General features: G+C 26.6%; 2 protein-coding genes across 2 annotated transcripts; both read left to right on the top strand.

Annotated features, from left to right (window-relative positions):
* The first annotated feature begins 8,029 nt into the window (after window positions 1–8,029).
* On the top strand, window positions 8,030–12,740 carry LOC113847753 (probable glucan 1,3-beta-glucosidase A). Its single transcript, XM_027477019.1, has 8 exons — window positions 8,030–8,268; window positions 8,359–8,478; window positions 8,641–8,826; window positions 9,518–9,676; window positions 10,513–10,682; window positions 11,087–11,242; window positions 11,363–11,715; window positions 12,497–12,740. Exons 1-8 carry the CDS (start codon window positions 8,068–8,070, stop codon window positions 12,676–12,678), a joined length of 1,527 nt encoding a protein of 508 aa, XP_027332820.1. The 5' UTR covers window positions 8,030–8,067; the 3' UTR covers window positions 12,679–12,740.
* Window positions 12,741–37,739: 24,999 nt separating this feature from the next.
* On the top strand, window positions 37,740–38,851 carry LOC113847433 (FCS-Like Zinc finger 6-like). The gene is made up of 2 exons (XM_027476536.1): window positions 37,740–38,183; window positions 38,468–38,851. The coding sequence occupies exons 1-2, from the start codon at window positions 37,906–37,908 to the stop codon at window positions 38,628–38,630; spliced, it is 441 nt and encodes a 146-aa protein (XP_027332337.1). The 5' UTR covers window positions 37,740–37,905; the 3' UTR covers window positions 38,631–38,851.
* The last annotated feature ends 18,170 nt before the right edge of the window (window positions 38,852–57,021 follow it).

Here is a 57,021-nt window from a genome sequence, read left to right as displayed (position 1 = left end):
TAAAATATTTTTAACAATTTGTAATACAGTCGTGTGATCTTCTTTCACCTTTTGTATTGTTTCTCGTAGAGTACATGTATAATTGCGTTATCTTTTATACTAAATATTATAATTTTATAAAAATAATTTTAATCTTAAAACATATTTTTTTATTAAACTTAATTTTAATCAACTAACTTTGTAATTTTTGTATAGAACTACATGACTTTAAGTTCTCCATTGTACTCAGGGATACATAGGAGCGAGAAGCAGACCTGTTGAGTCAAACAATTTTTAAATTTTTTTTTCTAAGATATAACTTAATATTTTAATACATAAATTTTCTTTCTTTAAAAATAAAAATAGAAACATTTATTGTTTTAAGGGTTAAATAAATATTTTTTAAAATTATAATAAATTTGCATAATTAATTTAAGACAATTGTTATTTAAACGGACATTGTAGGGTGCTAACACCTTCCCTACACGTAAATAACTCTCAAATCTATTTTTTGTTTTAAAGATCAAAATTTTAAGTTTCTCTAAAGTTTTCTTTAATAAACTTTGGTGGCTTTACCGATTTTTCTTAAAACAATTTTTGCCATATTGTTGCGACATAAGGCAATCAAACACTTTTCATAAATTTTTAACACGCATCAACTATCAGGTAAGGATTCACACTCATTGTATCATATCAGTTCAATATAAAGAAATTATCAATTAATTTTACATCATACAATTCAATGAAATGTGCTGGAGGTTGGACACCTTCGAACTCAAACCAGTCGTATAGTATAAATTTTTTTTACTGGAATCACATACTCTTGGTCTTAATAAAATCTTATATCCTAAAGTTTGGCATCATTCACAGTACATATATTATTCAAAATAATAAATAACTATCTTAACTTTAAATATGTAATGATTAGTAATATACTCATAGAACTTCTTTAAAAAATTATTTTTGTTCAGAACTTTTGCTATAAAATTGTATTTAAATAGTTTTGAAAACAACCATAGGTTTTTCATGTCTAAAATTTCCATCTTAACCTAGAGATTTTAAAAAACTTTAGGGTTCTATGGTTCAAATAGGAAAAGCTTAGAATTTTCAACCAAAATACATAAATGGAAATAGGTCTCTCAAACTACTTTCTTTGTAAGATTTACAAAGAAAACGCATGTTATGATATGAGATACTACCCAAGGACCAAGAATTTTCCTAGATATTACAAAAGATAACACTTTTAAGAAGAGAGGAGATAGAGGAATAAAATGAAGTTTGGAGAACTAAGCTCCAAGAAACTTACTTGGGATCGAAAGGAATTAACGTTCAAGCTCAGATCTAAAAGAGTTTGCAGTTTGAGAAGGTTTTCTCTAGAAGAGAAGATGGGAGAATAGAGAGAAATGAGAAGGAAGGTGATTTGGTTCTAAATGAAAGTTTCTACGATGCAAATTTTTTAAATACTCTTCAAAGTTGCGATTGTTTTTGGATAATCTCTATCACTACAGTGAGACATATCTTGCTACAACGAGAAACCTTACAGCTCACACACCTTAAACTCTCTTAATTTTAAACAACATGCATAAATAATTAACATACAATAAATAATAATAAATAAAAAAAATAAGGGTGTTATATACCTAATCTTTAATCTTGGTACCCTTATCTCTGAATCTTTGCTCTTCTTTTTCTACTATACTCTTTGCTTTCTACAAGCTTCACTAGTTACTACCTTAATACCTAACTTTTTTCTCTCTTTGGTCCATGTGATGTAGTTTGCTGCACCACTTCTCCTTCAATTGTACTTCCTCTCTATTTTTTGTATTGTAACGTAATTTTTGTTCTCATGGATTCTCAAGATGATAGTGGTGTGTGGAAGAAAAGGGAAGAGAAGAGGAAGAAGAAAAAAGTTGAAAAAAGAAAGAAAACATAACCACTTAACTAGATCTACATGCTCCTTTATGTCTCTCATTCTAATTTCTCCCTTAGTAGGGGTGAACAATAATTTTAGTGGCGATTTTGGTGTTAGTAGTGGAATGAGCATTGTGAAGACTAATTTTTGTCTCCTAGAAGATATTATCTCCAAATATTAAAAAAAATAGTAATAAAATAAATATTATTTTAACAAGAAAAATGAAAGCTTTGGAAAATAAGCTTGGCTTCGGAAGAAAAATCCTACATTGTGCAAGCTTATACTCAGCACCCAGAGTAAGTTTCATATATGAGAAAGAGAAAAATTTATAATTTTGGCCTCTTATGAAGCCCTAAAACTGACCAATATAAATAGCACAATTAAGAAATCCAGTGAGGTGTTGTTTTTTCTAGAAAAAATGTAAAATATTTTGGAGGAAGCAACCAATTTTTAGATATGAGCAAAAAGTTTTTCAAAAGAGAGTAAAAAATTTTAGAAGGCAAGAGTAAAACTTTAGAGGAATAGATCTAAAAAGAGAAGAGGAAATTTTGAGGAGGGGACTTTTGAAGATCTAGATAACAAAGAATAGAAGAAAATAAAAATGGGTAGAGTACAACAGGAAATAACAAGCAAAAAAAAAAAGAAAAAGAAAGCAAAGATCAAAGAAAATATCATACCTACTATTAATCTCTGCTTGGATCATTTCATCGTCCTTCTTTATTGTACTCTCAAGGTTAGCCTCATTTCTTTTATTCTACATTTTAAAGCTTATTTGCAAAGTAAAGATAAATGCAAAATAGAAGTATTGATGCTGAATTGCATTTTCTATTCTTTTTTCTTTCTTTTTATTTTATTAATTTAATAAGTTAAATTTAACTTAAGGTGAGAATGGATGCAAAGTGCCAAAACTCGAGCATAACTCTTGCACTAGCATTGCGCTGCAAATGTGCCCCTACGCCTATTACTTTAGTCATTTCACATTTGTCTTTCCTAAAGATATCAATTACTATTTCAATAAATAATTTTATTTGTTTAAAATTAAAATAATATTTTTTGTTTATGGGTTAAATAAATGTGAATACACATTTCTTTTATTATTTTAATTAAATAATCCAAAAACCAAAAAGAGAATAAAAGGAGATCTGTAAAATGAGGAGCAAGTAAACTACTCTTGCCGCCTGCAAACATCCAACCAAAATCAAAATTGCGAAGAAATGGAATGGAGTGTCTGAGCAGACAAAAAAGATATGTGATTCGGAAAGAAAAATAGCATGTATAGAGACTGAAAAAGCAATCGAAAAGGGAAAGAACAGAGAAAAAGAGTAAGGGTACCCATGAAACAAAATACATAAGGCAATCAAAGAAAGAATAAAAAGGGGAGGTTCACAATAAATGAGGAGAGACAAAGAATCAGTAGAAAGGAGAGTGAAATTTGAAATAGAGCAAAGAGTCGAGAGGAATCATAATCCAAACTCACATACCCTTTTTTTTCAGTTGCCAACACAAACCATTCAAATCTTGTCGTGGTAAGTATGACTTGTTCACCCATTCTAAATCTTTTCATCGTTTACTTTCTCATCTTTGTCATGCAAAACTAAGTGAAGTTATCTTACTTTGTATTAGTAATAAAAAATAAGAATGTAGGAACTTAAAAAAAAAGCCTCACTTTTTGTCTTATTCCCTTAGCTTGCCCATGTAACCATAATTGTTAAGACTTCCCATTTGTTTTATTCCTGTAGCCATGATTGTTGTTTTTTTTTTTTTATTTATTTTTTTTACATAAATAAATTTCTTATGCAGTGATTTCTTGTGTTCATATATGCATATATAAAAGTTTTTTTTTTAGCTTTATTAGATATTATTATCTAAGTTATCTTTTGATTTATAAATTTAAATATTTTTTTTATAAAGAATAATAAATAACAAGACCAGAGTAAGTAAATAATGCATTTATTTTATTCTAATTTTTCTTTCTTAGTATTATTATTTTTTTACATATTTTACATATTTTATTTTGTCATTAATTTATTTTAAATATTTTATTCTTTGGATTTTCTTTTTTAATTTTTTAATTCTTGTAAATAATAACATTTATAATGATGAGATAAATATAAAATATTAAACTTCATTATACAGACACACCAAAGTAAGAAGCATTCACATGAAACTATACTTCAAAACAGGAGAAAAAACTTCATTAAAGTTAATACCTTGTCTTCGTGTAAAGTCTTTTACTACAAGTCTTACTTTGAATTTTATTCTGTCTTTCTTCTTGAATACCCATCTACAACCCACAATTCTTTTGAGCAACTAGTTTCTTAATAAACTCACAAGTTTGATTCTTGTGAAGAGATTTAAGCTCTTCTTTCATGGCACATTTTGATGCTTCATCACAATTAACTGCTTCATAGGATGAACTATGTTCCTCTTCACCAATGCTTTCTACCATATTGAGTACAAAAGAAACAAAGTCACCATACCTTTTTGGTACTTTGATTTATCTTCTTGGCCTATCTCTAACCAATATATATTCATCTCTATTATTGTGATTTTATCATGTGTCTCTTTTATGTTTTGTTTATTAAAAGCTTCAATTTCAAGCTCCACCTCTTTGTGAGCACCATAAACTTCAACTTTATTATCATGGTACTTACATGGTCTTGGATTAAGTATGACTTTCTTATCCAAGGTCACATCTCTACTAATCATGAACTTTGATTCCTTAGGGTCTTATAACTTGTACCTTTTTACACCATCTTGATAGCCCATAAATATGTATTTATTGGCTCTAGTTTTTATCATTAACATGAGCATAAGTTATACACACAAAATTGAATAATTTGTAGAGCCTGACCATATTTCCTCTGTAGTCTTGCAATCAATAGCTATAGAAGGTGACCTATTCACCAAATAAGTCGCAGTATTCATTGCCACTACCCAAAATTGCTTAGGCAAATATTCGTTGGCAAGCGTAATTTTTGAAAAGTTATAAAGAGTTCTAAAATAAATTTCAAGAATATTGTCTCACAAGGATTGTTCTCAAATACCAATAATATCTTAATTTAATTGTTTGAACTAAAAAAATGCATAATGAAATAAAATAAAGAAGAATTCAGATCTAAAGGTAATTCAAATGAAAAAAAATAATGTAACCTATGATAATAAACTATTCGAGATGAATTCTATGACATACAAGTTCAATGGTTATGTAAGACAAAAAAGAAGAGAAAACGTGAGCTCATGAACTTGTTAATTTTATAATGATTGAAGAGAAAAACTAAGTTTAATCAACTTAGTTTTTTATCTCATTTTATTATATAGATTCATTAATTATGTGGTATGGTCATTTATAATATAATTAATTATGACAAGCTTTTCTAAAATATATTTTTACCTTACTTTTCCAAATTTAAGGGAAGATGTTAGAATCACCAAAAAAAAATCTTTTGTGCACTTGTAGTTAGCTTTGATGAAAGATAACTTATATTTTGATTTAGACTAATTTTTTATTTTTATTTTTTACAAATTATGCTTTCTTGACTCTTATCATAACTACAACAACTGTGTGTTGATTAGATAGATAGATACCAACTTGTGTTTTTAAGGAAATGTATAAGTGATATAGTCTTTTTTATCTTCTTAATGCTTGTCTACGTTGAATAAAACCAGACTAAAAAAATAAAAATTTAAATATAACCTTGATTATTAAATAATCATATATATATATATATATATATATATTAGTATAAATTATATTTATTCTTACAATTTTTAATACTTTAATGTAGAAATTACTTTTATTAATTCAACTATTAAAATATAATTATATATTATTTAAATTATTTATGTTAAATTTGGTTAAAATTAGACATTTATATAATTATTATTAAATTATCTTTATTTTTATAAATTTTAAAAGTATATATTAGGTCAATTTTTATGCATATTAATATGATATTATATAATTTTTAATCAATTTTAAATTATATATATATATATATATATATAAAGTTAATATTTTATTTTAACACCTTTTAGAATTACAAAGTAATTATAAAAGAGTAAAAGATTATATTATAATAATGTAAATTTAACCATTTGAAGGGGAAGCATGAGGGAAGACATTTGAAATTATACAATTATGTGCAAAGTATAGAAACCAAGGATGTTAGATGTCTACTGTAAAAGTTTATGAAACAATTAAGAGTTAACAACCCATCAACAGGGAAAGAAATACTAAGCATACAAGTCAATTGAAGATCATAGCAATTTAATTGATATTTTCAAAATGCATTTCATACACCTTTTTACACAGTCGAATGAAAATTACGTGTCAGACGGTGGTGGAAGTGATGCAACGACTGGGAAAATAGTCAAAGGCTATTGTGGGACCTGAGAGTAGGATTTTAATTCAGCAGAATGGAAATTAATGTTTTTTTTTAAGACATTAATTAAATAATTACAAATTTAAAATATTTATAAAAATATACTATTTAATTTTATTAGCTCATTTTATCACCACTTTTAATAAAAAAAATATTTATTAAATTTTAATTAATATCTAAAAAGACACTTGTGTATATAACCTTTAACTGAACATATAAAAGCCTGTTACTATTTGTGTCCACTGGTATTTCTTATTTAATAAGTTAATGAATGTGTAGTCCGATTACCTTTTTTTTTTCTCTATCTCTCTTTCTTTTCTTGTCTTACGTATTCCAAACCTGAAAAGAGATTTTAGTTTTCTTATTGTTTTTTTTTCTTTCAAACTCTGCTGCTAAAACTGTTCACAAATGGAGTTAAATTGGATTTAGCCAAAAATCAAATTCAAATCAATTACATTTAATCAGATTAAATAGAGTCAGTTTTATCAAGATATTTTTTATCAATCTAATTCAAACCAACTCCATCAAACTTGAGTTGGATAAAATCAAATTATCAAGCTGAAATAAATTTATAATTTTATACTTTTAAAAAGAGTTTTTATGAAAATTATAATAATATTGAAAATAAAGATAAAAATTTATACTCCTTTTATCTTCTTTATAAAGTATCTTCTCGAAGATTTAAGTGATTTATTTTCTAAAAGACTTTATAATTTCTCTAAAACATTTATTAAGCTTTTTTTTTCATTTGTAGTTAATAAATGGAATTTATCATAACTTAATACAAAAGACTTAATTGCACTTTTGGTATTATACCACAGCGTATGTGTAATTTTGGTACTTTAATTTTAATTGTTTATATTTCGTCCTTCTAATTTTTAACTATTTAAATTAAGTCTTCTACTCTAAAATTTTATTCAACAATTAATAAAAATAATTTTTTTATCAATTTATATAAATAAATAAATAAGTGTACATAATATTTAAATAAAAATACAAAATAATATATGTCAAATATAATAAAAAAAACTTAATTTTTGGGATGAATTACTTAATTTGAGCATTTGAAAAATTAGAAAAATTAGAAAAATTAAATTTTAAATTTATTACTAAAATAACATGAATGAAAAAATGTGGGTAGAAAATAAAAAATATGATTTGCTTTAATACTCTTAAGTAAACAATATGAAGAATAATATTTATATTTTATATAAATCAAAATACACTTAAATATAATTATTTAAAAACAGTATATTGCACGATGATTCAATTTAAAAATTATAAGTAGTATGCTTTTATTTTTATTGAAATTTACTTTGACATTTCTTTGACAAAATATATCAAACTATATTTTTTGAAAAATATATTAACAAATATCCTTAATACATTAATTTAAAGTTTAAAAGTAATTCTTTTATAATAAAGTATTTTCAACATGCATATAAAAAATTGTTCTATGTTTTAACAAAAAAGAATTGCTTTATTAATTGCTATTTTCTGAATCAAAATATTTAAGACTCCTCAGCGAACGTTGTTAGAATTATGAGCAGACTCGGTGCCTTGTAGATCCATACTCCTTTATATAGCAATACTTATTTATGCATGGTTAATTTTTTTTCTAATTAAAAATAAAGAAAAACTTACCCAAGTAAAGAAATATAACGGAACAGAGTATGTATTAAGCACCGAAAATTTACTCCACTGCGTTAGTCGCCGTGGCCCGTTTCCTTTAAATAAGTGCTTAGTGCTGCTTTTGAAGCCGAAATGTGAAGTGGTTGGAACAAAGAAAAAATGCATCGAATGATGACGAGCTTTATCAACCTCAAAATATGGCTTCTAAACTTGTTTATCTTTTTCAATATCCTTTCCTTCTCTCATGGAAGGCCTAATCTCAAGCTTCCAGTAAAAGCAGTTAATCTGGGTGGTTGGCTCGTTACTGAAGGTTGGATGAAACCTTCTCTGTTTGATGGAATTCCAAATAAAGACTTTTTGGTCAGTAAATATTTCAATAACTTCATTATAATCATTATGTGTGAATTCTTTTTATACCCCTTTTTAATTCATGGTAAACTGTTTTTGTAGGATGGAACTGGTCTTCAGTTCAAATCTGTCACAACTGGGAAATATCTCTGTGCAGAGTCAGGAGGTGGAAATATCATTGTTGCAAATCGCACTTCTGCTTCCGGTTGGGAAACATTTAGTGTGAGCCAGCTATCTCTTGTATTATATCAGAATTTCTTAACAATTTTTTGAGGCGATTCGTTGGTATTTGTCTTATATTATTCATTAGTAAATTAATTATATCAGAATTGCTTCGAAGGGTGACTGATATTTTGATGATGTTCCCTGTTGTATTGTGTTTAGTTGTGGAGGATAAACGAGGAAACTTTCAGATTCAGGGTGTTCAACAAACAATTTGTGGGGCTAGATGGGATTAACGTTGTTGCTGTTTCCAATATTTCCATTGATTCGGAGACGTTTCACGTTGTTAAGGAAAGTGACAACTCAAGCCGTGTTCGAATCAAAGCTTCCACCGGATACTTCTTGCAGGTGATCCCCTGCTTTTTATCATTTCCAAGTTTCTTTCGGAGAAAGAAAAAAGAAAGAAACTTTCTGCCAATTATAGGAAGACCCCTAAGAAATTGAGAAAAAAAAAAAGTTAGAAAACTTGACAGAATGACGCTGTTTTTGTATATTTCCAAGTTAACTTGGTTATTTGAAGTATTTTAAAAATTAATACTATATATTATCTTTTTACTTTTTTAAAAATCTTTTTGGGTTATCACGTCTTAAAAATATATTTTAACCATAAATGATGACTTAAGAGTGTTCTTTGTCAGTGGTTTAAAAAATATTTTACTTAAAATCAATGTCACTTTGAATTCACGTTCAATTCACAAGCTTGTAGAAAAATATGTATTTAAAAGTATGTTAAAAAGTTTATAAATATAAATTTAATATAAAAGTTACAAATCGTAATATTAAAATAAATGCACTATATTTATTTGAACACGAAACCAAAAACACAGCTAGATCCGTGTCTAAATTCCCATTTAAATGGGCAAAAACTTAAATATATTTAAACATTATTAATTATAATTTTTACATGAAATTTATATTTACATATTTTTTAACTCACTTTCAAATTCAAGCTTAATTTTCTTCCACAAAGAGTGTAATATTATAACCATTGACATGCATGTCTAGATAGTGTATTATTCATCGGGTGGACTTGGCGCAGGCAAAGACAGAGGAGCTGGTGACTGCTGATGTTCCAGAGGTCAGCGGATGGAAAAATGATGATCCAACCGTTTTTGTGATGAGAATCGCTGCAAGGATGCAAGGTGAATTCCAAGTCACAAATGGTTATGGCCCCACAAAGGCTCCCCAAGTTATGAAGGTAACATTCATATTAAGTTGTTCATCAAAACAAAAGACACCAATTGATGCTAAGTAAGGAATCGACCAACAGTGTCTTAAGTTGCTGGTCGTGTTAGTAGCATGAGACACTGTTCAATAGTCAAAACAATCAACTTTAGCCACAAGAGTGTGTATTAACTTGTATATATGATGTTGTTTTTAAGAGGGTGTTATAACTTGTACATGTATGTATGCATTAACTTCTTTTATATTTAAATATTTATAAGTTATAAATATTTAAAAAACTCTTTTGAAGAAAAGCAAAAATTTCTTTCAGAATGATGAAAACCAAATATGTTTCTCTTGTACATATATTTTTGAGAGCGTATTAGTTTTGGTGGTTATATAATTGCTTGTGATTTACATTAATAATAAATATTAATTTTTAAAATTCTAATTGCATATTTCTGTTCTTTTGATTACATTTGTCTACCCATAAATAGGTCGGTTCAATTGAAAATCCTGCTATAAATAATGCCCGGCGCCGGTTTTGAAAATTCTATACACAACTGTCATATAGAATTGTTGATTTATAGTTTTAGGCCAAGTTGTCAACCCTCCCAGTTCACATGGGATGTTCAAAGGACTCTTCTATTAGGAGCTTTGTTATAATTTTTTTTACATATTTTTATTATTTTATAAAATAAGTATTAAATAAAATAAAACATATATTTATTATCTTAATGATATAAAAATATTTAATGATTTTTCATTTAAAAATTAAAAAATATTATAAACATAAAGAGGTCTAATTTCTTGATGTCTATATATCTAGCAAGTTGTTGTGAGAATGATTGATGGTGTGGGCTTTCACAGGAACACTGGAGCACTTTTGTAGTTGAAGATGATTTCAAGTTCATAGCCAGCAATGGATTGAATGCTGTTAGAATTCCAATTGGGTGGTGGATAGCGAGTGGTCCAACTCCACCCCCACCTTATGTTGGGGGTTCCTTGAACGCACTAGACAATGCCTTTTTGTGGGCACAGTAAGTCCATATGCAAAATAAACTAACTTCTTTTCTAATAGATATAGAAAATTAATACTATTATATTAAAAGGGCTTAAATTGATAAGTAGTTTATAAACAAAATTATTTGCTTTAGTTCTTAAATTTTTCTAAATGACACATCAACATTTATGTTATGCATTTAACCAAGTGATTATTTTAAAATGACTTTGTTGTCATCCTTTAATTTAGTTGAAATTTCATTTGGATAATATGCTTAATTTAACATGTGTTGATCTATAATACTTATATATAAGTATTATAGATCAACACATGTTACTAACGGGAAACTCTATAACTCTGATTGGAAAATAGTATCACCAATACCTATGATACTGTAACTAAGTATATTTTATTTTATTGAAATTAATGATCTACTTCCAGGAAATATGGATTGAAAATCATCATTGATCTTCATGCTGCACCCGGCTCTCAAAATGGCTTCGAGCATTCCTCTTCAAGAGATGGTTCACTAGAATGGGGAAGAACAGATGAAACCATTCAACATACAGTTCAAGTTATAGATTTCCTAACCGCAAGGTTTATAACTTACATATAGGCACTATTCTGTGTACTTCATTTTGAAGTTCTAACATTTTATCATGGTGTGATATTTTCATGGAAGATATATAATTAGTCGCATATTGTTGTGAATGATAGGTATGCAAAAAGCATAAGCCTTTATGCGGTTGAGCTACTAAATGAGCCTCTCTCACCTGGCGTGACGGTAGAAAGCTTGGTTAAGTACTACAAGGCCGGTTATGATGCAGTGCGCAAGCACTCTTCCACAGCATATGTGGTGTTATCAAATAGGATAGGACCCTCACAGCCTAGGGAACTCTTCCCTCTTGCAAATGGCCTTAAGCTATCTGTGATTGATGTTCATTACTACAACCTCTTTCAAGATATATTTAATGACATGACTGTTCAACAAAACATTGATTTCATCAACAACAACCGCTCATCACAATTGAGTTCCATTACAACCTCAAATGGCCCTCTTATTTTTATTGGTAAGGCTTCTATTTATCTTTCATTCTCCCAAAATATATTAATATTATGGATTCATTTTAGTCACTAGTTTATGGTTGCACTTTCAAATAAAGTTTTTTTAAGGGCCATTCTTAATCCATAATCTAATCAATTAAACAAACTATTTTTACCGTGATGAAAAGTAATAAGATACATATAATGTATCATCTATGGAGACCATGAATTGTGTAATTTTCCTTATAATAAATATAGGGATTTGTCTTCATTCACTTTGAAGGAAAAGAAGGAACCTCAACTATTGTTCAGAAAATCAATAATTAAAATTATATACACACAAAATAAATCAAAAGTTAATTTGTTATCAATTACTACTCTCTTAGTTTTCTAAATAATCGTTGGCATGTCTTCCTTTTCTGTCTAAAGTGAATTGTTCGCATTAAATGAGTCAAATATAATAGTAATGTTTTAAATTATGAATTATAAAATGTTTGTTCTCACTGTGTAAGGAATAATGTTTGTCATACACTTCACACTTAAAAGTATAAGAAATGGGAAAAAAAATAGAGATAAAATAAATAAAAATATATTTAATGATGTGGTGAGAAAGATAGAAAGAGATAGAGGAAAAAAATGAAACAAAAAAAAATAGAAAAATATTGTGTAGATATATGAATATAGTTATTGTAATGTAAATTCTTATCTTTCTCCGTCACAAAGAATCAAACGATGTATATTGCCATTTTTAGACTTCATGTTTTTAAATTGAAATTCTAACTGGCTCAACATTAATTTAAATTTAAGGTGAATGGGTTGCTGAGTGGGGAGTGAAGGGAGCTTCAAAAGAAGAATACCAAAGATTTGCAAAGGCTCAATTAGATGTTTATGGGCGTGCAAACTTTGGGTGGGCTTATTGGGCTTTCAAGAACGTCAACAACCACTGGAGTTTGGAGTGGATGATCAAGAATGGTTATATCAAATTGTAGAATGCTTCCTCTTGAGGCTAGCACCCTGTCCCAATAATCTTTTGCCCAAATGATTGCTCCATACAAACTATAATTATCCTTATTTTAACTTTTAGATTCCTTTTAGTAAATGTAGTATTTGAGTCATGTACATGTTGTATATCTTTTTTGGTAACATTTATTTAGTAAATAATAACATTTTATAAAATATATCTAAAGGTAAAAAAGTTACTTATTAATGATACTTTTCAAAAATGCTAGTAATTATATATAAAAAATTATTGTGAAAGGTAATTGACTTTTTCAAATACTACATAAAAATAAAAAAATAAAAGAAAGTATTAATTATGTTAAAAACAAATTAAGGATCTAAAGTATTCTTAATTAAGTTTGAGACTGAATTATTAATAAATTTTTCTTATCGCTTTACTTTCTTTTCGTTCTCTTTCTTTCAAACTTCATCATGAGCTTCGTGCATTTTAGGTGTAATTAACTTTCTTCCAAGTCCTTTACCACATATCTTTCTTGTTACTTTTATAAAATATACTTTTAACTCATTCCTCCCGTATTTAATCTACAGACATTATAACACTTATTTATCTTTGAAATTTTAGGTTTAAAAGTTTCCTCATTTGTCAATCCTTGAAAAATAGTATTGGCCTCGTGTTACTTTCTTTTCTAATCTTTCTTTCCATTGGACCAACAGACGAGGTATTGGTATCATGGTAGTTAGTATCACACGAAACAGAATATGAAACTACTGATTTGATACGAATCAGGGATGCAAGGATACAAATTGCAGGATGAATCATTTTGTATCTAGAATTGAATCGGAAATCGTAGGAATCACATGAATCGCTGTTGAACCACGATTCTCCTTGGCGTCGCATGATTCAAGCGCAAACTAGGTTGCACAAGAAACAGGTTGGGTTGACACGACTTGGTTTAGTAAAAAACCCTAATAAACCTTTTTTTTTTTTGTAGAAATACCAATTTCTGCCTAATATTGCCTCTGCCGGTCAACTCGCTCTTTAATATTAAAAGAAAACATTTTTTTTTCATTCCCTCCTCATTCCCGCACATTCCTTTTTTCCATACACACTGTTTCATGCTATTATGGTGATCCTCTTTTCCCCTTTTTTATTTGGATTCACCTCTTTTTTTTGCTTCTTGTTTGCTATTTGCGAAGATAAATGGTCCTACAAAATGTGACTGACTGTTATAATTTAAATTCTAATTTGATTATAAGTGTGTGTGACATTATCAACTATATATTATTTAACTTCAAAATGTTAATATATAAATGTTTTTATGTTATTTATATTACAATACTCTTATATTTATGTTTTTTATGTTTTAAATTATTAATCTTAAATTTTAAAATTTAAGATATGATTTGATTTACTGTTCAAAAAATAAGTCTTACGGTTTATAATTTAAATTCCGATTTAATTACCTTTGATTACCCCATTTTACAACTTTGATTGGAGTGCTACACGTCCTCTGGTTCCATCGGTTCCTCCAAGTCCTCTTCTAATCCCAAAGGTAAAGAAGGTTTAACACTATGGTGTTCAACATTTTGGTTTCCCGCAACTTTCTTTAACTGTGAAACAGGAAAGATCAAATGAATTTTGGATGATGTGAAAAGCAAGTTGATATGCTACAGTACTAACTTATGCACTATAAAAGGATTATAAATCAAGCAGGGTTTTTGATTAATCATTCGAGCCACTGATTGTTGTTTGTGAAGCCTGAGTTTCAATATTATTATATATTGTGCATTATTATAATGTTCTAATATTTTAACATTTTATTTTGTAAATATAGTCAATCTTTTCAATTAACGATCTTGATAATATATATATATATAAATTTTTCTTGTAGGCAATAAAGTTAACTCTTGAATTTTTTTTTCGTATAATCATTTGTCTTTTGTGATTCTTCCACGACAGTTATTATTACAATAAAGTTTTAGATTATTTAATTAGTGAAGAAGTTAAAGAAACAGTATAAATCTTTTGTCCACTATTTTAACTTAGTATTATGGTTAAGAAATAATGTGCTAATTAATATCTCCATTTGTAAAAGGACAGATAGTGTTGTATTAGTTTTGAGCAAGTAAAATTACTACACAAGAATATTGAATAAAATGTTTAAAAAAAATAGAGTTAACAAAATGAACTATCCAATTTATTTGAACAGTTCATTACAGTCAATGGACTTTAACAGGCTCAATCTAGAAAGGTTAGATGCAATTCAGACTAAATTTTCAATCTCTGCTAAATTAGAATTTTAGAATTTTTGTAAATTTTTTGCAAGCTTTGCATACATCAGGCTTAATTATGTTAAGCTGAAAATGCTTGAATTTAATTTGTTCTAAAAATTTAAAGTCACATTTAACTGGGTGAATTTATATTAGCTTGATTGAACAAACTCATTTTGTCAACTCTAAAAAAAATAGGAGTGTTCAATCAAGCTAATATTAAATTGGTTTTAAAAATCTAAATCTATATTAAATCAATTTTTTTTTAACTATACTTGTGTAACTAGTTTATTGTCTAAATCTATTTTTTAAAATCAATTTTTTTTTAGTTATCTAAATCCATATGTATGAAACAATTTTATATCTTTATTTATTAAATTTCAGTATTATATTAGTTTACAAAATTTTATTGTAACTATATTTTACCACTAATATTTTTTATTAATCTTAATTTTTATAATTAAAATTAAATATTTAAAATAATTAAATACATTAAAATATAAAAAATATTTTTAAATTAATTACCACCGTTATTTTTATATTTTTTTTAATTTTTAAAATATTATAACAAAAAATTTATTATTATTTATATTATTAATTTTTATTTTTATAGATCTTAATTTAAATTTTTACTATAAACTCTGTTTATTAAAAATAAGTTAGAAATAATAATAAATATTTTATATACTTCTATAAAATATAATATATTAATAAATATTGTTAAAATCTTTACAAAATCTATTAATTTAATACAATATTTTGTATAATAAATTAGTTTTACCTTAAAAATATAATTCAAAAATATATTAAAAATTAATTTGTGTTAAAAATTAAATTTAAAATTAGATTTAAAACTAATTTAACGTAAAACTAAATTTAAAACTAGTTTCAACAAAAATCAATTTTAAAATCAATTTTAAATTAAATTTTAATTTTAAAACTATTTTTGAACCGATTAAAAAAATAAAATAAAATATTTTAAAATTCAACTCATATAATTAATTTGTGTGATGGATAGATGATAAAAAGTATAATATATCTAAATATTTATTGCTTTAATGAAATATAAAAATAAAAAATATGATTAATGAATTAAAATATATCTAAATATTCTCTGGACATGTATTGTTAATGTAATAGATTAGAATACTCCTTGTATTCATATTTTATCTTTAATAAAATAAATAAATAAATATAAATATATATATATAATATTATATTATTTATTATGAAATTTAAATATTTTTTAATATAATAATTTAATAATAATTAAAAAAATATATAGTATATTTTTGCCATATGTAAAAATAGTTTAAAATTGATTTTAAACCAAATTCAAATTTTAAAACTAAATTTAAATCAGTTTTAGAAAAATTAAAATAGATTAGTTTATAATCCAATCCATATAATTAGATTTTAAATGGATCTAGATTGGTTTTTTGAAAATCCAATCCGGAGTTGCCATATTTTAATAAGCAATTGATAATAGAAGAATTTTATTAAAAACTTTGATAACTTTTAATTTATTACACTTTATAACTTTAATATAATAAATATTTTTTTCAATAATTTTTTTCTACTTTTGGACACTAAAACATTATCCTAAGAGCTAAGAAGAGAAAAACTCATATATATAATGGAGTTCTTATTAATTATTTATATTATACTTTTATTTTGTGTTCTATAATTTAATAATTTTTAATTAAAATTTTTATAACTAATTTTTTATTATTTATTTCACTTTAAATTCTTAAATTTTATATTTTTATTTTTACTAAAAGAATTGGGAGCATACATTTAACAAAATTTTTTGGCCGTCTCATTAACACTCCTTATTATTACATTTTAAACTGTATTTAGGTTAATATTTAGTTATTGACAAATTTATATAGTGTAAGCTTATTTATTTATTCAATATGATTAATTTTCATTTTACAATATGAAATATCTTCATTTTGTGCTAAAATTGAAGTATAACTGAATATTTTTAAAATTTTATCTTTTTTTTTTTATCAAAGGTATTTTATTTTGTCATTGGGGAGGGAGATTAGGAGAAGGGGAAAAAGATGTAGGAATTTTCAAGACCCAGAATTGAAATCCAGATCATCTTGCATATAAACTTGCTAGCTTACACTTGAGTTAGAGTTGTCAAAACGGGTAGCCCGACCTGACCCGACCCAACTCGATACGAGTAACGGGCTCAAATGGGTCGAGCTTAATTAGCCCAAGGTAAAAATAGACTTATATTTTTACTACTTAAGTCTTACCCTATGCGGGCTACGGATTTCTGCGGACTAGCCCGACAACTCAAATAATTTTTTTTTTCTTATTTTGCAACATGTCATCTTTTTTACTGTTTTTATAACAACAAATCATTATTTTTATTGTTATTTTTAGTGTTTGTAACATATCATGTTAAGCTATATTTGTAAAAACTTAATAGACCACTCGTTTTTTATGTCCAATTTTTTGTATTATACTATTTTTTTTAAGTTGTAAAAGGTTACTGGTTTCTTTCTTTTTTTTATTGTTTTTGTAGCAGTGTAAAAGTATATAATTTAGACTTGTAATTTTAGGATTTTGAAACTAAAATATATTCCCTTTCAAACTCCTTAAAACTCAGGGTTTAATCTCAATATATATATATGGACTGCCCGAACCCGCATGGACCAACCCGGTTAAAGTCCTATCGAGTACCGAGCTTATTCAAATCAGGCCAAAATGGCCAAGATAATTTTGGACTTATTTTTTAGAGCGTAAACTTGCCTATTTAACGTAGTTTTTTAAGCCCAATCTATTAGGCCAGCCTATTTTACCGGCTCTAACTTGAGCTATGCTGCAAAGTTGATATTTTATTTCTTTGAATGGCCAAAAAAAAGCCCAAAGGCGTAGAGGTAAGTAAGTACGTAAAAGACAAAGCTAAACACAACCTCACTTGTAGAAGCCTTGCATGTGCTTTATTTATTCAGATTTCCTTAAGCTGGAAAGAGGACTGGGCATACTACTGGCTCAGGCCTTCAGATTGGTCCTCTTTTTTGTTTTTCTGTGGGTTTAGGCCTTAAAATGATTAGCCCATTTAGAAGTGGGCTTATTCAGATTAACAGGTAAACATGTGGTTAAAAGGATTAGGCCTTTGAATTTGCACCCCAATCCATGCTCCGTTATTTAAAAGCATTAATCATCTAAAACACACAAAAACTAACTCTAAATAATAAATAAATAAATAAATATAATGTTTGATATAATACTCTTCAAGTCATTGTATACAATCTTTAAATTGAGGGTTGTAATTCTTTTAATATTTTAAAAATAAAAAATATTTATGGTTTTTTTAAATAAACCATTAATTTTACTATATATTAAAATAAAGTTAATGGCCATAATTGTTTTACATACCTTCTCATTTTATGGAGCACCTTAGAATTCACCATAACAATATTCTTTTTATCTTCAGCCTGTCGTCTTGTAAAGCAAGGTTGGTATTATTTTAAGAAGCTTTAGGTGAGTTGAGTTTTAGGATTCGACACATTTTAACATTCAAAAAAGCAGTTATAAAGGTGTTTATAAATTGCTGACAAATGGAGTCCTCACATTGATAATGAAATTTGAACTAACGTTGTTGTAGAATATGAAATCAATTATTGCTAACTAAACCATGTTTATTCAGTTATCTTAATAATCACAATACTCATCGTAAATGGATAACTAAAGATAATCAGTGGCATCATTAATTTGTGAATTAAATTATTAAATCAATGGCGCTAATCAAATGATTTGATTTTTTTTATTGATATAATCAAATGATGTTTATGTTATAATAATCACATTGATTATGACATTGGCCTTACCAAAAGGCAGCAAGAAAATATCCTTCCACGGGAATTAGTCTCGGCTGATATAATGACTTCGACGACGAATTCTCAAATTTGCATAACTACTGACTTTTAGTAGAGCAAGTATACTGGTTCGATATGGACGTTAAACCTTAACGTCTATTTTTTTATTCCATAGGTGAAAGATTCAAATTAATTTTATTGTTAAGAATATTTATGATTTCTGATAATGTAAAACTTCATTTTAGCTAATAGAATTTTGATTTCATTGTTGTGTTTTTTTTTAATTTAATTTTCGGCATCTTGAAATTACTTTAAATAATGATTAATTTTAGAATCGAGTCGAATGAACTCGCTCAGAAAATGTTTGATAAAACAAACCATAAACTAACACATTTTGTTTATCTACAGGACTTGAACGCAAGATTTCCACTTCAGAGAAAGTGAATATCTTAGATCATTAATAAATTTGTTACATACATATTTTTTAGAAAGTTAATTCAAATTTGTATATTTATACTAATTAATTTTCTGGCTAACGTGTTAGTCGGTGAATTCTGAATATAGAAAATTGGTCGAATGAATGATTATGATAAATATTGTTAATTTATTTTGCCTAGCAAGGACAAAGACGAGCGCGGAAACATTTAAAAGATTGGAAGAGCAGAGCAACACGATGAAGTTGAAGATACCGAGAGGCTTTTCGATGTCTTCACTTACTGGCACCAACTGGCTGATCAAAACGCATTTATTGTGTGCACAAATTTACCACCACAACTGAGTTTGAAGAAGAGAACAAGGTGATGGTGGTAACCATGGATGATAACAAGAAATGACCCAATAACCTTTATGGGGACATTAGTTTTGTCCATGACCATGCTGGTGGGAAACATCATTATTATTAGATTCTCACTCTTTCTAGGCCCTCTTAACACCCGGTCCCCACTACAATTACAATTTTTTAATTTCCAATTTTTACCTTATATATATGATGATGTTGCTTCAATAAATTAACCCATGCTTACCTCAGAGTGTTAGCTTTCTTAATTTCTACTCTCATTTTCACCAAAATTGTTTAGTCCACTATGAAATCCATGAATGCGATTAACAAGGATAATAGATGTAACTCCACAAACAAGTTTAAATAATCATATTTGTCTGATATAATGGATGTCCATTGGGTCTATCAATCCATTATATTGAAAAAAAGTAATTTTCTTATAATTAATGTTTTGATGCCTTACCTTTTATTTCTCAATAATCACTTGCCAGTGACTGCACATACAATTTTCCTTTCTCTCTCTCTAAATGGCCAATGAATCTCCGTAGTTTCTAAGTAATGCACATCATCACTTGACAATGCTCATTATTGTTTAGAAAGTGACTAGTTTGGTATATGGGGCATTGCCCTCTCGCCCTCAAATGAGCTGGTTTATGTGAGAGGGTTTTAAAGATTTCAAACAAATGGACCACCAATTAAAGGGTGAGAGACAAAGGGGGAAAGGGATGGGGTCCCTAATTCTCTCAAGTAGTTGCCTTTGCTGTACTTTCCAATGATTGTCACCGGAACTACTTACATTATCTATGTGCATAGGTTAAGATTATTAATTTCTATATATATATATATACATGAATTCAACCTTTGAGTTGATAAAATTTATTTTTAACAAAAAGTTATTAAAAATATCAATGTACCAAGTAATTTTTAACCTAATATCATTTAATTCTCAGTGTATACGTGTGTCTGTAAAAAATAAGAGAGATTGCATATTAATAGCATGCATGGTTAAAAAAATTGTATATATTATATGGTCAATGATATAAACAATTAATGAATCCTAGATTGTTGAAAAATGCTATTATTTATGCTTTAGTGATCACATGTTACAAAAAAAGGCACATATAAACCACCATTGACCTCCCTGCAGCTAGACCTAACCATTGTTTTATGAAATTAATTTGTTTTCTTTCTTTTCTTAGACAAGCAAGCTCTGTCGAGGGGCAAAACAAACAAAAATCTTAATGTATTATTGAACTTTCTAATTAAAATCAATAATTGCAATGATCCTAACAAAACTAACGTAGCTGTCAGTTCTTGTACTCAAAGAATTACAGAAACAGCAGAACCCAAAAGTGAATTTCATAAATGTCAAAGCGACATCTTTGCCTATCGAATGTTCTAGTTTAGGGAATGTGTTCGACAATTAACTCAACTTCCAATATAAAATTAAGTTTAATATTAGGTGCAAAAGAAGCAAGTTCTCTAGTGAAGTGGAATCGTACGATACTCCCAGTTCGCAGTTTTTCTTTCCTTTTACTTTTAAAATATTTGTATAAAAATAGCAAACCAATTAAAATAAATTTTTTATAAATTAATTTAACCTTAAATCAACAACTTTCACATAATAATTGACAATAACTGTTTTTTTATCTGTACAAGATCTTTCCTTTTTTAGTAAGATTTTGTATTAATTAACTGATAGAGTTCATCACTTAACAATCTTAAAGACCTCCTCCACTTATTACTCTAGTACATTTATAATTACAAATAACTTTTTATGTTTCCTTTGTTTAAAGATTTATATAAAACTTATCTAAGCCGAAAGACTAACTAGTAATCTTAAGGCGTAGGACAGTTTGATTTTAGAAAATATTTTTTTTTAATTATAAAGCTGTCACTTTTTAAAGTTTATTTGTGGTTTTTAATTTTTTTTTAAGAATAACAGTAAAAATAAATATTCATTATTTTATTTTCTTGTGTAAATATTTCAAAATAAAAAATCATGGGAGTAAAATAGAAAATTTGGGAGTAAAAAATGGTTTTCAATTATGATGAAATTAACTATTCTAAAGTTTTAAGCTACTAAAAGTATGTGAATAATTTTATATTATATTTATTTTTTTAAAAATATTTATTAATAAAAGTTCTCAAATTTTAAGGCAGTCTTTATTCATTAATTTTATCTTTATCTAACAAAAATTAAACTATTAAAATAAACTTTGAAAGTCTGTACTAATAAATAATACGTCATACTAACATTTAATATGTTAATAACATATATTGATACTCTTAACAAAAAAAAAACATATATTGATACTTCATAAATAAAATTATTTACCATTATATCTGGTAATATAAATCAATAATGTTTATGTTAATAATTTATTTTTATTACAATATTCTTATACTAATAGAGATTTATTTCATATTAATATTTAATAAATAATATTTATTTTAGTGAAAATTTCTCAACCATTATGAAAATAAATTGGTAACAAATAAAAAAAATTAACCTCACCCCAACGTGTAAAATTAAGAGGAGGGAACTGAGAAGAGATAAGTGTGGAGCATATGTTCTTTGCTTTACAAGCAGCCTACATAAAAATCCTATGCCTATAGCACTTGAATGGCAACGTCACATTTTGTCGTTGAAAAATGAGTAAGGTGCGTTACACACTTTCTAATATCTCGGCTTTTACCTTTCGGTTTCCCCTAGTCACTATCAAAACAAAGTGGATAGCATTTCCTAAAGGCTAAAACCTATATTGCATGGCTATATTTGTACAGCAGAGGAACCAGATAAGGTTTATTTCCGTTTAGATTGAACCATATCTTATAGGAAATGGAACTTGAAAGATTTGTACTCCCTTATAAAAGTAACCTTGTTAAATTTGCATATGTTCTCAAAGATTCGATTCTTCTAAACTCTGTTAAGAAAACAATGGATATTGAAAATTAACTACATTAAGTTAACTTGTTAAAAAAAATTGTCAGTTTTTTAAAAAAGTTGTTGAAAGAAAATAATTATTTTCTTTAAATTAAAAAAATTCATGCACGCACCTTGTTAAAAAAGCTAAATATAAAAATAAATAAATTTTGTCTCTAAATACTTTTTTTTTACTAATATGTTTAAAGAGTCTAAACATATTCTCTTGTTAATATTGGAAACGCATTTGTGTTAACTAAGTAAATTTATTTTTAACTTTATTTAGAGACATAATATTTCTATCTTTAAATATTAAATTTTTGTCATTGAGAAATGAATTTCTGTCTCTAACATGACAAAAATAATTTGTCTCTAATTTTATAAAGTTTGTCTTTGAATTTATGGCATGTTCATCTCCAAATCAACTATTATTTTTGTCTCTAAATCTAATCATAATTTTATATTCGAATTCATCTCTAGATGTAAGATATTTTTATCTTTGAATCAATAGTTATTTCATCTCTAATTTTGTCTATAAATATAAAACTAATTTCATTTTTAGTTCTGTCGCTTAATCGTATTTAATTTAAATATAATTATTTTTAATTTTACTTAAAAATTTAACCAATAAATATTTTACACAATTTAAATTAACTATATTTTAGAATCATAAAAATTAAATTCAAAGTAATACAGTTAGATAATCATTTAAAATATATTACAATATAAATACATAATATAGAGCACTATTAAATTCAAAGTCCTAATAGTAGAGAGTTTTAAGTAATATTCATCTTAAAATTAATTAAGAGGTTAAGCTACTGTGATCTTTTGAATCTTTTTTACCCATCTCTTAGTTATTATGATTATTTATTTTTATAGGTTTAAGTGATAATGTTGCATTATTATACAATATAAGATTTTAAATTTTTTACTTCATTTCTCCATTTTCTTATTTAACATTTCTTGCTCAACAAATTTTTATTTTTATTTTTGTTGAAGTTCATTAATGAACCATAGACTTCAATTGAATAATGACCATCTATAAGAGTAAAAGATAAGGTAGATGATTGTGCTACTTCAATAGCTTTTGATCATAAATATGGCCTTTCTTAATAATGTCTTTAATAACTTATAAGTAAATGTTATTACCAGATTGATGGGTGTTGTTATCTTCACTATTTTAACTTTCTTTTTCAGCAATTCAATTCTGGCACATTTTTTGAAAAAAATTTAATTATTAGATAAAGTTTAAATTTGCAAAATAAGATATCTTGGACAATTATATGACTTTTTTATTTAAATATTGTAAAATAAAAAATAATTTATTAAAATAGTGTATTTTTCAAACAATTTTTCTGTTTGGGGTCGGGGTGCACACGTATCGCCAAAACGGCTGGCGAAACTTATTATTTTAATATTATAAAACAAGTTTCGCGAAATGAAGGACGAAAGTAGGACAACTTAGGAGCATTAGAGAGCGGTTCATTAGGAACCGCTCTCAGAAGTCCATGAAAGAGAGCGGTTCTTTTGGAACCGCTCTCAGAAGTAAACTTAGAGAGCGGTTCATTTTGAACCGCTCTCAGAAGTGCTTTTAAGAGAGCGGTTTCGCAAGAACCGCTCTCAGAAGTCCTCTTAGAGAGCGGTTTATTTTGAACCGCTCTCTAATCTCGCGACAGTTTCGCCAAAACCGACACGAAGCTGACCTTGTTTCGCCAAATACAGAGCAAAACTTGTAAAAAATTACAATCAACGGTCATGGGAATTTTGCAACTGCTGTGGCGAAAGTTATTTCGCCCAACCCCGTCTTCTTTTCTTCCCCCTTCTCCTCCATTTTCACATTTGATTTTTCTGCTTCTCTTTCCGTCACTGGCCCTTGTATAGAGTTTGTTCTTGTTGCTTTATTTGTAGTAAAAATTCTGAAGTTTTAAAGCATTTATCTGAGGTAATTATTATTATTATTATTATATTTAATACCAGGGGTGGGAATAAATAATACCAGGTTTCGCCAAAAGATCTGCGTTAAAAACGTTTTCGCAGGAAAAATGGCGAAAGGGGACTTAATTACAGCTTCTGAGAGCGGTTATTCTTGAACCGCTCTCTTATGAGAGCTTCTGAGAGTGGTTCTTTTCGAACCGCTCTCCAAGATTGTCTTCTAAGAGCGGTTCAAACTGAACCGCTCTCTTAGAGGGACATTAGAGAGCGATTACTACTGAACCGCTCTCAGAAATCCCATCTAACCGCTCTCTAATGTGTCTAGTTTTTCATGTTTCGCTGGGTGAATAGCGAAATTACCTTCAACTTTCGCCATTCGTTTAGCGAAACTTGTTTTATAATATTAAAATAATAAGTTTCGCCAGCCGTTTTGGCGATATTGTGCAGCCCGACCCCAGACAGAGAATTTGTTTTAAAAATACACTATTTTAATAAATTGTTTTTTATTTTGCAATATTTAAATAAAAAAGCCCAATTATATCATACATACAACAATTTTTTTTTGTTCTTTGCTAAACTATTCATTTGACTTTCCTTTAAGCCTATGAAGTCGTTGGTAAAGTTCAAAATATGTTGATTCTTTATTCAGTTTCACATTCTAAAACAATGAAAAATAAACAAGAAGTGAGTATAAATTATACTAAACAATAATGACTTAGATAGAGTGTAATATCATTCTTTCAACATGTTCTTTTTCATACATGGACCCTTCACTATGCACAGATGATCCTCTTTGGCATGCCTATTTTTCGTGGCTTTTCTTAACTTGTCTTTCAAATCACCAACTTCCCAATGAGCCCCTAGTTGCTTCAACATATTTGGCTGAATTTAGTCACTGTTATCCGTACCATCATAGACTTTACACATAGCATTTCTTAATGCATGCATCAAATCCTTTTCGATTGAAAAACATCTTGATGTTATTCTCATACTGATCCAATCACTTAAAATTTGCATCCATTAAATAATTTTTCAATTCAATTTTAATTCTTCAAACTACGTATCAATTGTGGCATCATCCATTTTTCCCCAACTTGACCATGCCCGTTCAAACTTTCTTTTGAAGATATTTAAAAGAATATGTTAAACGAATACAAATGATTTCTAAAAGTGTCTTGTAAAAAAATAATATCTCTAGATTTATTTGTAATATAGTGGTCAAAATAAATTTTAAAATATACTTTATTTTCATTGCAAAATTGTAAACTAAAAAATATTAGGAATAAATTTAGACATGTTAATATATTTTACAAAAATACTTAAATCATTTGTAACTTCTACCAATTCATGTCTATTATATGGAGTTTTTCTCCTTAAATTTGAAAAATCTAAAGTCATATGATTTAATGCATCAACTTAAAATTATTTTTCTTTACTAATATTTATAGCTGAGACATTACTTTAGCAATTTGTGCTTATTGTTATGAGAAATTTTTACATTAATGTAAGGTCAATTATTTTTATTAATATTAAGATGATTTTTTTAATTAAATCTATAATAGCAATTCCATGCAATGTGCTTAAATTGCTCACATAGTTGACATTGAGTTGCTGTTTGAATGAATGATCTTTTTATTATAATATATTATTTTTAACTTGTGAGTTTTTTTTAAAATCAAAATTGTTAAAACTTGCACTTCAATTACTATTAGAATCTTCTTTAAAGCTTTCTTTATTGTATTGATTTTGAGCAAAATTTGTTTCGATTAGAAAAGACATTATATTATCTTTCCTTTTGGAATATGATCTTCTTAAGTCATTAATAATACGTTCATTTTATATACAGTGTAAAGCTTTACGGTTTAGAAGTGATTGACACATAAAAAATAGTCTCCCTCTATTAATTTGCTAGAGGCACGTCTATGTATTGAGCATCTATAAGAGGAGCACTTATTATTATCAATGTATTTTCTATTTTCTTAATTTAAAATATGTATTTTGATACTAATTTTAACTTCGTAGGACTTTTGAGTTGATTTGATTAATCTTGACTCTTATTAGTAAAAAAAAAGTATTTTTCAATACAACTTTGATGAGAGAATTCATATGTTACTAGTCTAGTAATGAATGTTTTTATCATCAAATGTAGCATCTAAAACACAAGTTTAAAACATCTTCTTGTTCTAAGTTAAAATAAAAATTTAAAACTTTGTCATTCATTTAATTTACTTTTAATCTATAATTTTTAGACACTCCACTCTCTTTAAGATATTTCAAGAGTTTTATAATCCTTGATTACAACAAGAAATACCTATCTTTTAAGAAAGGTAAAAATCTATAAATAGCTATGCATTTGATTCTCACCCTTACTACATTTTTTTGAAAGTTGATTTTGTAACATCCTCATTTTGTTATTTATTATTATTGCAATTTATATTAGTTGTTTGAAATTAGGAGTGTTTAATTAATGTGAACTGAATGATATCTCGATGTAGCGAAACAAGTCATCAAAAATCAAGCTTTCTGAAGCTCTCTTACTGTAACGAAAAGTGGATAAGATGACCCAACAACATTCTCGCTGTAACTAGAATGACATATAACAAAGGAAGTGTCTGGTTTTTTTGCTGTAGCAATGGCTACTTGCTATAGTGAAAAAGTCGCGAGTTTGAAATATATTTAAAAAACTTTCGTCCTAAAAGTTTCATTTTTAATCAAATCATCTTTCCCTCTCTATTCTCTTTGTTCTCCCTCTCTCCTTTCCCAGAGAAAACCTCTAATAACTCTAGATCTCTCTTGAATCTGAGCTCAAACGTCAATTCCACTCGAATCTAAGTAAGTTTATGGAGTTTATCCCTTGAATCTTGTTCCTATTTCTCTATTCTTTCTTTTTGTAATAGTAATCTACCTTGTGATATTAGGAAGAACAATAGTCCTTGGGTAGTATTTTTGATCGAGACGTGAAATTTCTTTTTAGAGCCCACAAAGAACTTAGTTCTTGAGATCCATTTTTAGGTAAGGAGTGTTACTCCTAAACTTTAGATTCTACTTAAATATGTTTATTAATCTTGAGAGAAGGGAACTATCTTATTTTAAAGAGTAAATCCATAAAGTTTTCTTGAAATTATATAAGTTTGAAATAGATTTTTGGTATAAAAGAGGTTTTTGTTCTATTTAAAATTACTTAAGATGAAGTTTATCATAAATAGTCACGAGTAAGAATGAGTTAAATAATTTTATGGATAAGTTACTAATTTTTTTTTATAATATGTGTTGAATGGTGAAAAAGTGAAATATGCTGAACTTTAGGCTAGAATATTATATTAAGACCGAGAGAATGTGATCTCCAACAGTATATTTTGGATTGCACGATTTGGGTTGAGTCTGAGAGTATCCGACCCTCGGCAAATTGTATGGAATTGTGTGATAATATATTATTGTCTTGTGAACATATGTTAAAATAACTGAATATGATGATTGTGTTGAACTTGTGATGATATGTGCTTGCCTTGTGATTGTATGTGTAATTGAGAAGTTTGCTGCTGTGTGGGAGTGATATAAAATGTATCATATCCTATATGTGTGAGTTGGGTTAAGTTTAAATAAGTATGAATGTTTGAGAATCTATGAGAAAGTATAAAATTGATTATGTGAGAAAGGGAAATTGTGAAATTGAAAATGATAAATGAGATCAAGTATGTGGATTGGAGATTTTATATGTTATCAAAAGAAAAGAGAATTGTGCAATATAAAAAGTGATGAATATATGTGAAGAAAAGAAAAAGAGATACTAGTACATGTGTCACAAATATACTAATTGGTACGATTATGATATATGCGTTGTAATACACCGACGGGTGAGATTATAACACATATGTTGTAGTACATCGATTAGTGTGTTTGCAACATATGTATTAGAATAGTATAACTTGATATGCCACTATTAAGATATTGTATGGATAGTTCAATGATACATTAGGGGTATAGGATCTAGAGTTGATTATGAAAATATGGGAGAAATAAGAGTAGTAAATGTGGTTCACTTATATATTGTGAAAACCAATTTTTTACCTTTAAATATTTTAAAATAAAATAAAATTATATATTTTACAGAAAAAATGGAAAATTTTGAAAAAAGAGAGAGATCAGTTCATGGAAATGGAAGCCCTACACCGTGCAGGCATATACTCCAATTTCAAAACTGACTTAATGCATAAAAAGAGAAAAAGCTCAAACATTTTGGCATTTCATGAAACCCTAAAATGTGAGATTGAAGGCCGGTATAAATACACAAGTATAATCCAGAGAGGGGGGGCAAAAATTCTTAAGAAAAGTTGGGAGATTTGAGAGAAGGAAGAACAAGTTTTTTTTTTTTGGGGGGGGGGGAAGACAACTAATTTTCAAAGGATGAGTAACAAATTTTTTTAGAAGGCAGCAACAAAGGATCCAAAACAAAAGAAAAAAAAGAAAGAAAGCAAGAAGCAACAAAGAGAAGAGCAAACACAAAAGCAAAGAAAATCAAGTAATATTTCTTTCATGCTCGATTATTCAAAAACTCTTACAAGATTTTGATCTTAATAAATTTTGTTTATATTTACATTTTTCGTATATATGAAATGCTCAACTCATAATATTTAATAAAGAAGAAAGAAGGTATAGAAATAGACCTACTACTAAACTGGGTGAATGAAGAATCTTCTTTCATGCGTTCTCCTTCTCCTATGACATCTTCATTTTTGTTGTGAAGCTCAACATTAAAAAGAAGAAGAAGAAGCTTGATATATTTTCACGTTGTGCTTCTTTCTTCCTTTTTTTCCGTATTTAAAAAATATAGTTCATTGTTGGATGATATATGAATATTAGCTTTAACATCGAGCCTGATGTTTGAAAAGTAAAAAAAATTCTACAAAAGGTTTAACTTGATTTTTTTATCTTTTATCTCATCAATCTAATCTATACCCTTTATCACGTTGGCTACATCTTGTTGCGTGGAAACTTAATGACAAAGTTCAAATTTGTTAATTCTTAATGGATAAAAGGGACAGACAAGCATCAAGGCTTATCTCATTTAACAACGCAAATTTCATTAAGCTTTTTATATGATGTTTTATTTATTTTTAGGACCAAGTGAAATCTGAAAAGTTTTGGTAAAAAAAAATAAAAATAAAAATAAAAATAAAATGAAATAAATTATCCTGGATCTAATAAATTAAAGTCAAAATATAAAGATATTAGATTCATAAATGACGCTGATTATACCAAATAAAAATAATAAAGAGAATTAAAATTGATTAAATATATTTATTATTTTTATTTGAGTTTTTTATTTTTAAAATTATCTTATTTTAACATTAATAATAAGTTCTCATTTTTTAATGATATTACATCATTTGTGTCAATTTTTATGTTAGGATTATTATATTTTGTGTAAATAATATGATTTAATTTTGTATTTATAATTATTTCCTCTTATATTATGAATAGTAAATTATTTTATCTAATCAATGAATAATAAATAATACAATTGCATCAATTTATAACATTAATGTGTAACTTCTCTATCTTCGTGTGTTATAAATTGATAAAGTCTACGTGTACCTATGTTACCGAAGCTTTAAGCAATATTAATTTATCATATGTTATCTTTAATTAATTAAAAAATTATCTTAATAATCAATCAAAATGTATTCCCTATAATCATTATTTTACTAATCAGTCAATAAAAATTATTTTATACAATAATTTATAATGCTAATGTGTAGCAATTCTAACTTTACGTGTTATAAATTATTAAAACCTATATATATCATTGTTATTTTAGGCTCTATAAAATATAAATTTTTCAAACAAAGTTTTATTTTTTTTATGATTAAATAATTTTTAATCAATTTAAATATATTTATTCTTTTCATCAAATAGAATTAACTTCATATTTTAAATTTTCTTAAGTCATATTTTGATAATTTAAATAATTAACCATTTCTTTATTTTATTATACAAATATTTGCAATATCGATGTATGATTTACATTGCCTTCGATCGTCCATATCTTAAATTTTCTTTTAATATTAATCATAATAAAAAATAAAATTCAAATGCTTCATTTATGAATAAAATATTTTTTAACTATTTGTAATATAATTGTGTGATTTTCCTTCACTTTCTGTATTATTTCTAGTAGGTACATGTATAACCACATTATCTTGTATCCTAAATATTATAATTTTATTAAAATAATTTTTTTTACTAAACTTAATTTTAATCAACCAAGTTTGTAATTTTTAGATAGAATTACGTGGCTTTGAGTTTTCCATTGCACCTAAGATACGTAGGAACAAGAATCGAATCTGTCAAGTCAAAATAATTTTTAAAATAATTTTTCTCTTTTTTAAGATACCGAGTTATTATTTCAATAAATAATTTTTTCTTCTTTTAAAATAAAAATAATTAATAAGGGTTAAATAGATATTTTTTTCAAAATTAAAATGAATTTGCACGATTAATTTTTAGGTAACCATTTTAAACATACGTTGTAAAGTGCTAATACATTCCTTATACGTAAATGACTCTCGAACTTTTTTTTTGTTTTAAAAATCATATTATTTTAAAGCTTTTTCAAGGTTTTCTTAAAATAAACTTTGATGGTGACTCCTCTGATTTTTAGAAAAATATTTTTATTCTTGAAAGATATTTTTCTTAAACATGTTTTTTGCCATACCGTTGCGACTGTCCGATTGCAACATATGTTCACGATATAAAAGTGGGATGGATTTACAAGCCTCACAACCAGTTGTTGACCGAAATCCTAACTATACATTTGTCTAGAAGGCTATGAACGTGCACGTTGTATTTGTGTGTGGTTTAGTTGACCAGTGACTATTCATGCTACGTAAGTCTTTTGTAATTAGGAAGAGTACCTTGGTAGCGATTTGGGAGGCCCATGAGTTGAGAAAATGAATGATCGTGTTGATAAAGGAGAATCGGACATTAATAGATTGAGTGATGAATAGATGTTGGTATAATATGAAGTAATGTATAGGGATAACTTGTATGAATAAGTCAATGGTATAGGTTCAGATATTAAATTTGATTGAATAATGATGTCTGTTTAAGTGTGAAATAAGATACATGGGTAACTGTTGTTTGAATAAATAAGAAATGGAATGAGTATGATTAAATGATAAATGATATATATGAACTTTTAATAATAATAAAATTGACCTTTTTGATTCCTACGTCGTTAGTCTTCAAAAAATTAAGAAAAAAATAAAATAAAAGTATACCTTTAAATGCAATTACTCTATTATGTTCACATGCACTCTATAAATGTTTTTGTTGACAAAGTAAAGTATGAACAATTTGCTTAATACTAATTTTAATTGCTACCTTTTCACATATCACTACTAGGATTGATATTGTTGTACCCAATATATATATATATATATATATATATATATATATATATATATATATATATAAATCTCATATATGTTTTTTCTTTTATTTTATAATTTATTAATTTTTCTTATAAATAATTTTATTATATGTGTATATAATGTATCTTGATAAGACTATATTTTAGCATGCTTTTATAACTTATATATTTATGTGTAGTTATTATTTTAATTGAGTTTTATATTAATTTATATATTAATTGTGCAAATTAATATGAGAAAGTCATAATTAGGTTTTTGATGCATTTTGTACTCAAATTAGTTGAAAAATAAGGTTTCACTGTAGTCAGCAAGCTTAAACTTAAACAACTAGCACGAGAGTGCTTTGATCACATGCATGACCATGTTTATGGTCTTGCACGACCATGTTCACTTATGGGAAGCCTAAACCTTAAGCAACTTTAAGATTTTTCAAACCCTACAAAAGAGACCTCATAGGAGCGACTTAAGCATCCTATTTTTATCTCATCCTTGCCAAGTCTTTTTACACATCACTTCCACATTCTCAATATTGGTGTTAGCTAGTTGTTGATGACTATTGAAGTTTTGAGAGCGTGTTGGATCAAGAGTTCTCCTTATCTCTTCTCCATTGGATTAGTTTATTATTAGTTTGATTTTCTTTTATATTATGTCTAGCTAAATTCATAGCTACAGTGAATTTTTTGCATAACTTTATAAAAGTTTTATAATTTATGATAATTTCTTGTTTCCGTTCTTGATTGGTGTTACCCTATTATGTTATAATTATATGTCAGAATTAACAACTCTTAAACATACCATAATTAATTATAGACGATCATACCATATATAGTTAATAGATCTATAGGGTAACACCAAACAAAAGATTAGGTGGACCAAGTTTAATTCTTCTATTTCAATTGTTATTAAATTAACAACTCATAGGTATTTTATGCTTTCTCTTCCCTTTACTTTACATGATCATTAGAGGTGATAGTTTAAAAAAAAAAATATTAACATTGCATATTTATTAGTTGTTAATAAATTTAATATGAGTTGTTGGTGATCATAAGGAAATCAAAATTATAATTAATCTAAAAAGAGAACATAAAAAAATGCAAAAATGAAACTATGCATCCTAAGTTCTTCTTAATTAATTTATTGTTAGAGATTGTACTATTTTAATTTCTTGTTAATTAATTTTATATTCAAATCCTTATTATATTTAATTTCATATCTTTAAAGTTTAAACAATTAAATTAAGAATTTTTTAATAATTAAAAATAATTCTTGTGTGATAATATTTTGATAACTTATTTTAGAACTCAATATTACTTTTTAATAAATACATTTATCAACAAACATATCTCACACTTTTAAATACCACGACTGTGATTAAAACGATATTTAATAATGACATAAAATATTATGATTAATAATATAAAAGTAATTTATTTTTAAAAACTAAATAAATATTCAAATTCATATGATATTTTTTTAAATTAATTTTTTGAAAAAAGTAACATTTTTATTCATGTCTCGCAGGAAATAAGGAAAAAAGGTATGAATTGTTTGTTCCATATGTTCTATTGACCTCTTTTTTTTCTTTTTTTTTTATCTTTGCTTTTCTCTCTCTCGCTCTTATTTTTTCTTCATCATAGCTTTCTCTCTTTCTCTTTTATTAATTTCTACTTGCGTTGCCCTTCTCTCTCACACACTTACTTTTTCTTCTAATATATCCCCACATTCTTTATTTATTTTTCTCTTTCTTTCTTCCTTCCCTAATCTTCTGCTGTGCTGAGAGAATAACACAACTTAGGGAGTAAGTTAACCTGAAAAGAAATATTTACCAATATTTTCATTGCATTAATATGTTAGTTTCATTTTTCTGAAGCCAATGATATATTTATTTTTAATTGAAAGATAAAGATATTTTAGTGCTTCTAATATAAAATGATAATTTTGTAAATATAATTTAACGATGTGTTTCTTTTAATTTGAATAGAAATACTATTTTTAAAGTATTATATTTTTAAATTCATCTAAAAAAATCAAGACTTAAATAACATTTTAATCCGTAAAAATATCATGCTTTTTAATTTTAATCTTTGTAAAAATTTATTTGACTTTAGTCCTGTATTTAATAAAAACACATGATTTTAGTCTCTCATAAACTAAAATCACATACACAAATTTAAGATAAGATTTATATAACAATAAGATAAAATATCCAGGTAACTTATAAAATTTCTCCTCGTCGAGTATTTTTTTAGAAAAAAATTATGACAGCTTATACCAATTAAAAATATTATATTTTTAATTTTTAAAAATATAATTAAATTTTATTTTACTCAAATATTTTTACTCAAGTATTAATTTTTAAGTAATATGTAATGTGACATGTCCAGATGCATAATATATCATCAGTGAATAGTGACAGAGAATATTTAAAAAAATAAAAATTTATAAAAACTAAAATTAATTAAAAAAATCTTTGAAAAAACAAAATTAAAATTAATGGTGCTTAAAACAACGAGCACATACACTCGAGGACCAATTAATAAACTCATCAGATAGTAAATCTGAGTTAGTCCTTTCCTTACAAACCGAAACGTCGGCATCGGTCAGTGATCCCAATGCAGAACATTATAAAAGAGTGCTCATAGAAGGTAATTTGACAAGGATATGCATTACAAAATATTCTGTAAAAAAAATGCATCATAAATAGCATACCCGTATCTCAACCTAAGCGAATATAATCCACATTTAGTTGAAGAAAAAGAAACCGAATCTACAATTTTCTTCTCTCAAATTTGTGGAGAAGACTCAATCACCCACTATACAAGAGCAAGAGTTTCGTATATCTTTGATGATAAATAATTATAGAGGGCATTTTGATCTTAACTATTGAATGATGTAAAGTTTGAACTTAAATTGGAGACTACAAGAAAAAGTGGTGAGGGAATACTTTTGGGTCATTATGTCATGAAAGAATGTGGTATACTATACTGCACACACAAAAAGCTTAAAGTGAAAATGGAGGTGCGTGGACCAGCCAAAATTATTGGTGCCACTTCTGATGGGGTACCATCGAAATCGAACAAGACAAGGCAACCACACGAGGCCAGCACAGTGGGACACTCCTACTCCTGTTTGCATTCTTCCAAGCACCACATTCAGTCTATTTTGTTTGTTTCTGCCCATAAAGTAATCAAAGAAATGAGCTTACGTTGTTAATCAAATATGCTATATTAATTAATCACTGGTTTTGTTTCTGTCCTCAAATTTTAGGAAGAAGAGATTACGTTGTTTTAAGGTACAAAATCTTGTGAGACTCAGACTACTCTCATTTTAAGGAGATAAGTGGAGACACAAGCTTGCCACTTATTAAATATAAAATCGTATCTTGTTTTATTCGATCAACGCGAATATATAATTGACTCAAGTAATATATTATTTATTTTCTTAAAATTTAATTTTATTATGATATAAATAAATATTTTTCCCTCAAATAAAATTATTTCCTGTTTGAAATGCTTATGATGAAGAATAAAAGAAAGTTATAATTACTAATTGACTGTAGCTTATGTTTGATAGTATTGCGTAACTTTCCCACTACCGTTGTGTTTATCTTTTGCTTTCACTTTCTGTAAGAGTTTTCCTTCTTTTTACTATAATAATATTGTGCGCATTACATCATAATCTTTCACTGCATATGATCTAATAACTGTCCCATTATTGTATAACAATACGCTAAATAAATGTTGAGTGCTTGGTCATTGGGGGGATTTTTCTTCTTTTTTTTTTATGGTAGAGATGATTCTCCCTAGTCTCATCTTTTGTCCGAATAATAAACCCCAAATGCACGTTTTACAAAATGGGGCACAAACCTTGGTGACAATTGAGCCACGTCCATATAAAATCGAATTCCTGTTTCAATTTAATTCACTGCCCATAATGCGTTTTTTTAATTGAAATATTTTATATTATGATATTACATTTATTAAAAATAATTTCAAATAACCAATAAATCAAATTGTCATTTATTACAAGTGATTTAGTGTTGTCAGTTTAATTAGAAAATTCATAATCACATTGAAAGTAGCTTAAGATGAATTACCTTAAAAATAAATTTTTATATATAGAATTAAATAATATATTCGTAAAAAACACAAAATAACCATTAACTACAAGAATCACAAAATATTTAAAGATAAAAGCACTAATGAGATTGTTATATATTAATTATTCATTTTAAAAGTTATAGTTTAACATTCGAAATTAAGAATAATGCGGTCAAATACTCGAAATCATAAGCACATTTAACTAAATCACGAATTAATAAAAGTAATTAAAGTTGATTAATTTTAAACTTTTTACAAAAATATTGTAACATAAAAAATTTATCTTTCTTTAATATCATTAAACTTAACTTCACTATCAATATTTACTATTTTTTGTTTTAATTTTTTATTTCTTCAATTATATTTAGTAAAGATAAATAAAAAATATAATAAATGTTTCATCAAAATTATAAATTATCTTCTAGAAAGAACTACTGAAACTTTTTAGAAGATGTCTAGTAAAAAAGATCAGAAAAATAATATTTAATAAAAATGATATTTTTCAATATTTAATTATATTTTATATTACTGAAATTAATATTTTTAATGTTATTTTCCTCAGAGCATGCCACATCAATTAGGAATTTTTGAATGATATTGTTCTTAATTAGTCGATATTACTGAAAAAGGAAACTTAAAATACATATTACTTAGATTAGAAAAGTAATTTATTTATATTCTCTAAAAATTAATATAATAGTTTATGAAAAAACACTGAAAAGTATTATAAAATTAATTTGTTACCAAAATATAAAAATCCTTTGAGAAAGGTATCAAAGAGAAAGCGTTAAATTCTATTATCTAAATAAACTTAACATTAATATTACTGATAAAGGAGAGAAAAAAAAAATCTTCAGTATTAAATTCAAATGCGTTTTATGCCATGCTTTTGGACTAAAATAATGGGAAAAACTATTAAACTCATTCATTGAAAGATCAAGCATTTCTGTTTCAATATTTTGCGTACTGATGTGGACATTCGGGTGGCCAATAAAACTAAGGTAAAGTGACATCTGTCTTGGAGACTCGAAAGTATCCGAAGCCTCTGTTTGGCACTAAAATGGAAATATATATATTATAAAGTATGTTCAACAAAAAATATTTTAATAATTTATAACATTTTTTAAAATATAATTTTTCATAGTTTAGATTTACAAAATCTAATTCATTATTATTTATAATTATTTTAATATCTTATATATTTATTACCACTTTCGAAAACAAATTATATTTACAATCGTTGATGAAAAAACTAATAATTAACCATAAAATATAATATATGAATTTGTTTTATACATACAACAAAGTTTCAACTTGTTATTATTTGAATTATTAATTATTAGTTAATAATTATTCTTAATGATAGTTTTCGTTTAAATAATTTTTAAAAGAATATTTTGTAAATAAAAATCAACGATCTTTTTGAAACATAGAAGTTATGGAAATAAATTTCATTTCCCTTCACAAAACTATTTCCATACACAGAAACAAGAATCAAGCATCGGTCGTCGCCGTCAAAGAATTTAACTATTCTCACCAGCATCACAGCTTCGCCGGGAAAACACATCCTTATTATTATATTTTAAAAAAGAGTCAAATAAAACAAGCAAACAAACAGTACTTTCAATAATAATAATAAAAATAATAATAATTGAAAAGCAAAGGTTGACGTGAGATTTCATTTCTCGTTAATGAAGATCGATGAACATCACTCTCATAAATTAAAAAAATAAAAAATAAAATAAAAAAATCAACGGCGTAGCTTCACTCCTGTGTTTCAGGCCCTTGTTTTATTAATCTCCCATAAGCACCACTGTTTTCACCTTCACCTACCTGCACTGCCCTTCTCACTCTCCTCTCTCTCCCTTTCTTCACACCCAGCAAGAGTAGCAGCACGTAGCTGCAATTGCAAACGCATAACGAAAAAAGAAGGAAAAAAAGAGAGAGAATTAGTGAAGGGAACCAGTTAATTAGAAGATGCTACTAGGAAAGAGACCTCGTCCTCCAATGAAGAGAACCACAAGCATGTCGGAAATAACGTTGGATCTGAACGCCACAACCTCCGATTCTGACCCTTCTAACCAACACAAATCAGGTGATGCTTGTGTTGTGTTAGATCAGAGCAATAGGGTGTTGGTATCACCCAAAATCCATAGAAGACATTCCTCCGATTTCGTTGACACTCCTAACTTCTTACGCGCTTGCTTTCTCTGCAAACGCCGTCTTGATTCCGGTCGCGACATCTACATGTACAGGTACTCATTTCTGTTACATTACATAACTGTTACCATTAATCTTCACGCCGTTATGATACCGTACACCGTCAGTTTTTATTTTTAGAATCTTGATGAACGTCTTGTTAAAGAGAGAAAGACATAATTTTCATAGTCGAGTTTTATTAATTTGTTATAAATCTCACTAATTAATAAATCAATAAAAAGTATATTTTTAACATGATTATATCATGATGTTCAATAAAACGAGGTTTTTTCCTTAGAGTAAGAGAATTAAATTAAAGGGTTTTTGTTTGGTTTTGCAGGGGCGATAGTGCTTTTTGCAGCCAAGAGTGTCGTCAACAGCAGATGAACAAGGATGAGAGAAAAGAGAAGTTTGTTATGGCGTCGAAGAAACAAGTGGTGGGTTCTCCAGCATCTGGGTCTAATGTTGCAACCAAAGGCGAAACCACAGTGGTTGCGTTGTAGTTGTAAAAGCCAAACCAATGGATTCGATGGATGCCATTAGTTGCTGTTTGAGGCCTGTTAAAAAAAAATGTTTATATAACTCTCCCTCTCTTTTTACCGTGGCGTCTTTTTGGATAATGGGAGTGGGTGGTCTTATTTGCTTCAAACTTGGCAGGTTATTAATATTTTTGGAAGTGTCTTGTAGTAATCTCTCAATGGGATTTTGGATCAATAGATAATTAAAATGGAAAACAATTTTAAAATCCTGTTCTAATTTGTTCTCTCTCGTGCTTTTCATTCTGTCTTGTGCACTCATATTGTTCGATTTCTCTTTGGTTTGTCAATTGTGGACTGGTTCGTTGTTTATAATTAAAACTCTATATTTGTGAGAATTTACAAATATTGATGGGAATTTTTAATGGTGTGACTTATCCACTATTTTATCCTCCCCTCCTCTAGTGGAATAATTAACTTTCGTATAAACAAGTTGTATAATTAGATCCTGAATTTTCTTTTTATCAGGCAAAATAAATAAATAAATAAAAAGCATAAATGATACCCAAACTCATACGTAGTTTTAAAAAATTATAACAAAGTTTGTAAGCATAATATATGCTCATTTTCCCACCCAAAAATTAAAAAAAAAAGTAAAAATAAAAATCCCCTTTATCTTAACTCTAAACTAAGTCTAAGATCTAAGCTTTATAATTTCTACGACATTTCCAGATACTGGTTTTATATTCTAGGTTTATTATTTATATTAACTTTCGATCAATAATGAACCACATGATAAATCTACCAAATATACGCGCTGTTTGTTACAATGTACTTTATCATTAAGAAACGGATCTTTAAGGCAATTACAATGGGTTTTGGTATTTCATGGATGCTGATTACATAGGTTTTGGATTGGAGTGTAGTAACCTTTTTTTCTTTACACCTAAGCAATGGGATAGAAGCAAGTCGATTCATCTATAGTTAGGCATAAAACTAAAGGAGAACTCTACAGCGTCTCTAAGATTTGATATCTTTGTCCAATCGCTAGTGTTATCAAACGTCAAATAATTGTTGAATGAATTTAGATATAAAAATATAAACATATATACCAACAACTTGAGCAACAGAAAATCCTTTCCTATATATATAACTTAAATAATAGAGCAGCTGAGTGAAATAAACCACAAGAGCAACCTGTGGTACAGTCATATACTAATAATACCCAAGTAGGTGCAAAATATTGTGGTGCAGATTGCATCTATATGACAAAACAGAAAGCGGGACCTTGCAGAAACTTTTTAAAAAATATAATAAATAAACATTCATCATTGGTAGGACTTGTCACATATTTTAATCTTAGAAATAATAGAGATTAATTTTTCTAATGTTTTTCAGAAAACAAACAATGATATGTTATAAGATTCTTACAGAAAATATCAAGAATGAATAATTCATGTGGGATTTTAGTGGATCTATATGGCCAGTATATTCTCACTTTGTCAATGCTATGTCCTTCTGTTAATCAGCTATTTCGTTTCGTGAAGATTTAATTGAAAAGAACAAGAAATTAAAAATCATTAAAATCTCTCTTCGTTCTCATTGGTGCTACAATATTTATTCAGTTCAGTTACACATTTTCCGTTTTTGTAGGCAACAGCGACAAATTTCTTTTCTGCATAAAGAAATTATCTAGATACTTTTATTGAGAAATAAAAGTTTTGAACATAGAAAAATTATTTTATTCTCAAATAAGAGTAATAAAACAAGTGTTTGTAAGAGTTTGTAATATATTGATAAATAATTTATCAATACAAAATATTAATAAAATCAAATCAATGTTATTTTATTAATGTCACACTTATTTGATCAAATTAGCAAACTATCATCGGTAATTATTGTCATACTTAGGCTAGCTCTTTTATCAATGATATTCAAATTAATTGTTAAATATTATTAGTTGATTATTACATTCTATAATTTTAAATATCGCTAGCACTGCGAGAGCAAAAGTATGGCTAAAAAAAAAGTACCATAAAAAATTTATAGTTTTTATAAAAAAAGATTATAAAGTAGAAAGTGGATGGAAGCATTAGAAAAATTTACAGTTAAGGGTTATTGTATGTTAAGTAGTGGACATAAAAAGAGGGCGGTGGCATCATAAAGGAGAGAATCAGTGGCTTAGTCAGCTTTGCATGGAATTGGTCCCACGTTACACCCTAACTCAACAGTGATGGAAAACAGATTCATTTAGGAGCTTTTTAAGACACACAACTCCAAAGAAAGCTTCTTAAATTTCAAGGTCATGCTATGTCGTAAATTATAAATTATAATCAATGTTCATAAAAGACCATATATACATAAACCGAAATGCATTATTGTATATTAAATATAAATTAATAAATGAAATACAAGTTTAGTTTTAAATTTCTATTTTTATTTGTTAATATATATAAATTTATTATCATTTATTATAATTATATATAGATATTCATAATTTTTTTATTTTCAACTTAATTAAATGTAAAATAATTTTAAAATTTTTTCATTTATTCAAAATATGTTATTAATAATTTTTATTTGACATTTTTTTATATCTTTTGTTATAATAAATTTATTATATATGTGAATCTAAATTTATCATTTTTTATATTTTTTTGTATAATATGTTTTTTTATTTAATATATTTTGTATATTAAAATAAATTTGGGTAACGCAATGGTATTATAACTAATTTATGAATAAATTTTGTTAAGGAAGTTAATTGTTGGTTAAAAAACTTTAGCTAACTTTTTTTTCTCTTTAAACAGTTTTTCAAACCAAATTAAGTCATTTCCATTTGCAATTTGTTTATAAAAAAGTTAGTAAATAGATGTTCTCCTAAATGTATCCACGAAGAAAAATAATAAATAAAATAAATGATATAATATAAAAAATATAAAAAAGTGTTAATATTATTAGAATCTTGCAATGCTACAATGGCTGAACTTTTAAGTCCTTTTCATGGAGTATTAGGATTAGGGAATTTTAGTTTAAAAATGTGTATATTAAAATAGATTATGCGTTACTCGTTTATTTGGTGCAGAGACCAAAGTTATCATAGACTAAAACTCATGATTAGAGAGATTATAAATACACTTCAATATTTTAGACTAATTATATCATATGTATAAAGAGATTAATAAGTGTATTGATTTATTAACACATTTTTTTTATTTTAATCATAATTTATTAACAAATTTAGCTCATAAAAATCCACAGGACGTATAGTGTTAATTAGTCATTTTCCTAAAATTGTTATTTTTTTTATTGACGTAATAATAATAATAATAATAATAATAATAATAATAATGACAATAACAAGCACTTGTTGAGGGGATGCAAAGGGTAATCAATGACCTTGGCTTAAGTAGACGCGGCGGTGTGGGTGTCCTGTAGGGGACCACACCAAACTGTACCACAACAGTAACATACAACAAAGAAAATGACTCATTTATGCAATTCATAAGCATTAAAGTTTAAATTTCATAAAATTTATTGTTTTTTCATTATTTTGATTGGATATGTTTAACCAAGCAAGCTTGTACAAAACTTACTCTCGCTTTCATTATAAACCGACTTCAGCAATCAAACATCTTAGATTAATTATAATTGAAGTTGATTCTAAATTTAAGTTAAAATCAACTTAGATTTTAATAATATATAGTTAATTATGTTTATAGACAATAATTTAAGGTTTTTTAAGGAAGTATTACTTTTACTAGTTATTATTTATTTTTAAAATAAAAATTAAAGCTAGAGAATTTTATTATTAAATTAAAATAAACTTGTGGAATTTCAAAATAAGTTAGCTCATTTCCACCATTGGAGTGGAAATTAGAAATTGTAGTGTCAAAATTTAGTTTGAAACGGAGATAAATTAAAAAAGAATTTTATGGATCAGCAAGATATAAAAAGATCAAAATTTTTAATTAGTTTAATTGAATTGGAGATTGGTTTGTATGGAAATGTTTGAAGCTATTGATTCAAGCAATCGGAAAATACGGTTTTGAGAAGAGACTGAAGTTTGTTAATAGTATAGTTTTGAGGATAAAAGCCTTCCAAAAGTATTTTTAAAATTTATTTTGGAGTTTCTCAAAGTCAAATAATGTGTAGAATATAGTTTTGAGGAGTAATCAAAACCTTCCGAAAGTATTTTTGAAGATGTATTTTGGAGTTGCTCAAAGACAAATGAGTTGAAGTGTTGATCAGTACATCAATTTTCTCTGAATTTGTTCATTTTGCAATTAAGTTTAATGATATAATTTTAAATAAGTTTAATGATATGTATTGCGATCAAGTACGAGAAGTTATTTCCTTTTGTATATGTGTAGAGCTCTAAAAAATTTGCTAATTATTTGATTTGTCAATAAATATATGTATTGTGGTGATGAAATAAAGGATTGATTTTCTTTTACTCTAAAATCTTTCCCTCTTTATTCTTTTTATTTTATCAATGAGTAATAAAATAGTTATAACTAAAAAGGACATGAAGCTCGAGTAAAAATTTTAAAAAATAAATAAATTAAGCATCATATTTTATAAAAAATCAATACATTTATTCCTTTTACTTAAAGACTCTTATACTTTATTTTCTCGACACTTGATGTTTGTCTTGTAGTAAACTAATTGATTCACTTTATGTTTTCACTTCGAATAAATCATCTTGATCCAATTCATCATCTACTTAGATAATTCAAATCTGTTCAACTAAAAGTTTATGTTGGTTAGTTAAATTATCCAAACACAATAAGATCAATACATTGTGTCGGTTGAAGACTCATTAATTTTGTAAAAAATTTACTAAAAATTCATAAATTATAGATAAATTTTTTATGTCTATATTGTAGGCAGTAAATTAAAAATTAGATTTTTTTTTAAAAAAAATAGATAAATTTATCTGTAATATAAACATGAAATTTTTTTCTGTAAATATCTTGTCATTTGGTGTGTAGAATCGTTACAAAAAATTATAAATAGATTTATTTTATTTTTTTTGTAATTTGAAACTAACGTAAAAATGACAAATGAAAAATTCTATTTGTAACATGAGAACATAAATCTATTCTTTCATATAGCTTGCCACACACAACCTATGTATGAAGAGATGTTTAAAGAAATACACACTCGTAAGGGAGATAAAATTTTATAGATTGATGCATGATCTCAGGCCTTTATAAATATCGTATTTATAGCATAGAAGGTCGCTTTGCTGACATACAAGAGAGCGGTTCCAAATGAACCACTTTCAGAAGTTCATATAAGAGAGCGGTTCCATTTGAACCGTTCTAAGAAGTATATATTAGAAAACGATTGAGGTGAAACAGCTCTCTTAGTATTTTATACAAAGTAGTTATTACTAACTTGTATTTAAGTAAATGTTTTAAAAGTTAATTTCTGACGTATACTTCACAAAGTTGCTATTGTGAATGCTTTTCCCTTTAAATTTCAATTATCATTTATAAACTGATTAGTTATAATATTTCAATTTGTTTCGAACCATATCACATTACATTCGGTAACTATCAACCATACCCTTATTTCTGAATTGTTGTGTGGGTATAACTGGGGTTGAGTGAAGCAATACAAGAAGCTAGGCTCGTTATATCTCAATCATAGCCTGCGAGATAAAGACAGGTTTAAAAATCGCACTCGTTGAAGCTTGTTATTTGGAATATCAAGTTCCATCATACTATATGCTTGAGTATCATTATAATGGTACCAACCATTATTTAATGTGTTACAAACTCAAAATCAGCCTTACAGGTAAAGCCCCAAAAGGAAAACTTCGTTGCGTTTCATATAAACGAGCATGCAATAAAATTAAGTAAAATCAATTTAAAATTATTTAATGTAATTAAAATATGTGCATAAATAAAATTAAAATTAATTTTAAATTGTCGAATATAATTAAAATATGTGCTCAAATTAATTTGAATTATATATTTTTCATTAAAATGTATAAAACTTAATATAAAGAAACAACAAACCCCGCATGCTGCTAATAGCACTTTGGTTGTGACATAGTAGCACATATTCAAGTTATGTGTACACAATTCTTTCTTTTCTATCATTATCTACTTTGGTAAAATGAAAAAAAAAAAAAAAAAGAAGGATTGGATCTACTTCGCTTTATAAGCCCATTACTTATAAGTAGCTAAATTGAAATAAGTAATTACATAAATTCTAAATTCTAACAGAACTTTAAAGTTGCTTTAAGGTTCTTATAACTTTATTTTCCTTTGCATTGTCTTTTAAAAGGATATACAGTTTATAAGTATTTTTTTTTTCGTTACCATAAAGATTATAAATATGTTTGATGTATAAAGTTAATGTAACCATAATATAAAAAATAATAACAGTAAATAATATATCATTAATTAGAATATGTTTTTTTTTTATTTTTAAAATAATTTTTTTAAGATAAAAAAGTAAGTCTATTTTTTATTTTTAAAAAGAAAAAATATTTTTAAAAGTGAAAATAAACATAGGGTTTGTTTGATTTAGTTTTGCTTTTCAGTTTTTAAAAATTACATTTTAAAACAATTTTATAAAACTATTTTTAAGAAAAAAAAAGAAAATAAAGTTTTCTTAGTAATTTAGTTTTTAAAATTATTTTTAAGATGAAAAAAAATTGTTTGATAAATTTATTTTTAAAAACAAGTTTTAAAAACTAAAAAAAGAAAATGTGTTTGGTTTTATTTATTTTTTATTTTATATTTTAAATTAAAATGAATATATATATATATATATATATATGATATTTAATTTTATTATTTTTATTGACTTAAATATATTTTTTATATTTAAAATGAAATATTGAATTGAAAATTTATTAAAACATCAAAATGTAATATTAAATTGAAGTAATACTTGTAATGCAAAGAGTTTAATAAATTATGAAAATTACAAAATAAATTAATATTAGATGAAAAATAATAATTAAATTTAAAATTAAAATAATTTTTTTATAAAAAATATAAATAGTATGAATAAGTAATATCACAAAAAAATAAGTAAATAATATTGATACAATAAAACAAGTAAATATGTATATTAAGAATAAATTATACAACGTATATATAAGTATTTATAACTATATAATCTATAAATTAATACTAACTAGTTGTTATACTGTTCCCACATTTGATTTGTAATATAATCTCTAAATTCTGTCATCTCAGCTGCACCTTTATCGGATAATCTAACTAAATTATGATCATTGGAATTAGTTTCTTCTATGTTCGAACTTCTATTCTCATGCTCAATTCTTATAGATCCATTTCTTCCCATATATTAAATAAATCATCATTCAAATATCACTTTTGTATGTAATTATGAATAGCATAACATATCATTAATATGAGCCTCGTTGCCTAAAAGGTTTATATGGATACATCAACTTCAAAATAGGAAACCTGTTTTTTAATATTGTGAAGCAACACTCAATTGTCATTCACAAATAAGAGTGTATGTAGTTGAATAACTCTGTAGGACTTCTTGGTAGCCTGACTCAGGCTCTATATTCCTGTGCATGATACCTTTCTCCCCTATAAGGAAAAAGAAAACCTCTCATACATGAATAGCCAGAATCAACAAGATAGAACAAACTTACATCACATAGAATATATATATATATATATATATATATATATATTATAAATATTTTTTTATCAATTAAAAATAGTTGAGTTATAATATTAGTACTCATCCTTAGATGGCCATGGAAAATTTGTATTTGGGTTGGTAAGTGTATTCCAAAAAGCTTTTAAATCATATGCACTTCCTTCCCATCCCGAATACTCAAATGTAAACATCATATTAAAATCTCAAGCACACATAATATTTTATGAGATAGTTACTTTTCTATCTCTGCATGTAATTCGTTTTTCAGCAAGAACTCGTGCACTTATATGAGTACTATTAATTGCACCTATGCAATTCTATAACAATAATTCAAAATAAAAAACTAAAATAATATAAAATAAAAGAATAAAATGAGAATTAATTAAAATAATAAACAAGTATTACATACATACCTTGAACCAAGGATATTATTTTGACTTATTTCTAATCATGCTAGGAAATTTTGTAACTTATAATGGAGCAGCTTTATTATGTACCTAAAATAATATAAATAAATAGTCAATACACTATTAATTATTGAATACTAAATAAATAAACAACAAAAATATTAACTATTAAATTAAATCATATCCGTAGATAATTTTTTCATACTTCTTCACTTGCATTGACAGCGTTGGCTTCTACATTCCATCCAAATTTAGTTTGTTACAAGAGTAGAGAAAATTAACAATAAATAGCTCCTAGCCTATGCATCTTTGCCTTTAATTTTTTTTATTTATATGAACGATTTATTATGAAATTTAAAGTCATAGTCATCGAATTCCATGTTTTAGAGTAAAACACACCATTTGACATATTTCCTTTTGTAGTTTCGTCGACCATAATATCAATAAAAGTCTTAACAATAGAGTCAGGACAAAGTTTTGACTCATTGTTATCAATATTAGTTGTCATTTATTATAAAGGAATATTAAAAATAAGTAAACATCAATGTGTATAGAACCAAATGAAAATTAAATAAGTAAACATGAGTTATAATTAGCATTACTAAGAATGTTAACATTCATATAATTTTTAATAAGCTTGTTAGCATTTTTTTTTAAAAGCACCATCACAATTACACTCAAGCTCCAATGCTAATCTAAAAATGCGAAGCTTAATTGAAGGCAACAGTGGTAAATCCTCCATTACATATGACACAAATTTAAAAATGGCACAAAAAGTATCTCATATGACAGACTAAGCTGAAGCAAAAATTAAGAAAGTGTTCACTAAGCAACTTTATTGAAAAAAACAAAAAGATAAAAATAAGATAGAGAATCTTATTGTTCAAAAAGAAAGAAAACCAATATGTTTCTCTTGAATTTATTAGATATCTATAGCTTTAGAAAAGTAAACCATTAAGCTTCATAAATTGATATTAAAATAAAAAAATATTTAGACAAACTCAAAAGAGACCAAACATATATACTTGTAGCAGAGTCCACAAGTGTCTTCCATCCCACATTTTGTTTCATAAATCGCATACCTTCAGACTACTTTGACATTTGCAATGATAATTTTGGTAGCACCATGTTAGAATTATTCTTAACATGATCTGAAGTTGACATGGAGTGTATATATAGATATATATTTTACAACTATATTAACTTAAGTCCTTTTCATTAGAGTTAGTTATGTCTTCAACTCATTGATTTCACTGAAATATGCTAAGGGTTACCACTGCATTCTTTGGCCTTACAATCAAGAGTAAGAAAATGAATAACAAGAAAAAATTTAGTTCATGTTGAATTGACATTGATAGTTGCTTACTTTTATAAGTCTTTCGAGGTAACTTTTGAGATCTCAATGTTCTGTCTTCCAGATTTTTCTAGATTCTAGGATTTTATTTTTGTGAATGTATATTTAAGGAGAGAGGAATTTATTCCATTTTTTTGTTTGCACATGCTATTTGTCCTAACAAGAATTTGCAGTGTTACTTATAAATGCCTTATATCAACAATGGACTACTGACAGGAATCAAAACCAACGAGTATTCTAGATTTGATTGAAAATAACCAAGCATTAAGTATATTTCCTTTCAAATTATAAACTTTACAAGTCCATTTTCAACATGAAATCAAGTGCTCTAGATATCAAGTAGACAACATTTTTTTTATGTAATTGAATTTTTCTTTTCAAATTTTGAATTATTTTCTTAAAAATTGGACTCACATTAACCAACTTTCTACTGACAATTTACTTAATACCATGTTAATTCAAGGTGTATGGATCTTAACATGTTCCTTTCTTTCTTGATAAAAGAAGAATTTATTACAAAGTACAAAGGGACACTTAGTACAAAAAACAAAAAGCAATAAAATCCTCAATTACAATGTTGGAACACTAAATCCAATAAAATCTTTCTAAATCTCTTAAGAAATAACAAAAAAAAATATTTATTTTCACCAAACAAACTAGCCAATCATGTATTGATCAAATTTGTTAAATCTACCAAGCAATGTAAACCCAACAATAATAAACTTTATCAAATTAGGTTATTTTAATTGCATGCATTGTCATTCAATTCAATTACTATGCAACTCAAACCTGGTAAACAAATTTTGAATTGGATATTTTTTTACTGCAATTTGAGCCCACCACTTATGGCTACATACATAACAGAGAATACTAGTAAACTACAAATAGCAGAAGGTGAAACCCAAGTTCGATATGCTACTCACCCAACTTCAACTTCAATAATGGTGAAAAAGAAATTCAAGATGAGAAAAAAAATTACCTGAGCGAATCCAAGATTGTTAATAATACTGTGAGAATAGTTTAAGAGTCGGGAAGGTGTCAATGGTGGTGTGAAAACGTCAATCTGAGGTGTGACGGTGTCAACTGTGAGGGTAGGTGTCAATCTGAAGGCGTCGACGGTGAAAGTAGGCATCGACAGTGAAGGTAGCATTGTGAAGGCAGGTGTCGATATAAGGGCTAATACAGGGGAAGGCAGCATCGACGGTGAAGGTAGCATTGTGAGGATAGGTATTGATATGAGGGCTTATACTGTGTTGCAGTGTGTAAACTTGTATTGTGTATTGTTAGTGTGTAAACCCTATTCAATTTTTACTTAATTTACAAAAGTGTCGTTAATGAAAATTCAATTCTCCGTCTTTTAGGAGTTTTGGAAAGAATTTTGAGCAGAGAATTCAAAAATTAAAAACTAAAACACCATAGGAGTTTTAGTTTTAAAAACTAAAATTAAAAATTATTTTAAAACAGTTTTTAAAACTTAAATTATCAAACAATTTTTAAAATTTAAAAACTGAAAACAAATAGCCCCTAAATTTCTATGTCTTTTTCACGTTAGAAGAAAGCAAATTAGTCCCATGCTTTTTTCCCCTCGTCGACATTTGTGCGTATTTTCTCAAGTCTTCTTAACTCATAACCATATTTGCAGAAGTGATGAAGATTTCGAGTCATTTATGCAACAAACTTAGTGTTGAACTAATTTGGAGCTTATTTAGTTATAAAGTGAGACATATATAGTTGCACAAATCTTTATATCGTTTCATCTTGAATTAAACAGAAGCGATTTCTTTTCAATTCATGGCAACAGAAATTTCATGATTCTTAATACTGAAACAATCAAGCCCTTAATCTTTAAACTATTGTTCAAACAATCGCATCTTTTAAGAAGGAAGAACTACTATTCATTGAGGGCAGTTGAATTTTTTTAATACTAGGGCAACTAATATTAAACAACTGTATCCATGATATGAATTTTGTTTTTAATATTTTACTAGTTTGTACTTGAGGATCGAAAGTGATCTAAATACAGTATTTTGTGGTGGCCGTTGATCTTATTCTTCAATGACGTGAGTTGGAAATGGCGATGGAGTAGAAAGGAGTGTTTATCATATGCTCAAGTTAGAAATAGTTCAACACCACTTTTATGGAAAGAAAACAAAAAACCAATCATATATTGATATTGTGCTCGTTCAAGGAAGACTCAGAGAATCTAATTTGTAGAAAGAAATATCTTGGTCGAGTAAAAAAAATGCCGACACTTAGCAGAGAAAGTAATGTGTCCTTTGTGTAGGACATGAGCAAATATCTTTTGTTCTGCTTGAAATTACATTGACTCGTTTACTGTGTGACAACGATAGCTTATTTAAATATGCCAGCATGCGATTTATTTATTTTTTACAATAAATATAATATTGTTTAATAATTTTAGGCTAGATGAGCATAGGTAATGGAAGTTAATATTATGATGAAATTGGGATGAATGTTACTTATATGAGGCAGTTTTATCCTGTCTCGCTTGAGCGAGATCGCTCCAAAATGCTCTACTCAGTACGACTCAATTCCGCTTGAGTGAGGCATACCTCGATTGAGCGATAAATGCTTGGCTCAAACAATAAATCATGAACCAAGACTCCTATTTCACTCAAAATAAAGGTTTTACAATGAAAAATTCTATCATATTCCTTACATTAATACATAAAACACTTAACAATTAATCAAACGTCATTACTAACGTACTAAAATATTAACGAATAGCACTGTAAATGTACAACTTTCATTTGAACAATTAAAGAGCTCATGCATTTCATTCTCATTTTCATGCATATAGTTTAACAATTACAACACAAATTAAAAAAATTATATATATATATATATATATATATATATATATATGAAAATATAGGTTTAACAATTTAAAAGTAAAAAATTGAAACTTATATAATTTTTTAAAAAAATTAGTCAATAATTAAGAGTGTACTTGTAATATTAAATAGTCTTTCAAATAAGTAAAACAAATATAATGAAGTATAATATTTTTGTACTACCAAATTACACCTTTAATTCATTCCAATTTATAGGTAAACCCAATTTTGTCGTTATAAGTTAAGTTTGCACTCCATAATTAATTCATAAACTTGTGATTTAAACATTTTAAATGAAATAGTACTAATTAAAATATTTTTTTTAAATAAAAAATGGTTAACTTTACTTTTATAGCTAAAATTAAGCCGCTGATAATAGTAATATTTTATAAAAAAAAAGTATTCATTATATTTTTATAACTTTTATATAATGAATATGTTTTTTCTAATAAAATTATTTATTATTTTTAAATATTTAAACTCAATCTTAAAAACCAACAAAACTTTTTAAAAAAACTAGATTAGACCCAATCAATTGATTTAATACTAATTAGAATTTATTGATGAAAACATGAATTTCTTCCAACTAATTAATGTAATCTTAATGAAAAACTTAATAATTAAATTTAATGAAAAAGTTAAACTTTATCCTATGTGACATGAGAAAAAATTTGAGAATAGCTAAATTGAAAAAGGTCACGTATGGATAGAGAAAATTAATTTAGAAAATATGTTAGATGATGCGAGTATTTTCAATTTAGAAAAATTTATTTGAAAAATTAAAATATAGATTTTATGAAACTGTACTTTATTATTTTTAATTTATTGTTTGATAAATTACATAATTTATAAATTTTTCTATTCATTCAACATTGTTGTTATATTCAAGAGGAGAGAAGAGGATTTTCCCTCAAATACACACTAACTGGATTGAATATAGTGAAATAAGATTTATCTCCTACAAAACGATAAATTACTAATTAAACTCTCATAAGAAGATGTAATTGGATTTAATATCCTTTCATTTTCTGAATACAAGATCAATTTTTCAATAATTTTTTCTGGAACTAGCTAGGATTGCTAGGATATATACATGAGAGAAATTAAAAAAAAAAAAAAGTATACACCGATTAAATACAACCAAGGCATTCATCCTTAACCAAGTTATCAACCTTTGAATTGCATACCCATCTTAGAATAAATAATACATCTCAATCTTATATAACTCATTATAATTCAAAGAGTTTATTTAATTATACAAAGAATATAACTATTTTTTGCTTAATTAATTCCCCTTTACATGAGCTTTGCCAATTAATGGTTGATGGCTACCATGCCAGAAGTTATGAAATTTAGAAGTTGTAGAAAACGTATAAAAATAATTTATAATGTTTATAAAATTTGTTTAGATCATTGTTATAAAGAATATTTTTTAGTTGATTTATCATATTATATATATATATATATATATATATATATATATATATATATATATATATATATGATACAAACACTCATAAAAAAAGAAGAAGTTATTACACATATACTTAATTAAATTGTGTTTTTTTATACACCTTTCATTTGATAAGAGTTAAATTTTGTTCATTATTATCAACATGTTATCCTCCAATGTTCGTTTATAAATCTAATCTAAAAAAATTATTGTCACATCAATTATACATGACCAATGTTACAGAGTGATTTAATTTAAAATATACCTTATAAATTTAATTTGAACATTAATAAATGTTAATATTGATTTTTAAAAGTATCTCAAATTTAAGTTACTAGTAGAGATTATTAAATTAAAACTTTTTAAAAATAAATTGTATATTATAACTTCCACACTAATTCTTTTCAATTTATGATGATAACGATGGATAATATATGTTTGTTTTTAATGACTGATTAAACATTGAGTAAAGAATTTTGTTTAATGATTTAGTACTTTTTTTTTTATATCAAGTTAATAATGATTAGTTTGTTGCTTACATGTATATTATTATTTATATATTTTATATAATATTTATTGAGAATTCTATAAGATACAAAATGAAAGTAAAATTGAATCAAATCTACTAACTCTCAGCCATGGTAAATTAACTCACATTAACACAATTTTGGCTTTTTAAAATCCTTATTTAAAATGTGATTTTTTTTTTTTTTAAAGTAGATATAGTGACTCAAAACAAATGAAATGTGTGTATTTATAGAGCTTTATCCATCATAGAGCTCAAAAAGTGGATACGCTAATAGGAATCTAAAAAATTTAACAAAAAAAATCAAAACATTCACACAAAAAAAAAACTGAACTTCAATAATGAATTGATAGACTACATTATGCTCTTAAATATTAGGAACGAAAATGCCAAAATTCTCCCATTTAATCTATTTATTCCATTACCAATCATAACAAGAAATTAAATATATAGATTGTGGTGACAAGTCCTTTGATAGTGAGTATTATTTCTCATGTATCATAATATATCAAGTTTCTCAGCACTAGCTCTTACTTTAATGAATAAACCACATGTTTATTTTACGTCAAAATTAAATGAGATTTCTCAAAATAAATAAACAAATATATGCATAAAATAAATGAAAAGAACATCAAAACTAAATAAAAGTCTTATTAAAATAATAAAGGTACTTATGATGATTGTCACATCATAAAACTAAGCTCTATTTATTATATGATCCTTAAAATTCTTTGGTAGCATATCTTTAGTCAAACGATTAACAATCATCAACTCAGTGCTAATGTGTTTAATAACTACTTTCTTTCACTTAACTTCTCTTATGGCTAAATATTTAATGTCGATATGCTTACTTTGACTTTCACTCTTATTATTATTAGCCATAAATATACAACTTCAATAACATAGAAATCGAGTCTACAATTTTAAACTCAGCTATAAAACTCTTCCACAAACATCATGTGAGATAGCCTAAAAAAAGAAACGAACTCAACCTCCATAGTAGAAGTAGCATTTGAGATCTACTTTACATTTCTCCAAGATACATCTCACAAGCTAGCATAAAAATGTAAATAGATGTAAATTAAATTTCTTGGTATCAATGCAACCAACAAAGTCTAAATTAAAGTAGTTTATCACATCTAAACTCTTAGTCCGTCTATATATGAGCATGTAATCATTTATTTATTGAAGATTTCTTTGTACCTTCTTTGCCACTTTCCAATAGTCAATACTTGAATTACTTTGATATCATCTCAAGTCTAATGCAAATATGAACATACATAAGACGTCCAACAGCTAAAGCATATGAAATATTTTTCATATATTCCCACTTAAGGTCAGTTTTTGGGTATTAACTCAATTCAAGTCTATCACCCTTCACAATAAAAGCTATGCTTGGTGAACAGTCTTTTATGTTAAACACCTCTAAAACTTTGTTGATATAGGTCTCTTAAGACAAACCTAAAATGACTCGAGATCTTTCTCTATGGATCTTTGAGAGAAACTATTTCACCTTATATAGTATACATTTATCATTAGTCATAAGCACAATATCGTCCACATAGAAAATAAGAAAACAAAACTTATTCCCACTAGCCTTCAAGTATATACATCGATCCATGATGTTTTCTTCAAAATTGAATGAAGATATAACTTAATGAAATTTTAAATACCATTAGTGAGAGAGAAACTTGTTTTAATCCATATATGAATTTTTTAAGCTTGCAAACTAAATGTTCACTATTACTAGAGAAGAATCATTCAGGTTGTTTCATATAAACCTTTTCTTCTAAATCACCATTGAGGAAATTTGTTTTCATATCCATTTGATGTAACTCAAGGTCAAAATGAGCTATCAATGTTATAATTACTCGAAGATAATCTTTTTTGGACACGGGAGAAAAAATATCGTTGTAATTAATTTTTTCTCTTTGAATGAACTCTTTGATGACAAGTCTTGTCTTATGTCTCTTAATATTGCCTTATACGTCTTTCTTTGTTTTAAAGACTTGTCTACATCCAATGGCTTTTACACCATTAGGAAACTCAATGAGATTCCAAAATTCATCTCATCTTTCATGACATTATACTATAATTTCAATTCCTTGGAACTAATGGCCTATAAAAACGTTTTAGGATCATTTTTAACTTCTTTGTTATATTTTGATTCTTGTAGACATACTACATAATCACTAGGAATTGTTGAATTTTTAACTCTAGAAGATTTTCTTAATGTTGTCTTATTATCTTGATAAAAAACTTGTTTAAACTTGTTGCTCCTTGTCAACAACTCGATTTACAGTATCATTTTCAATAACTTATGGAACTTGAATCACTGTTTGTCTTACATGCTTTAGAACTAGAGGATCGTGTATGACTACTAGTCTATCATTTGATCCAAAGGATTGAATTTTATAATGATTCCTTCAAAAGTAGTATCTTGAAATAAATTACTCTCACTAATCAAGTTATTTTCAAGAAACTTTGCATTTCTTGATTCTACAATTTTAGTGCTATGAGATGGACAATAAATTTATATCCTTTGAAATTTTTAGCATATCCAATGAAATATCTACTAATAATCCTAAGGTCTAATTTCTTCTCCTATGGATTATAAATTCTCACGGGCCGGTATCCTCAAACGCATATATGTCACAAACTAAGTTTTTAACTTTTGAATAACTCAAAAGGTGTCTTTGGGATTAACTCTATTTAATATATACATACTCGTCTTAAATGTTTCAATCTACAAGAATCGAGGAAGTCTTATATTATATCTCATGCTTCTCACCATGTCCATTGAAATTTAATTTCTTCTTTCTGCCACACCATTCTAATTTAGAGAACTAGACATAGTGTACTAGGCAACAATCTCATGTTTTTAAAGAAATTTTGCAAATAGACCAAATGTTTGTTCATTCATTGTGTATTTATCACAATACTCTCCACCTCGATTTGATCTCACAATCTTAATTTATTTTTCACATTATAACTCTACTTTAATTTTAAAAACTTTAAAGACATCTAAAATTTCATATATATATATATATATTTCTTATTTTCTTTGATATCTAAAAGGAGCATTCTCTTATTTTTCTTCTGATATCAACAGGATGAAAAAATTCATATTCTCCAAGATCATAAATATAAAAAGGCATTATGACTTCGTATGGCATATATCTATCTATCTATCTATCTATCTATATATATATATATCGTGAGTGATTATTTTAAAAAAAATGAAGTATCTTGGACTACTTGGATCTATGTCTAAATAATAATTATCCATATAAATGATCTTCAATCATTAATATTTCTTTCACTTTTTTCTAGTTCATTCAATTTCTCTTTTTAGTTATATTCAACAATATTTCTCGACACTAATTTTTTAATTTTCTACGTATGCATTTTTGTCCTTCTAATGTGCCAAATTAAAAATTTACAAGCATTAGTGATCACGTACAAAGATAAACTAACCAAAAAACTATACTTCTAAAAGTACAGTGATACCAGCCCAAACCTATTTAGAACATATTTATAATAATATTAGATATTTTAATGTTAATATTAAAAATAAAAAGTTCATCAATATTTTTTTTAAATAAGATCGTTTTGCAAAAACGTTTACTGCACAAGATGATAATCTAACCTTATAATGTTTGAAGTAATTATTTTAAAATAAAAATTAATATTATGTTTAATATTATATATAAATTTTCTTCTTTTTCTACATACGTATTAAAATCATCTAATTAGTTAAACACGTAATGACATATTGAGTATCAACTTACTATTTTTTCTTGTACTGTAGTTTTTGGTTCTTTTCTTTTCAATTCTTCATGTCTTTTTCTTTCCTTCTCTTATTTGCGGGATATTTCTTCTTGCATTTGTCTCTTCTTCTCTCTAATCTTTTTTTCTTCTTTCTTTTTCTCCGAGTCTCTTTGCTCTTTTTCCTTGAGCTTTGCTTTGTTCTTTCTTCTCTTTTTTCAATTCTTCTTTGGTGAGTTCCCTGTTGATTTTGATGCACATATCTGTTAGAATTTTTCAGAATATTTGTTATGGGATACAATTAATTGTGATTTTTATTTTATTAAAATTGAGCTAATATTGTGATCCATTTGATGATGTTAAGTCTATTAATAATGTGATCAATTATTT

Source organism: Abrus precatorius, unplaced genomic scaffold (assembly GCF_003935025.1).
Source record: "Abrus precatorius isolate BTA unplaced genomic scaffold, Abrus_2018 Scaffold8, whole genome shotgun sequence".
Taxonomy (NCBI): Eukaryota; Viridiplantae; Streptophyta; class Magnoliopsida; order Fabales; family Fabaceae; genus Abrus; species Abrus precatorius.
Note: the sequence above shows the minus strand (reverse complement) of the source record. Positions and strands in the feature narration are given on the sequence as shown.

Excerpts from the sequence above, each read along its gene's own strand:
- LOC113847753 (XM_027477019.1), top strand. The coding sequence starts at position 8,068 with ATGCATCGAATGATGACGAGCTTTATCAACCTCAAAATATGGCTTCTA. Across the intron at positions 8,479-8,640 it reads CCGGTTGGGAAACATTTAGT|TTGTGGAGGATAAACGAGGA; the intron begins GTGAGCCAGCTA and ends TATTGTGTTTAG. Across the intron at positions 11,716-12,496 it reads TGGCCCTCTTATTTTTATTG|GTGAATGGGTTGCTGAGTGG; the intron begins GTAAGGCTTCTA and ends TTTAAATTTAAG.
- LOC113847433 (XM_027476536.1), top strand. The coding sequence starts at position 37,906 with ATGCTACTAGGAAAGAGACCTCGTCCTCCAATGAAGAGAACCACAAGC. Across the intron at positions 38,184-38,467 it reads CGCGACATCTACATGTACAG|GGGCGATAGTGCTTTTTGCA; the intron begins GTACTCATTTCT and ends TTGGTTTTGCAG.